The 72,089-nt window shown below is 43.1% G+C and overlaps 1 protein-coding gene across 2 annotated transcripts; it reads left to right on the top strand.

Moving 5' to 3' along the window:
* Window positions 1–8,638: 8,638 nt before the first annotated feature.
* LOC306715637 (E3 ubiquitin-protein ligase Midline-1-like) lies at window positions 8,639–53,650 on the top strand. 2 transcript variants are annotated; one of them, XM_079186073.1, is made up of 10 exons: window positions 8,639–8,841; window positions 30,349–31,142; window positions 39,931–40,026; window positions 43,893–44,000; window positions 45,590–45,738; window positions 46,265–46,392; window positions 47,510–47,653; window positions 50,715–50,876; window positions 51,088–51,295; window positions 51,383–53,650. In XM_079186073.1, exons 2-10 carry the CDS (start codon window positions 30,417–30,419, stop codon window positions 51,729–51,731), a joined length of 2,070 nt encoding a protein of 689 aa, XP_079042199.1. In that variant the 5' UTR covers window positions 8,639–8,841; window positions 30,349–30,416; the 3' UTR covers window positions 51,732–53,650. The 2 variants fall into 2 exon arrangements, with proteins under 2 accessions (XP_079042199.1, XP_079042200.1); XM_079186074.1 differs by lacking the exon at window positions 8,639–8,841 and adding an exon at window positions 19,197–19,286.
* Window positions 53,651–72,089: the final 18,439 nt, after the last annotated feature.

The following is a 72,089-nucleotide window of genomic DNA, read 5'->3' on the forward strand; positions in this document are numbered from 1 at the left end:
GCCCAATATCCAGGACATAACGCAGCCTCTTTGAATAAGCACACAACCTGTAGTTAATTACATGATAAATGTCAAATAGAACTGTCTTCTATTTATTTTGAAGAGCCAGGGCAGAGGCATTGTATATACTAGAACCTGAACAAGCTGCTCTTTGTTGACACTAGTGAAGCCTCAATATTAAAATCTGTATTTAATCTGATCAGTCCTTACAAACTCACGTTGTCCAGCCACACATTGCCCGTGCTGAAAAGCAGCAAGCGCTGTCTACTACCTGATATGATTTTAACGAGGTACCGGGAAATGATATGAAAATGATTTTAAAATGATTAGTCTTATAGCTAGCCTCTTCCAAATAGGTTCAACACCTGTATTATTGTCTGACTGCTTCTGCATTTTGCCCCATTTGACTTCTTTTTAACAAAGTCATCCTTTTGTTTTGGTAGTGGAGTTTAATGGGAATTTATGAGTCAAAATATGTGGCTTTGAACTCAATGATCTCCTGTGGAAACCTCCAGGCTTTCGTGTTATTACAACATATTGTGTCACTGGATTCATACGTTTTCAACGTAATACAATAAACTTAGACGTATTGCACTAATAAGAGCAAATAGGTCGCCCATGCATTGCTCATGGACTACAGGCAACACATCCATTTAAATATGTGGGAGTTGGTCTCATTTTCCGTTTGCTATGATAATGTACTTATTATGATGTTGAGTCCCTGAGGACATGCTTCTGTGCTTGGCGTCATCTCTCAGCTAGCATGCCCCGGGACTGCTGCGGGTTTCTCAGAGTTATTTATGGAGACCCGTTGTGGGAAAGAGTGAGGAAACGGAGAGGTCGTTTGTCCAAGTTGTTGATCGCGGTCCGTCTGCCTTTGTTAAAACACATTATGCAAAACATCACTTTCTTTGTTCCCACAATTCTTCAGAAAAATGTATTAACAAACATTTAATTTCCTTTGTTGCTCACAGCAGCCCTGCAGCCATGACGCTCCGGGCCAGAACACGGCAGAATGTTTGTTGTTAGCGCTTCAGCTGATACAGTATGTGAAATATATATGCAATGGCATCATGCTCTCCTTCCATATTTAAATGCATTTGACAATAACAAATTAGTATGTATTTTCCTCATGCCCTGAAGACAGTAAAAGGAACATATGTCTGCATTGCAGCCTTGATTTCTTTTATTTTGTCTGTAAGGAAGTGAACAATAAACATCATAACTTCTTCTCCTGAAGATCCAGATTCATAAAAGTTAAGAGTTATAACAGCATGTTCTCCCTTTGCTGTCTCTTTCCCCTTTGAGCCAAAATGTAGCTCTCCAGCTGTTAAGGGTGATGTTTAAATAGTAGTTGAAATAGCAGCAGTAACTCGGACATGACGTTGACAGAAAGGTTGTCTGTTTCGCATCCAGATACCAGCAACATGGGTTTTTCCTAATGTACAGATGGACTAAATGGGTCAACAGACGGTGGATGTGTGTCAGTGATTCCCTCCTGGTACAGAGCTGACCTCCTGCCTGTGGAGATTGGAGAAAATAAAGCTGCTGATGCTCACTTAAAAGCAGCCTTGACCTGTTTGTTTCACTTTCAAACTGTATACAGTACAGCTGGAATCTGTGTGCACAGCCGTCGGGTCCAGAAATAAAACGCACGTTGGAACATATTGATCCCATTCATTATTCACTTTGATGTCCAGCACTTTTGGAGGTTGTAAGCCAAACTCCTGCTGTACTGGATGAGGGCAGGTGTGCTCCTCGACGCAACGAGGCAGCTGGAACACTTGAGTGGCCAGAGGTCACTCGACACAATGTCATTTAACTGCAGCTTCCATTAAGTTTCTTCTTGGCGACTGGTGGCGGTTTCAGAGCTTCCAACTTTAGTAATTTTGCTCTTAAACCTCACACCATGTCCACACTGAGTTGGGGAAATCTAGGGGAAAGACTGTCCAGAGCGTAAAGCCCAATGCAACATCTGGAACAACAGAAATGCCCGATTAGATGATTAAAAGTTAAGTCAACGTTAAGTCACCCTAATGCCTCACCCACACTGCTTGGTGGAGAGCTGCTGAATCCTTAATTTATTTTGTCAGGTAGTCAAATCTGAATAAAATGAATCTCACAATACTGCGTTCAAACTAAATACCCTCCATGTGTAGCTTTCTAATTGTAGAATGAAGACTCCACCACATGACCTCAGTGTCCTCATTTGAAGTTGCAGCCTCGAGGTTGCATTAATGAGCCACAATCACATTTTTACTTTTCAGCTATTCTGCTACTTTCCAACAGAAAAAAGGGAGAAAAAAAAATGAAAACAGCAGCATTGTGAGTTTCTGCAATGTGCACGTCTACACCCGCTTTCATTCAGTGTGCATCCAACCGAACAAGTCTACTTCTATTTTACACCGTGGACGTCTCATTTTCTCTTGAACATTATCTGAGAATTTCACACTGAAAATAATAATTGTTTCGGTGTAGAAATGTATGCAGACGTGTAATCAAACCAGGGAAGTATTGATAATCTGGTTAGGTCACCTAGACATATTCTAAACAAACATCTTGTTTATTTGTATATGTACATAAGCCATTGGTGTTTTTCTCACCATCTCCATCAGAACTGGGTGTGTGACAAAAGCTTAAACCACTACAGCCTGACACAGCTGGTACACCGCCGCACTCACCTCAAGGTAATGTAAGACACAACAGGTCTTTTGTGACGTGTTCCGCCGCAGCAAAGGAAGCATGAAAGCATTATAAAGTGCCAGAGGTTGGCATGGAACATATTAGGACTGATCCTTGAGCTCTGGGGAGAAATAAAGACAGCTGCAACCCACGCAAACACAAAAGCTTTGAACGTCTCGTGAGACCTACACTGTACATCGTCTAATCCAACAAGAAGGCCGTTTCGGTGGGTTATCCTGTCAGCAAAAATACAAAAATGGATGCACATGCATAACCCAACCGAGATGATACACATCGGAAACCAAACACCTTCTCCTGGGTGGCTTTTAAGATTATCCTACCACTTCCCTAACAAGTGAGCCCATCTCAAGATTATCTCCCCACATGTCCATACAGGCATGAGGGAGAGAAGATAGACATGAATCTCAGCTCTAGATCCTCTGTAATCTTCACGGAGTATGAATCTTAAAAGCGTAGCACATTCAATATTCACTTTAATCTGTTTTTTTTCCCCCTCCCACTTGCACTGCAGCAGATTATTAGCCATGCCAGCCCTCATCAGCAGGTCTTATGCTCCCTGGTGGAGCTTGCCTGAGCTGCTGATCATGTTAGGGACTGTTGGAACAGCTTAGGTCATCCAAATCCTAACCACTGTCAGCAGGGGAGGGGGAGGGGCATTCCTTATCCAGACACTTGTGTGCTGGCTGTATAATGACCGTAAAATGATGCACACCGAAAAGAAAAGGATCCTCATTCATGCATTTGAGTTTCATTCCATGTCACGGGCCTGTTTCCTGTGTACTGACCCGTCTCGTCGTCAGAGACATCAGAGCGAGCCAAAAATAAAAATGTCTGCCACAGACGGGAGAGAAATGTTTTGAAGTCTTGACATTTTTGAGGTTTAAATGTTTTGAAGCTCGAGCTTTGCATTCATCTGTTCTCGCCATCTCTTGCTGGAGCTACTAAAATAATCCGAACGCTGGGTGAAGCTGAGGTGGGGTAAATGCCACGTTTGAGTGCGATCGTCTGAGACACCTGTCAGTCAAGCAAACATGCCCACACAGTGCTATTTAACCCTTGCTATGCTATTAACTTAAGAAAACCACCACTAAGACATTTCACAAGAAGTTACGTATGTTTGTAATATGTTATCATATGTTCACCTAATAATAGTAACAGTGGCTGTTATAGGAATTTATATGTAAAGGCTGAATCAGTTCCGTATATTGCCACGGGGTCCCACATGAATGATCAAGGAGGTCGTTGACATCTCTACAATCTCTACCCATGCAGTATACAACCACCTGTTACCATGACGGAGGGTTCACACTTGGGTCACACGAGGAAACTAAACCAGCTCCATTACCACATCCGTCGTATGTAATTTATGCGTTCATGTGGTGATCCCCGGAGGCCCTCAGAGGCAAGTGAGAATAGAAAATTCTGCTCATTCTTTTTTCTTAGGTCTGGTCTAAATTGTCGTCTCTCCTGTGTTTATGATTTAATAAGAACGGGTGAAAATAGGTTTTGTCAGGATCATATTTCTAGATTACTTATCTGTGAAACATGTTTCAAATGTTTACCTTTATGCATTCATAAAAAGCAGGTGGGAAGAAAAGTGTTTGTTGTTGTAATACTTGTTTTGACCACAAGAGGATGAAGCTCATGTTCTCAATCGAGCTTTGAGGACGTTTTCCTCCAGGTGAGTTTTCCTTTACAGAACATGCTAACACACAATCAATCTCAAACTACTGGATGGATTGCCATGGAATTATGTGTGTACATAATGAGATCATCGGCAAACAAAGAAATTAGCTTAGTCTCAAACACATTCAATATCATTAAAATAAGACGAACGTAATAGACACAAGAAACTATTTTTAATTAAGTTAGATCGTGAATTGTTCAAAAATGCTTTTGTCTTCTTCTAGATAAGGAGTCTCTTTAAATCGTCTGCTTTGAAATGTTGATGTTCCATGTAGGTTTACATGTTAATTCCAAGACAATTCCTTCTTTCCACGACCGACGGCACCGATGATTTGCAGTCATTTCATTTTCTGGAAGGAGACTTGTATTGTTGAAATACACAGTTTCAGCCCAAAATGCTCAAAGTTAAACGGTGGACTTTGAAAATGAAAACGTCTGCTGATCCCGCTGCTCCGTGCTTCTGTTCCCTTGGGTGACATCCACTAAAACTTAAAAGCAACTGAAAGCTGGAAAAATTGCAAACATTACCAAAAAATGGAGGCGTTTTGCATCAGCTCTTTTAGCGAGAGAAAAAATGGATACATGGAGTGTAACATTTTGTGTAATCAGCAAATGGCTGCACAGCAAGAGCCCTTCATTTAATTGAATTTAGGCAATGTGAATGTGTCTGCAGTTTGGGGCTTTCATTCTCCATTTTGGGACTGACTTAAGATGTGAAGTTGTAGCCAACTGTTTTTGGAAACTGGACGCATGCCTCTGAAGGAGATCTATCTACAGTTTCCACAGGAGTTTTTTTTTTTTTATTATTATTATTTATAGGATGGGATCCCATGAAGGTGTGATAGACCAGCCAAGATGCTGGATATCGTCTCCTGCCTCACCATTCATCTGCTCTGGATCAAACTCACAGAAGGGTCCAAGAAAGCTCAATGTTCCAAGTAATATAAGCATGAGCTTCCCAACCGCTGGACGAAGAAGCACTTGCAGCGCCGGTTTCCTCAGCCCGCTTCACTTCGCTTGACTGAGCCTGAACACATGACAAGTAAAACCCAAAGGCAGGGTTGGGGGGAGGCTGAACAGGAGGAGGAGGGGAGATGCAAGAAAAGATCCAAAGTGTTGTGATTTGCGAGTACGCTGGGTGTGTGGATGCCTGAATCCGCGTCCTTTCTAACCTTTCTTTTCTCTTTGTCTGACTCTCCCCCTCACTTTCACCACCTCTCTCTCTCTCTTCAAGGTTATTCACTATTGTTTTCTCAGACTGGAATCACTGCACGCTTCTCTTCTTTTCTGTCGGAGGACCATGTGAGGCTCTTGAATGTAAGTGCCTCCTTTGTTGCTTAATTCACTTTCATTGGGACCATTCCTTTAGAGGCAATAGGTTTCGGGTCTTTCTTTTTCTTCTTCGTAGCGCATGCACAATGGGATGTCATACATCGGAGGGGTGGAGTGGATCGGGACGGGGAGGGGGTGTTTCGGGGGCTTGATTGCTCCATGTGGTCTAAGCGTGGGAGTTGGATGCACGTGTCTGCTGCTGTCATTGTCTCAGCACAGCTTTGTCTTTAGTTTTAAACCCGATATGCTGCATGTGTTGTTGATACGCTGCAAGATTCTCAATTTAAATTGTTTCAAATGTAAATAGAATGCAAGTGTTTGTTTTGTAAATATCATTACATAACTGTAAAATACTGACTTTAATGCCTTATTACCTTTACTTAACGGTGCACAATTTTAAATGACTAAAATCAACTATTTGTCCACATAACTTTCCTGCACATTAACTGGATGCAACACATGTATGTGTGGTAGTGATTGGGTCATATCTAGTTACCTATTTCATAGTGTGTTTGAGTATTTTACGACTGCTTAAAACATGGTTCAGCTAACTGAAATCGATCTGTGCTGTGTGTTGAATTGACAGAATGCCGTGTTTATGTTTTACCAGTAGCTTGTTAGCTGTACCCTGCATGTTTCTTTATACCAACATATTATCCAATGTTCTCCGTGTGCACGAGCCAATAGACAAATTGCTTGCTTGGACTCATGACCATATCATGGAAGCCAATGTTCCACATTTGTACCGGATAAATCATAAAGCTGAATATTGCACTTGTTGGCCTCATTTGTTGGCTTAGTTAGTCTCTGTGGCGAGCTCAGAGTACTTTGAAATGTTAAGGATGCAGCTTACGTTAAAAGTAGACAATTAGTTGTTTTCTTTGTGCAGTTACTCCAAACTGAAGACTCATCAACGTTCCTCCCTTTGCTTTGTACTGCAGGGTTTTAATGCAAATATGTTCTCAGTCTCTGCAAAGATTTGAAAAAGAACAGCACAACTTCTTATGATAAGTAGTTGAAATTCCTTCAGGTCTGCGTGAATTTCTGCGAGGGTTCAGCGTTAAACACCCTTCCATGCTTCAGTGCAAAGCAATGTGTCTGAAGTGAATCGCAACTGACATGGCCAATGAATAATACAAACAGTATATACACTCTGTTATCAATTATAGACAACTTATCTAGGCTGCATGCTGAGCCTAAAGGCTTATGGTGAACATGCGTGTTTACCAATCTATATTTGTGATTGCATGCTCACTGTGGACTTATTTTCGGGCCGTAGCGATGTTCCCTTTGGTTTGTTAAAAGGCCGGCACACAAACGGCTCTAAATATTGAATAATGATGTGAAATGCATAAGGTGCTGGTGCAGTCAGTGGGATTTCTGTATGGCTGACTGAGCAGCATGAATCTACAACTTACTTAAGTGTAAGATAAATGAAACATATCTTCGATAGCTAAAGACCACGTTTTATCAAAATGTCTTTTTCCCCAGAATGATGATTATGATTAATTATTCACTTCTATTACTGCAGTGATCATGGACGTATTCGCAGTTCACAACAGCCCCGGTCCCTCCGTTCCCCATTATGGATTCCACACACTCCGTTCCCTTATCAGTGCTGACATGTGGAGAGGGAGGTGCTGCTGAATGCAGCAGGATGTGACAGTTGCGTACCTGGAGCCACTGGCGCTGAGCTGAAATGAAGTGAAACGGGGTATAGATCCAGAGAGCCTGGATGAGAGTTTCTGGCTCGTCACAGTGAGGAGTGAAGGTGTTGGAGAAAGCCAAAGATGGCGAGATAGTGAATTCAAAAACAAGTCTGTGTCATTTAAGGCAATCGTCCAAACTGTGCCCAGTGCTGTGGCTGTTTGACAGCTGCTGCTAATGTTTGCTACCCGGTTCTTTGCCTCTTTATTCCTCACACTGCTCGTTACATTTTTTCCCCCCAGATTTAACAAAACTATAGATTTCAATCGCTTTCTTATTTTGGAAAAGGGACAGTTGATTGGAATATTGGAATATTTCATTACATGTTTAAAATCCCTTTTGAAGTCTTAACTATCTGCAGTTTGCTCAGATTTCCAGTTCTGACACCCTCTTTGCCATATTTGGAACCCAGCAGCATCTCGAGCTAGGAGGCCTTGGCAGCAGCGACTGCCAAATGTGTCCAATCTATTTCATGCCCAGCCAAACCCCACATTCCAGCTTTACAATCCCATCTCTCTGCTGAGGACTCGAGAGCTTGGCATTCACGTTTCAACTCCTCGGCGGCAGAACTCTGGCTCCTCGCCATCTCCTTGTCTTATACCAAAGCTCAAGAAAATGAGTTTGAATAGAGAGAAAGGACGGGGAGGGGGTTTTGGAGAGACGTAGGGGGGAGTTTTAAATGCACGAAGAGGCATTTTATTTGCAGTGACCCCCTTTCATCCGCCCTCGGGGTATTGGACTGTATGAATGGGCTGGTTGGTCCTTCGGGTGACCAAACATGGCACTTGAATGTTTATCTGCACAATGACAAAACTTGAGGGAGCCAAAGACACTTGGTGATGAGATGGACCGTGAACTAGTCAAGTGCCCTGCTTTGTTCGGTCTCTGCTAAATACACAGCTTTGGCTCCACTGCAGCTCCGGCTGTGTGGGCGATTCTACTTCTCTCAATACGCTGTATGCTTGTGCCATTGTTAAATGTGCTGGGAACCTTGTACACACAGCACTACCGCCTTTAGAACTCACACAGGATGACAATCCTAAACAGAATAGAACACAATACAATATTTCAGGAGTTTCTCTCTTGATGAGCACTGAAGAGTTTGTTAAATAAGTTGTACTAGACTGATTAACACTATGAGACAGGATCTTACAGTCTGGAAAGGTATCACGGTCGCCTGGTAAAATAGATATACAGTGAACCGGAAAGTTGGCCATGCAATAAGATGCTGCCCTGTGTGACTGAATAAGGTAAAGACAATGACCGAATAAATGATCACAAGTGTCTGTAGTATTGTCATTGAAGGAGAGACATTGATTTGACTGTTTGATCATTTTTTCATAGCTGTTGGAGTCAACAAAACCTGATCTGTGATTATCAACGCGAGCATCCAACAGAAAAGACCAACAGAAGGTAATTTGAACAAAGATCACTCTCAACGAGATAATAGCCGACACCATTTGTCTCTTCTAGTTCACAAAGTCAGTGCCTGTGCAGCTCAGTATTCCATTGATTAACGCTGTGGCTCGGTGCGCATACCGCTGAATGCGATAATTGGCACTTTGATTAGCTGAAGCTCAGAGTCTGGCCTATAAGCAGAAGTGGATCGATGTGTCCTGGTGGAGAATTCATAAACCGAGAGAACAGTGTCAGGAGAGTTGTTTCCAAAGCTGAGAGTCGCGTTCAACATTGCAAATGCTCAAATGAGCACGTGTATCCCTGTATGATATTAGATCATGCTCGCCCAATGTGATTCCTGGAAAAGATGCTCCCTAATTATACGGTGAGCAGGTTTTTCCAGGTGCAGCGTTATGATTTGTAACCAAAACCTCAAAGCATACCAGTGTGCTTTCATTCTTCACAACTGTATACATTGTGGGGTGACAACAAAAATTCAAGATGTGCTCAAACTTGTTCCACTTAACTGAAGGAAGAAAAACAAATCGAATGCGACAAGACAACAAAAGTGAAGACAAGCCAGCAAAGGAATGGAGGCAAAGCAAAGACGTTTCATGCCACCTTTCACAGCAGCACTGTCACCAATAAATCCCCAACACACCCAAACAATGTGGCGCATCCAGTGTTTCCAGTCAGACAACACAATCTCACTCAGCGTGTACAAATGTATCGTTACCAAGACAACCAATACAGTAATGACAGCAAAAAGATTTTACCGTCCAAACACAAATCCAATGTGGAGGCTTGTAAATTACAAAAGCCAGCCAATTGGATGTGCGTGCTGTCTGAACAAAGCAAAGTGGTCTGATCACTCAGTGGTCCAAACATCTGTTAACTGGAGGTTTCATCACTTTTGGTCCACAGTAGTCTTGAAGGAAAACCACAGAAGGAATGTGTCAAGTCAGCAGGATCACAGTCACCACACCGTTTTGGAAAATTGTACCCAAATGCAGTGCCAAAGGGGATGCTGAGCTCAGTATCTTGGAGGATAATTCCACTATTTAGGTTCCATTTGAACTGTGACAGCATCACAAATGATGTTGGGATGCAACTTGCTACAATATACAAATATGTATTTCCTTACGGATGTATTGATTCTGACTTCTAAGAGTAGATTGAGGCACGAGTTTATTATTTACTTGAGCTCTGATGTATTTATAGTGACCAATATTCCCATCTTTTGGTAGGACCGTTATTTCTGACGACAGAGCATCTGCAAAACTTGTGCCAGAAAGAGTGTTGAATATAAATAACTGCATATTCCCTATTCCATTTTCAATATTCATTACTTGCATCTTACATTATATTTTATTAAAAACACAATAAAAATGCAGGTAGTGTAAATATCACATTGTTTTCTTACGCGGTGAAATGTACAAATTGGAAGGGAACCAACCGACCTTGGTCCACTCTTAGGGCACCCTGGGGTGCCACGGTATCCACTTTGGGAACAAAACATATTCCTGTGTCTAATCACCATTCAGTGTTGGCCTCCTTATGATCTACAACTCGTCGTGTGTTTAAAAGAAGGCGATGCCCCTTCTGAGGAAGGGTCAAACAATCGCTCTCTTTTCAGCCCCATTGTTAGGAACGGAATCCTTTGTGCAGACAGATAACGCGTGCGGAGATGAATGGAGCTGTGTGCTCCAAGGGAGAGCAACGCAATATCACTAATGGCCTTATAGATTGCCTTGTTTGTTTGTGAGAGCAGTAACCAAACACACACACAATCCCACAATGTCTCTTCCCAAGCTTTGGAAGAGTGCTGCGGGTGGTTTATTGATTGAACCTCTGAGGTCAATGTGTGCTCGAGTGTGTGTGTGTGTGTGTGTGACTGAGTGAGACTGGCCCTGTGTGTCCGGCTGGCAGTGTTTATCTATGCTGATGTTAGAAGAATAGAGACGAGGTGTTGGCTCGGCCTGAGGGGACAGCTCGAGCTTGATGGAGAAACAAGATGTGTAGAGAGGGCAAGCAAACATGTTGGAAGCAAATGCCATTCGCTTTAAGAAGCTTTGTCCCCTGGGAACCACCACTGAGGGCCAGAGACCTGTCTGTCTCAATACTGCATTGAAAGTGAGATAGATAGTCCTATGTGCCTCTTGAACCTCCTCCGTTTTTTTGTTCAATATATTTGCTCTCTGGTGACATCATCCTAAGCTTTGTGTGGGACAGAAATGTAACACTTAAAACTTATTTTATAAAAAGGTGAGAGAAACACCTTTATTTACACCTGGATCTCAAAAGCCCTGAACCTGCTCAAGTAGATGATTTAGTTGATTAATAATTCACACCATTAACGATCCAGCTGAGACCATCATTTATTCCATTTATAATTTATAGCTGTCTTATGCTGTATGTCACACTGTATGCAGCCCCCCTCCCCACCTTCATACAAAATGCATGTCCTCTGATTAACGTTTTACGCTTTCGATTCCTCTCACTGACTTTGTACTTCCTGTCACAGTCATCTGCATCCCCGACGAACATCTCCGATTTGTTTTATGGGCACGGAGGATGTTTACTTACTGCTATACTCATGTTTGTGTATGTGCGCTCACCCTGTCACAGGTGCTGACAGGCTCATATATCTGAATATTTTCTCACTGCCAGGTGGGCCGCAGTACATCATTGCATCCATTAAATACACACACACAGACACACACACACACACACACACACACACACACACACACACACACACACACACACACGCACTACACTGCAGGGATGAGAGCAGGGGAGGTCGAAGAGCCTGACTTTCACTTATAACTTATTCATGCTTCACGCCGTCATTCAGCACACCTGGGGGAAAAAGTCAATTTCTTTCACCACAGGGCTGCTCATCTAAAACAGCAATATGCGACTTTAAGATAACTTCCTCTCAAAGTATTTCCTATTACCTCCTTCAGGGCTCCAAATTACAGGGCGGCACTACCCAAACAGTGGAACCGTATTATCACTGCCTTTTTGTGTCCGCGGTAGGAATCTGTGTCCCAGCTGGAGCAGTTTCAGGCTCGGCCGATTGAATCATTGGCCCTGGATTGGAGGGAGAAATCCTGAAAGGTCACAAGTGCTGCTGATATGTCATGTAGCTTCCGGTCTGCCTTTTAGGGTTATTACATGGCCTTGTAAATTATGACATTAAAAAGGTGGAGTTGCTAGATTTCCACGGCCTTTCCTCTTTATACATCCATGGCCTCTCTCCTGTCCTGACTGGAATAATGTGTGGGGCTGTAGTGAATAGTTCAAAGCTTTATTCATAACGTTGACATTTAAATTCTAATGCAACAGAATGCTGCACGTCCTTTTTCCTTTTGCACGTTCTATTCGTTCTGATTAAACACCGTATTTCTGCACAGTTGTAGTGTTTCCCATGTACAGAGCCAGGGATGTGTAGGAACAATTGATTTATTTCTCAGTGCACACGCACAACGCACAGCTAGCGGACCGTGAGGAGATGTTCGTTGAATTCAACAAATGTGTATCGGATTAGAATCAGACTTTAATTGTATTTGCAGTTGAGGGCAAAGTCCTTGGGATGTTTAACATTAGGAATGTAGTCGTACAGAAAGGCAATGCTCGTTCATTAGCCAATGACGTTTGCTGTCCTTTAATTAAGAGCTGAACTTGTGCCGACCTCCATTTAATATGGATTGAGGAGTTATACAACTTCCAGGGACAAACGGTGAAGGGATTGAGTGCAAAATACCAGCAGAGCATTGTGGCGAGATACATTCATGCACTAATTGGAAGGTTTCACATTGGACATAATTAGGATTTTAGCTGGACTATGACTGTACTTTGCAGGAGAACATGATAACATCTTCCTTTCTCCTATGAAATCCACATATATATTTAAATTAATTTGGCTTTTACCCTGGACTCATCACCCCCTTATTTCACTCAATACAACAAGGCAGCTATCCTGCACTTTACTCCGAGTGAGAATTTGAATAGATGATGTAGCGACGCCTGAAATAGCACAATAGCTCGAAGACAAACTCAGCAGTGTGTGCCAGTGACCGCCTGAGAGCCGGCTGATGCCACCCACGCCGTGCATGATATTCAGTGACCTATCATATGCACTGGATGTACGACTGTCGTGTCTCGAGTCTTGAGCAGGTCAAATCATTGCCACTTTACACATCTTTTAAATTGGCTTTATTAAGAATATGTATTTTTTTTTGTCAGTAACATCCTGAATAATTCATTAAGATGGTCTCATTATGACGCTTCAGTGCGTGTCGCAATCTGGTCACGAAGTTTCAATTTGTCGGCCTTGATACGGAGCCATGATAAAGTGCAGACTGGTCGGTAGAACACACTGATTAGTAGGGCTGGGTATTGTTTGAAATATACTGTCGTATTGGCCCCCATGCCAAAATGATTCTTCTATAATACGATTTGTTAATTGAGCCGAGACTGTTCAGAGAGGAGATTTGTTTGTAAAACCACTTGTCAGCATGTGATCACCATCCAAAACACCTCAGCCAAATCCATTCGCTGATTCGCCTTCACTCCAAGAAAAATAATTATGATAATTTCATCTCTAGCTCTCCCGGCACTTGTAGCCTAATGCAGGCATTCATTTGCTGGTTGATTTTTCATGATTTGCAGTCTATTTTCTTTGGGACTGCATAATGTTGTCATGGTGCGCCAGCTGGCGTCGGTTTGGGTTGAGGGGCGAGCAGCAAGGACGTGACAGTTTGATGACACATTGGGCCCGCTGACAGCTAATGATGATGCTGCCTGACACTCATATATACACGCCTGTTATTTGTGTGTGTGCGTGTGTGTGTGTGTTAGTCCATCTGTGTGTATCTGTTTGTGTTATCAGTGTGTCCTTGTGTGGGTCCATTTTTGTGTGCGCTTTAGGGCATTTAAGTGTTCGACTGGGCCGATTTGCATTGGCCTTGGTGATGCTGCAGTGGATTTCTTCGGGGTGACAGAGTGACCTTGAGCCATCGCTTCTGGTGAATGTGTCAGATTCAGGAAATGGATATAGATGTTTGCGTGTGTGTGTGCATGCATAATGTACAAAAATCGCCACTGGACGCTCTCAACTATATCTGGAATCTGACAAGGAGTGCCCCTTTATTCTCTCTTTATCATCCCGGGTGATGTTTTAATCACGTCCACTTTGTTGTCAGGGTGGGAAGGAGCCAGCAGGTTAAAGATGTTCACAACTAACTGCTGATTCAGAGTTCGCCGTTTCTCACTCCGACCTCGGTTGCCTCATGTTGCTTGTTACTCGCAAACGGCATTGAATCAAAAATATCTCCGTTGATTGGCTGACCTGTTTGATTCCCTGACTCACAATGACATTTGAAGTAACGTGTGTCCTGTCCTTCCAGAATCTCACGTCTGTTCTCACTTGAGGCACCGGAGGGAATGTTTGTCAGCTCTGTCGATTCACCTAATAAACATGTGAATGTCGGTCATGATGAGTGGTCTCTCAGTGGGCATATTTAAAAAGGGCCAGTTCACATAACCGCAAGAAAAAAATAGTCACCAAACAATATCTATCCCAGAGGAAATAGTGCAGCTACATTTAATGTTTATCACCTAGACTTCTTTATCTCCTGCCTTCCCCGTCCTTCCATATCTCTTAATCTGTCTGTCTCGCTCCCCCCCCTCCTCTCCAAAGAATCCATTCTCGGAGGGCTGTCTTTGTATTAGTTTATCTCTGATTAAATCAGTATATTCTCTGAGATCACTTGACAGGGACAGAAAGCTCACGGACAACAAAATCTCCTCAACAAAACCCCAAATTCGTACTAATCTCAAACTGCGCTGCCGTGTCTGTGCTCGGCTGGTACCAGCTGTGCATCTTCCCCCTCGCTGATTGAAGCCAGCGCCTTACTGCCCGCATGTGAACCCACTTAGAAGGCCAGAGGTCAGTTTGAGGGGAAATGTGTTGAGCCTTAGCTACGACAACCAAAATTCTTTCAAAAGGTCACTAATACGTCTTTTATGGAGCGGGGGCGAAACTAAAAACGACCACACTCAGAAGCAAATGTATTTTCAGAATATCTCCACAGCTTCCCATGAGTCATGCAATTTGAATGCATATCTAATGTACAGTCCAAGATAGTGATCAGTGACTGGGGAGGTTTTATGACATGGTATATCTAAGTCATAAAGATGCCTCTCGATCATAATATACTGATGGAGCTCACGGATGTGTGCAACATATGTGGCTGCACAGATCAAAAGGATGCTGACGATGCGTCCTTTTGCATTTATTTGACCTGGCTACGAGCCATTTAAAAGATCAGAGTGTTGTTGGTCACGTGTCCATCTGCACATATGTGTGATGCAAATCCCACAAATCCCAGACTACCCACAGCGTCTGTGCCCTCTGCAAAGGTCTCGGTCGTAACCCTGTCGTGCTTTATCCCTTTAATGGTCTCACCCCGAGAGAGGAGACGGACCCCGCCGCATTCCGCTCATTCCTGGTTGTTAAAAATAAGACCTCTCTAAAGTCAGTGGAGGCCAGCTTTCCAAAATTCAGAGACTTGTCATTGGATGGTTGGGAATTAAAAGGCAAGAGAGGAGCTTTCTTCTCAATATTTCACAAAAAATGGGAGGGGCTGACGTGAAGCAAAAACATTAAAAAATGTTTAAAGATGGGCTTTTCACAGCGGAGCTTTTATGTCTCAGACTCTTTTCATCTTCTTTTTGCTTGATTAGATACACAAGAACCTCACAGGATAGTTTCTTAAGAGCAAAATAAAGCCACAGCCTTGAAGACGACCAAGAATGAACAGAAATGTATGTGTACACTAACAGCATTCCAAGAAACTTTTCTGAATGTACAAAACAACATCTTCCTGTTACTGGGCTATATGGCATACAATTCTGTATATTCCATGAAATTGCTTTTTCTCTTATTTTGTCCATCGTCTCTATAGCCTCCCTGCACTGAATGTGAATCATCATCAATCGTCTTTTTTGGCATTTGTGCCCAACATTTTTTCAAATTAAATTGGCCATTGTGCCTGGCAAATTAGGATTCTGAACTCAACACCCTCCATCTCTACTTGCACAATGTCATTTAGAGCACAATCAAAATATCACCAGGGGCAAGATGGGAACATATAGTTCAAGGTGAAAAACTCGACTTTGCGGTGTTGAGGTAGAGGATGCGTGACAAAAGTTCAGTTGCTGCGTCTGCTGCTTTCAGACTGGTATGAGTGAAGAGGCATTGTGTCTGTGTGCTTTAATTCCGAAGAGTGCTGTTGGATAACCTCCAGAGGGGAAATAACTGAAACCGTCTAATGGAGGCGCTGTGCAGTCTCTCTGTTGTGCCATCAATGAAACGCCTGTTCCCTCCACATCTCCCCAGGTACAACTTTGATTACAAAACTCACATTACTTTTTAAAAAGGTGGGCGTAATGCTCCATGCACTGCAACTTAGATGGTGTATTGTCCGTTTGCGTGCTTTCTACTAGACGTATTGCAAAATCAGTGCCACTACACTTTATGCAAGCAGGAAAGAGACTGACCTATGGAAGGTTTTTGGGTAAACTCTCTCACTGCTTATCGCTTTGTCTGAAAATTGCAAGTGCCACTTCACTTGAAAGTATGACCTTCAGACTTACATACTGTAGCACTGAGACATACTAATTAATTCTGAGTAGTATGAATTGAAAAAAATATATTTTTGTATTGAGGTCAAAGCACTGTGTGTTGAGGGAACACTTCATATCTCATGGGACTAGCAGAGTGTTCAGAAAGTTAGCGATCTTGCTCTTGCCGGGAACTGACCCTAGATGGAAACTCTTTGCTTGTTCTTTTCCAGAAGAACATTCTTTGGCGGCAGCCTCACCTCGACTGATCCCACTCCAACCGCCAGAAACACAGCCACAATTCCCAGCCACAATTCCCAGCAGAGTGAGCACATCCAAACTCTGTACATGGACATATTGTCGGCACACACATCCATCCAGCACCACCAAAACGTTGCAACGAAACGTGCCATAGACACCCAACATTGGTGACGCACGTTACATACTTTTGTTTATGGTACCACATAACGCACCTCCATGATCATTGGAATAACCTTCAGGGAAGATTTTTGAATTCACTAAACAACCTCCATCTGAGATCTTAGAAAATAGTGAAAGCCCATTTAAACCGACCTTACAGGGATTCAGTAACACTTCGTCTTGTTGAGAAATCTAACAGTGCTTGGCATTTCAGTGGTGCATTCACACTTTCTGGAACGTATCCGACCAAAACAAACAGTTTCATTTGAAGCATACAAGTCCGTTTTACTCCAAAAGGCCATTTCTGGCTAGAGGATCCTGCAGTCCAGGATACAAGTTGGAATTAAATCCAAAGCCGTTTGCAAAGCAAGAACCACATATTACACTTTTAACAATAGGACTCACTCCCCTAGGGCAAAATGTTAGGGATTATTTGGGCTCTAGCAACCAATGAGCAGCCAGATTACAAAGCTTTCACATCACTTGGACTGTAAATTTCTCAATAATGGTTAGGGCTGATTCTGGTTTTTTGGCTTAATGCTTAATTCTGTTATGCGCAGTTGGCGAGACTAAGAGCACTATTCACAGTGAGTCAGACATGACTGGGAGGTATGGTTTACAACCAGACAGCTGATGCCTGCTGAAGATTTCTGATCAGAGACTGCAGTTTTTGGCGGAGCAGAGTGCTTTGTGTGGGAGGGTAAATGACCGACTACAGATTAATTTAAGCTGCTTTCCTTGCGGGACGCATAAAAAACGGGGGTTGTTTTTAGGAGTGGCGGCCAAAACAGCTGAAGTTTCAAGGGAGGGGGAGAGACAGCAGACACATTAAAAATGATGGAGGTTGAATCGCTACCGAGGACGTGTCGTGGATGCAATAGTGGAAAAATACAGGAAATTCACAAAATACAGACCTCAAATGCAGAGAGGCGTTCACTTGAGAGGCTTATTATAGAGATGTTTTTAATTGCTCTCCATCTAAATTGCTGTTGATGTAAACCCAACTCTTCCTCCAGTTTTACCCGTTTTGATACACGCAGGGTAATTCATATTTCCACAGCACTAAATCTATTACACTTTGAACAGAAATGCTGCTTTCAATTAATTGCATTAATTAGTTCTACATAGCTGTGTTTTTCTTTTTGTCCGATTTGTGTGTTGCTGCATTCACGTCATATATTTGAGCTTTAAACATGGGAGTTCTAATTACAACTTGGATGTTGGCGTTTAACAAGTCAGAAAAGCCTCACTGTCTTTGTAGGCATTTAATGTGCAATACATCTGCAATTAAAACAAAAAGTAGAAATGATTGAAATTAGAGTGAAAAATTTGTATTGATCGAGTTATCGTATTTTAAATTAACCCCGTAAGCCATTATCAGTGCAGGTAATCTCAACCTGTCAGTGTTGTCTTTTTACCCATCTTTTTTTTGTTAAGCTGTCGTCACATAAACCCTCTGTTCACCAGCCTTCTGCTCAACTAAATTGTCCCATTCTGGGCCCTGAAAATGGATGTCATGGTTCAAGGATGGGTAATGAACACTGAGCGGAGACGCTACAAACTGAAAACAGCTTGGAAGTGCGATGCTCTGCAACAGCAGGGGAAAAGTTCAACAAAAGGAGATTGCACCAAAGGAGGAAACAGGACATGCTTGAGTATGTCAGACAGACAGTCTTCATTTATAGTGAATGGCAGATGGAGCAAATATTTGCAGGATGTAGGTGTAATGTGATGTGACTGGAGGGACATTATTTTCATTGTGGCCACAACACACAACTCGGCTATTAATTGAAGAGCGGTAAAACGGGTTGAAGATCACAGCAACGTCTTCTTACTCAAAGAGAAATGCAACGTGGCTTTGGACTTTCGGCATAAGTACACACACATGTCCACGCGAGTTTGCATGCAAGCGAGAACATAAGCGTGGCCGAGTAGCCATGCAAACAGACAGAATATCTGCATGACACATCTGATGGCAAACTCGCACATGCACACAGCCGACCCAGACTCCACCCCCAGTGGAACAGTGATTGGCCTACTTAGAGGCAGGGCAGCCCACTGGCAGATTTGAATACGGGGGAAACAGAGAGGGAGGAGAGGAGGAGGGGAGATAGAGAGGGGGGGGCGGAGCAGTAGTTTGTCCCTGCTCTCTCTCTCTCTCTCTCTGCCGGGTCAGGATGGAAAGGCTTACACAGGCAGGGGGGGAAACATGTCATGAGAGGTGATGACACAGCCACGGAGACATATCCACATCCTCACTGACTCCCAAGTTCGCTGCTCGCCGCTGCCGTTACCGGGTCCAACAGAGGAGAGAGAGAGCCAGAGATAGCCTCCGTTCCCTGCCCACCTCCTCTCTTCCTCTTTTTTTCACTTTGTGTGGGGATGATGGGATTTTAATCATGTGGAAGGTAAGAGGAGGTGGAAGGAGGAGGAGTGAGGGGCTTGTTTTGTTTTCTTATGCACACTCTTTAAAAAAGGGGGGGCCTGTCCCTGTGGGAGTTTGTGTTCCTCTTAGTTTACTTAAGTGTGAGTCCCTGGGGGATTCCCGCATGCTTTCACCCTCCGTCTCGGCTCAGATTGTGTTTTCAGTGGAAATGAGGAGTTGAAGCGTTGAGTGCCAGCATTACTGGAATGATAATGACAGAGCAGTGGCTTCGGGACTCAGCCAATGAGTTGTGTGGAGCCATCTGTATCACTGCCGAGGAGAAACGTCTGTAGAAACACTTGCTGAATTTACCTTTAGACCAAGAAGTTTATTTGTACCATGTGGTCTTGGAGTTCTAAACAACTTGAGCTTTACAAAAACTTAAAATGTGTCTTTTTTTGCCAACCAAAAACGTGCCGACATCAACTTTAAATGCGGAATTGGATGTTGAATCTGAAGGTTTCACAAGTATTGACTGTGACACTTGTGAACATTGACCCAAATAACACATTTCATTCTGTGTGTGTGTGTGTGTGTGTGTGTGTGTGTGTGTGTGTGTGTGTGTGTGGGGGGGGGGGGGGGGGGGGGGGGGGGGGGGGGGGGGGGAATGTTACGCTGCATGTGAGAGTCTGTTTTGTGTGACCCAAATTCAAAGGGCCACTGTGTTGTGGTGGTTGCTTGAAGCACAAGATACATAAGGACAGGAGACAGGAGACAGCGCCTTGAGGGATGCTTAATATATGTGTTCTAGAGTGCTGTGTGTGGCTTTAAAAAGGTCCCGAATGGTCTTTCAAGCACTTTAAGGGAGGAAGTCTGACAGAGTTAATTTAATGGCTAACATATTTAGCTGGATGGCAATTTTTTCCCCTACATGTTCCTGTGTGTATGTGAATGTAACACACCTTTCTAATTATTCTTCATGTATAACTCCGTCATGGTGCGCTTTAATGAGCCTCCTGGAGGTGCTCGACCCCGCAGCATCTCCTGTGTGCTGAGGCGTGTTTAGTACAGTACGTACAGTATCTGTGTGTGCACGTCTCGTGGGCGCTGAAGCGCATGTGAGACAGCTGGCTGCCACGGGCTCAGGGCTACTACTGATCCTTCTTACCTGCTGCGGGTCACAGGGATCAAAGGAAATCCAGGGTCAGGGTTTGACCTAAGAGACAATGTACTGTACTGTCAGTGCAGTTTATGATGATGGTTAAAAGGAATGCTGCGTGCGACTTTGACCGAAACAAAACAAAAGCATTAAATAGAAGCATGTGCGACTTTTGAGGCAGCTTCCTCTGATGTTAGTCTGAATAGTGCACCCTTTTTGTTCTAAAAGTTATGGAAAATACATTTTAAATAGTCCTATTTGACCTACAGTGACTGTAGATCATATACGTACGGTACAGTGCTTTGTTCAAGGAAAAGTTTCTTTAACTTTCAGTGCATAGAAGTTTGCCACATTTGTTTAGCCAAATAGAAACCAGGAAGCACAAAAAGGTTTTGTCTGTTGTTTGGTTTGTAGTTGTCACGATGCTGACCGATATAGCATTGTTGCTTTTCCTGTTTCCCCCACTCGACACGTTTCAGTGGCATTGTCAGCCAGGATGGGCTTGAGAAAAGCATCTCAGCTCTCAGACGGGTTTTCTTCCAGACCTGAAGATTGACTGTGGGAACCATGTAGACGAGGCTGTATCGTCATTTCTTTTCCTGAGTGGGGCCCATCGGTCGCGTTGTTTAGACTTGGCAGGAGGGAAAGGTGCACTCTTGTTGTTGCTTTAAGACACAAGGAGAGAAGTTAATTGCTGGTTGTTGATGGCATGAGCCACCTACGTTGGCCCCTAAACAACCCGTTATCTCACCAGCGTGGCGCTTCCATGACACGATGTGGAGGTATAACTCATGAGATAATGAGTTGATTTAGTCTTCAAAGCGTCAGCAGCCTCCGACTTCAGAGGCTTGAGGGGCAGACTGCTAATTGCTATCTAAACATCCTTCAAAAGAAGACAGACTGGAACACTTTTTTCACTCATCCTCCCCCCTATTTCCACTCCAGTTCACTTCGTTTTATTCACCCCAGTGCATTCTTTAATCACCAACCGAATAAGATGAAGTGCAGTGTTGCCATGGAAACTTGTGACAATGAGCGCGACCGGTTCAGTGAGACTTGGCAGCTTGTGTAGTCCCGTGGAGAGGATAAGTGGTTCCTCAAACTTTGTCAGGAGCCTCTGCACTGGGCTGCTTTACACATTCCGAGGGTCGTATTGCCCAAAAGTTAACGTTTGAACTATAAATATATGATCATTTCATCCATTTTGCACAGCATGCTCATTTTAGAGAGGAAGGCAGTAAAGCAGCAGAACTAAATGCATGCTCTAACACTGATTGCTGGTTGGATTTGCAATACAAGTAATTTATGATTTTGTATCTTGTTTGATTGCGTAAACGCTACGAGATTATACATCATATTTCAAACTATTCCACAGTAACCTTGCAATCCCAGAACTGTCTTGCACTTGTTCTGCGAAAAGCGATCAAAGCGAAGCTCACTTCCTCTTAAATCTTTGAGAAATCCACAACCTTTTCCAGTTTAATCCTTTCGGAGCAAAAATAATCTCAGATTCTTTGAGAGCGCCGCCTGATAAACAACCTTTCACAGGTGTCAGACGCGGCTCGGTTTTAGTTATTTTCCTCTCCTGATTGTGAGTTTGAAGATATGCCGCTGCCGCTTGGTATGCATGGATGGTTTTGGTTAATGTGCTGCAGGCCGGCAGATGTTAAAGAGTCAGATCACATCACTTTGGAATATCTGCCACTCGAGGGGCCTCTCGATTTCTATATCATCTTGGTTTTGCTTTTTGACATTCCTTCCCTTCGGTTTCAATGTAAACACAGATCATGTCATCGCACTTTGCTCTGAAAAGTCATGGTTCATGCTCAAAAAATGCACGGCTCAAAAGCCCGCGTAATTGTAAGCATATTCCACAGCTGTCCACACGTGGATGGTGTGACACACAAGGTGCTCTGTGGAGCAGGGTCCTTTTAGGCATGCGCAGGTTAAACAGGAGTCACATGTGCAAAGAAACTGTTTTTTTGTTGGGGGGGAAATTGAACTCTAAGCTAATTCCTTGATCCCACTATAAACAAATCCATTGTGGCTTTCCATTTCTCCCATAGTGATCGGTTCATACATGCAGAAACTAGCCTACCTCATCTGCCAGCTCTCTGGGGCCGCTTTAACGCTGAAAACATTTCATCATCCAATCAAAGTTGCGATGATAATTTCACACTTTGGGGAATAACCACTATTTAATCACTTTCATCTCTGCCAGGGGATCCTAAGCACATATTTTTAAGGCAACATTAATGCATTGTAGAATAATTGTGATCATGGAGGGAGGCATTAAGGAAATCTGCAGCGTTTTAAAAAGGAAATATAGCACACGTGTGCTCATCAGTTAATACTCCATCATCCCGGGCAGCGCACACGGCCAACGTAATATTAAAAGAACACTCACACGAGAGTGGCTTCTTGTTCTAAAGAAGTAACCTTGGAGTGCATCATGTTGGGCTTTCAGTATCCGACACAATAGCTGGCACTTCCCACCAACGTGCTGCTTTATTCAAGCTACAAAAAGCACTCCAATATCCTCATCACTGTGAGCGTGTGTGTGTGCGTGTGTGTGTGTTTGTATCGTGGGTGCGAAGATCATTCACCCTGATCAAATATGTTCCTTGACAGCAGCACCGGGCTTGTTTTTGTCCCCTGTAATCTCTGTCCCCCAAACATCACATCTCATTTCATATGCGGCACTGTACCCAATCTGGGTCACACGAGCAAGAATACAGATGGACCTCGCCACACACACACACACACACACACACACACACACGATCACAAATGACACCCGTAATCATAATCACTAATAGCCTCGGCATCCCGGACTATGCGACCAGCCAATCCGGTTAGGTGTGACTGACCGCTTCGGAACATGAAAGGCCGTGATTGGTCACAGCCAGTGTGGTAGGAAGCGGATTAGGGATCAACATGGCAGGGTGTCTGGAACCAGACAAAGATGTAATATGTGTGTGTGTGTGTGCGTGTGCGTGTGGCAACAGTTTGTGTTGGTAACGTGCTAACAATCCAGATAATGTGCTTTACAGGAGAGAGGAGAGGAAGTTGAGAAGGAGGGATGTGAAGAGATGAGAGATTCTGAAATATAATTCTCCTTCGAGTTTGACATCTGAAAAGCTCCAAGCTTCTTTTTTTAAATCACTAGTGGAGTTTGGACTTCTTTAGTGTTAGCTCTGGGCGTGTTCACGTCACCAAAGTATACGATCTCTTCCTCTGTCCTAATTGGAATTTTCAGCACCGACACCTGCACGCCTAAGTCTACTGTGGACGACATAAAATGAATTCCTTCCAGCACCAGCGCTGCAAGATTTATCGCATACTTCGGTGCCTAAGACAAATATTTTGACTCTGCTCCACATGGCCGTGGGAGCAAATCAGCAGTCTTTCTGCATGGCTGCATCCACGCCGCGTATATGGACGAGGAAATGTTTTTTTATCTAAAAAAAAATATGTTTTAATTTGCGGCGGAAATTTGCTTCGACCTTGGCACGGAGCGCATGACCGTGAGGTCGGGGGTTAATCTCTCGTTGCGCGCTATCCGCTGCTGTTATGAAAGCAGATTATGTTTTTTTTCCCCTCAATCTCAAATCCCATAAGCGGTTGTGGGGGGGGGGGGGGGGGGGGGGCTTTAAATTCTTCGACAGATTGAAGGTAAACAAGGTGTCGAAATGTTTAGATGATGTTAAATATGTAGAAGGGGAATTTAAATAAAAAAAACTATTTATAATTCACAAAATCTGTCAATAATTTATGCAGTTTTCCCACAAAAATGTGAATAATTGAGCGCTGCTTCTTTCCGTGCGTGGCCCTACTGTGAAAGTAAGTGATATTTGTGGGCAGTTACTCAAGATGACGGCATATTTGCAATTAGCCGGAGTGGCAAAATGTCCAAGCGACATTCTTTTAAGTCATGGTCACCTTCTATTTTAGGCCGATTGTGAACATATTTCATTTGGTCTGACAATGTGGCATCATAGAGGCTGATATCATCATGGTTACACTCAGCTTCTTTCACTTGGTTCCAACATTTCGCTGCGTGTGTTAGCTATTTCCTGCCTCCTGCGAGTGAAGGGAGAATTGGAACAAACATACAGTGACACACACACAGTGTATGATGAGTGTGTGAGGCAGGTCAATGGCGATGACCTACTTCTCGGTTCTGCTCCGTGGACTGCCACAGCCGCTCACGTCAACACACCAAACGGACCCCCTCTGCCCACCCAAATGTTGGTGTTTTTTGTGTGTGGGGGGGGTTAAATAGCTTTTGGCTGCTTACTAGAATTATTTTCTTTTAGCAATTTCGTGTCATTTACTGGGAGTGATCTGAAAATCACTCCCCACTGCAATGGTTGAGTCTAACTTTTTCAGCTCAATTTGTCAAGCGATAGTGTAGCTGAAATATTCATTTAGCTGAAAAGCTCAAAGTGAAATAGAATCCTGCTTCAGGGAGAGTGTAAAGCGGACATAATATGAAGGAATCTTTTATTGTTAAAACGCTGGGAGAAGAAGAAACCGTGGGGAGACGTGCGATTATTAACAGTTATTACCGGCACATCATGAGCGGCTCCATGTATCACGGAGAGCCGCAGGAACCACTCGCACTCCGTTCCCATTTCAAAAACACAGCCTCTGTTTTGGTCTGAATCGTGCTCTTGTCAAATGAGTTTTTAGAAAATGGATAGAAGAGCTCCTATGAAAATTTTAACAGTTTAAACTGAGTGGAAGGGGAACTCCGCAGCCTCCTTTGACCCACACGTCAATGAAAGATTTAGAGGTAGAGCGCAGGCTAATGGCGGAGTCCGCCCAAATATAAACAGGAAGAGAGATGAAAAGCTGAAAGGAGGGTTCATTTCTCAAGCGCTTCATTAGCTGTTCTCGTGTTTATTTGCTCTCCAAGGAGCCAGTGGACATCTGTCAAAATATCAAAAGTGAGAAAAAAAATGTTACGTTGCAAAAGGTTATTCGCTGACATTTATGGATCAGAGCAGAGGGCTTTGTTTTAAAATATGACACCATGCATCCAAGAGTAGCATCAGGGCAATGACATTTGTAGCTCTCGAAATAGAAATGAAGCATTTTGGACTTCAGGTTACACGGCCGTGTAACGGGAGAGAGGCAGAGACATGAAAACTGCCAGGAATAGAAGAAGATGATACAGGAATCCGACTCTTTCTGAGAGGAGGAGAAGCTCTCCACAGATCCTCTCACACACAGCTAAGCATTTCATATCTGTCAGATGTTATTGTGCTATCTGTAAGGGGAAGGAAGGAAACAGGGATAACAGCTCATGGTCAGAGGTTCACAGAGCAGTAGCAGAGTTTTACTGACAAGTTAAAGTCCTGTTCAAAGTGGATGACCGGCTTAACAATCAATGCTTCTTGTGGTTTAAGGAATGACACTGTACTGGTATAGTTTCCAATTGGACTAAACTCCTAGTGTATTTTACTTTTGTTTAGATTTCCTTGCAGGCTTACAGGTTACAGTTTGTGCTGGTACATTTTGAAAGTCAACTTGACCAAATCAGGCTATAGTTTGTTTCCAGCGGACTCTTTTTGAAGCGGGACTTAATACATGATATGGTGCTAAAAGACTGAAGCTAAAGCTGCACTGTTACGTTGTGGAAAGAAAAAAGTGCTGACGAATAGAAAGACGGAAGGAACTAAATATATGTACCTTCTCTTACATAATTATAGCCACTTTAATGAAGACATATGCCATACTGAAGTATATAGTATGTATAGGACATGAGGTCTGTTTTTCGGTTGGGTAAGAAACATGTATTGCTGGGGAAAAGAGGAGGAACAAGACAGTGGAGGACTCTTCCACTGCGCACTCAGCTTTGTATAGCCCGCCCCCCACTGAAGAGTATCGGTACTGACGTTTTTAGTGGCGTCGGCACGTGAGGACAAGCCTTTCACACACACACACACACACACACACACACACACACACACACACAGCGACAGCTCTGACAGCCAGTAGCATAAGTGATGGAGGAAAAATAGACAACTTCGCATGGATCTTCCTCCAGCCTGCATGCCGTTCTCACATTCCTGTTCCACCGTTTTCCTCCCAGACTTTAGATTTCAATGCTCCTCTTCCCTCCTGTGCCTCTGGAACGCTCACCCTCCCTTTTGTGCTGTCACCCCAACACACGGTTCAACAGTGTCACCTATGGTGTGCTGAGAGGCATCTCACCCCGTCTCACACGCCAGTTTGGATTTGTGCGCCTATGTATGTCAAATTTGGGTTTGTGTGTGTTTGTCTTTGTCAGAATGAGGTGGGTTTATTCTCTTTATCCTTTAGTGCCTCCAGGTTTCCCCTGCTGTCAACAGTAGCCCGTCAGAGCTCCATCAATGTCGAACTTTACCGGCTTTGTCAGGAACTTTTTTTTTTCCTGCATTCTCTCTGCTTTTGTAAAATGCTGTCTGCTGTTCATGTTACCTGGCTGACATCTGTGCACAAGGATGGACTGCAGAATTCTCAAATCTGCTTCATTAATACAGCACTGATCACCCTTTACAATGCTCAATGTACAGTACACACACCATGCATTACTGCATGACATTTATCTGCAGCAGAATATATGCATTTCCTGTAGAAATGGGTTTTAAAAAGAAGATTTTCTAATGAGTTAGCTATGTAGGATTATGGCCATATTAAACATGTTGTAATTCAATCCAGGTGTTCCAACATTAACTTTAGCTTATTGCTCAATTTCAACAGTCCTCAGATTCACTGACAGGGTGCCACTTAATGAACCACTGCTTGTGCATTTTCTTTTATTAGCAGGCCTCCAACATGTTTTTGAGCATGATGCTGCATGAAACTTAAAGCTGCAATAATAGATTTTTGGCCACTTGGGGGCATAAAAACAACATTGATACCACCCATGGTACACAACCAGCAGACGCAAAGCACAAATGTAAGTCCAAAACTCTCTGTCCTTTTGCTTGAACCATCCTGGTGGGTGGTCCAGCATTTATGGAAATGAGTCTCCTGGTCGACCTGATCGGCCAGCAGCACACTGACTCAAGCTTGGTAGGTAGCTAGGCAGCTAGCAGTATGCTACAGACTAAAACTAGTGACCTAGTGTGGTAAGAACCAATGAAGCGGGCTAACACCAGCAACAGACACTAATGGTATAAACTACGCCAAACCATGACTGTTCTTAGACCACAGCCTGACACTGACATATTGAATTTAGTGGCCTTCAAACACGATTTCATTATTGAAAAATGTGTTTAGAGATTTCAAACGGCCCTTATCTCAACACGGAAATGATTAAATTGTGCTTAACTTTGACTGTTATGCAAGTGTTTTCTTACTTACTTTAAGTGTAAACTTCTGTTTGAAATCGTAGACATTAGGAACATCCCAAGGTGTCACAGGGAAGATTTCAGCGTCTCTATCCGAACAGGCAAATTGACCAAAAAGGCCAAGAACATCATGAAATACTGAATTCCCTTTACAACTCAGCACAGCTCTCCAAGTTTTACTGGACCACCAACAAGCTTCAGTCGTCACTGACAAAATATCTGGAAATAAACACATGAGAGAGGCTCTTTGGTGCTTTAGAGAAACTGCTGTGTGTTTGTAGGAATTTGAGTGTGTATCGATGTGTATGGACAAGAGTGCGTCTCCAAGGATTTGTTGTGTTTACAGTCCCTCCAAACACACCATTTCATTTCATTTCAAGCGTGTGATTGCTGAATCACTTCCATCTCTCCCACTCAATTTATGTCCTCTTCTCCCTCTATATCCCTCCAGATTTGCTTCATTTCAAAATGTGGCCTTTCCTTTCTTATTTGGAAATAAGAGCTCAAAGTTGCTTCGGCTCGCATCAGCTTTTTTTCCTTTATAATCATAAATGTAATTCATTCTGTGATCCTGCAGCTCATCTGCACTGCAAATTACTGATATCTGGCCTGAGATATCGCAGGCGACTTGCTTTATCTGCAGCACAGAGGATGAAAGGAAACCATGCATAAAGATAACGAGGGAGAGAATAGGAGGGATATTCTGAGGATGGTCTACTTAGACACACACGAGCCTTAAGCTCAGTAAACGGTGACATCTGCTGAAAATACCTGACTGTATGGTAAGAGTGGATGCCTTTCCTGCCTTAGACATGCATGCAATTCATTCAGTGTCAGAATGCATTCAGAGGGTTTTCTATAAGAATTAGTACTAGTTTGAGAATTGTTCAAAGCACATATTTGCATGAATTGTGCATGTCCACTTGAGAAAAACACTGTATTTCCTTTAATACATTCACACAAGAAAGATCAAACTGTGTTGTATTATCTTCAATATATTCCATTCCATTTCTAGTCTTATCTACATCGCAGTGATCTATTGTCCTCTGCGTACAGAGATCCCATTTCCCTGAAGGGTTTGTATAGGTTTCATCTGATCTTGAAAAGTCTCTCTCTCTCTCTTTGTGCTGAAAGATTGTTTTCAGCAGTTGTGAAATCTCCATTTGCTCCAACAAACTAACGGCCGTTATTAACAACCCTCTGGCTAAGTTTGTCAATGAGGAGGGAACAAAGAAAAACAGAACTTGCAAGCAGAGTGGAACTTTTAACTCAAAGAGAGGCTCAAAGTGAACTTTTGGACGGGCTGATAAGACTGATTGGAAGTGAAGTAATCAAGATCCCAGCCACACTTATTAATCGACTTACTGCTGTACTCATCGCCATAAACGCAATATTTCTAGACAGTTTTTAATTAAATAGACATTTAACTAAACAGCAGACAGCTTCCCTTTAGATCTTCTAACCCCACCATGGCTTTGAAAACTACTTTATAGGGTACTACTGAGTACTGGGTGTTGATTTAAGTAGAACTAAGTCCCATGTGAAAGTGTGGGTTTTCCTCTGAGGCGTAATCAAATTTTCTAATTAAAAAACAACTGCACGCACGAAGTAAACAGCAACCACCAACTTTACAGTACATAGGTGAGTCTCAGCACACAGGGTCAGATGGAAATCATGACTCAGCTGTTCTGCAGGGGGATTAAATGGCCATGGGCACAAATTAACTATTTACTACAGCCGTGCCTGCAGCTGCCACTGCTGCACCCGATATTCAAAACTACACCCCACTGCCACACCAGTGCCAACTGAATATCAGTTCAAATGTTTGGAAAAAGACTATGATCCCCTGGTTCTTTTTGTAATTACTGATATCCCACCAAAGACTGACGTCACCCATTGGTTGGTGGATGCCCTTTTTGAAGCATGGAGTTTGGAATTTTGACCGTCGCTACCTTGTTGTTTTGCAGCCAGAAGTGACCATATTCAGAGGAGAGGGTGGAGCAAGAGAGGGACACGCATTGCTACACATCTATCGTGATTGGTGCTCAAAGTGCCAAAAAATGTGTCTTTCCAGAAACCATGACCCTGTTACTCAAGATAACCAACAGAGCAATAAAGTCTCTGGCTTATCTCTCTGCTAGTGTGCATTTGTGCTTGGATATTGTGTATTCCATAGAAAGGGGTTGAGGCCATGGTTTAGAAGATGACTCTTCTTCAATGGATTTGTTACCATTGGTAAATGATTCATTCTATTAAGATTGGTACAATGGATTATGTGAGTCCAAGCTGGTTTTTATGGTTCTATACGTAATTACATGCATCAGAGCTAAAACTGTACTGAACTTTTTAAAGTATTTGTTTGTCTAGCCTTTGGAGAGATCAATTGTCCCACATTTTCACCTCTCACACAGACTTAGAAAATCCAGCAGTTACCACAATGCCATTCTTTAAGTCCACTCAGTGGTCTGGTCCATTGAGATATAAGTCCCCCCAAGAAAGCAATGTGAAGTAAGCCGTTTCACACCATTTAATCACAAATCCCTGTGCTTTTCTTTCCCTTTTCTCTGCCATCCACCATCTATCTCTCTGTCTCCGGCCTGCAGACAGCTGAGCGGCTCTTCTGGATTTCGCTGACGCTGCGCCTGGTCCCGCCTGGCCTCCTCTGAGCAGAATGGACACTCTGGAGTCAGAGCTGACCTGCCCAATCTGCCTGGAGCTCTTTGAAGACCCGCTATTGCTCCCCTGCGCTCACAGCCTGTGCTTCGGCTGCGCCCATCGCATTCTCATCTCTCACTGTGCCACCAACGAATCTGTTCAGAGCATCGGCGCCTTCCAGTGCCCCACCTGTCGATATGTCATTTCCCTGAGTCCGGAGCGTGGACTAGAAGGACTTAAGAGAAACGTGACCTTGCAGAACATTATTGATAGAGTTCAGCGGGCCTCATCTTCAGCTGGGGTCCCTCTGCCGCTGCCATTGCCTGCGCCCCATAGCGGGCCCAACTCTCCCAGCGAGGAAGGGAGCGACCGGTTGGCGCTGGTCCCAGTCAGCGCCGCCATGTCCAGCCCGGTCATGCCTCCTGATCCGGTCCAGTGCCAGTTCTGCGAGCAGGACCCGCCGCAGGATGCCGTCAAAACGTGTGTGACGTGCGAGGTGTCGTACTGCGAGGAGTGCCTCAGGGCGACGCACCCGAACAAGAAGCCGTTCACCGGCCACCGGCTCATCGAGCCCATGCCGGACTCCCACCTCAGAGGGCTCCAGTGCCTGGAGCACGAGGAGGAGAAGGTGAACATGTACTGTGTCACAGATGATCAGCTGATCTGCTCGCTGTGCAAACTGGTGGGGAGGCATAGAGACCACCAGGTGGCAGCACTGAGCGACCGCTATGAGAAACTCAAGGTAAGCACAGAAGTAAAATTACAAAACTTTCATGGTGTGATTTTGCCTTTAAAAGCGACATTTTCCAAAAACTGAATTTTAATTAACCGGCGGCCTTTATTTTAAGGTCGTAGATTCACTCCATTCCATTAACACAAATTTTAAGCTTTCATTTTATGCCGCTCTGCAGAAATCTGCTATTATCCTTACCCAGGTATCTAACTCGATTATCAAGTGAGATTTTATCATCTCATGCTGACTTATTATCTCCGCTGAATAATTAAGCAATTAGCATAATCGCTACTCCATGCCAGCGTGCCGGGAGGATATTCAGAGGCGTGCACACACAGTGAATATGGGAAGTGTCATTAGTGACAAGGCATGGTGCCTTCAATGAGGTTGCAGGTTAACGAGCACCAATTGCACGCCGGGTGTAGGTGTGCCTAATTGGGCATGGCTATTAAGAGTGTGCTCGTAATGGCCTCAGAGGCAGGATGTGTGTGAGCGTAGAGTAGTGCGTTTGTCAGATCACAGCTCATGCAGAAGGAAATGTTACTTGGAATGTCTACAGGATGCTTTTCGTCTCATAATCTAACTGTCTGCCATTCAATATTTAAGCACTTTTCCGTTTAGTATTGAACCTCCATAAAGTGTTTGGGCTTTTTTAACAGTTTTCTCAGGCTGAGAAGTACCAGCCCTCACCAGCAAACTGATGCATAACATTGGTAGAGTTACACAAAACTTGTTAATGATTTTAGTCCACTCGTGATTTGGCTAAATCATTTAGTAACTATTTTAATAATCTACTAAATGTTTCAGACACGTTTCAAGCAGAAAGGCCATTAAAAGACATCTGAACAATGTTAAAAGCAATAAAAATCAACCAGGGAGCCATTTACAATAAGCTAGCACAGGATAATATGCATGCTCATACCTCTTGGTGCCACTTATGTAACCACTTCAATACAGAAGATGCACTTTACTTTTGTAAAAAGTCTGAACTTTTCCTCAGGTTCAGTCAGAGCGTTGACTTACTCCTCCACCATAAACATTTTTCAACCAGTCTGTTCCACGCAACAACAAGTAACAGAGAATACGCCAAACTTTTCCAAAGCGTCATTTGCCCAGGGAGCATTCAGCAGGAGCCTCCTGCACGCGCTCTCAGAAAGTGTTTATTCAGCCTCTCAAAGCGTCTTTAAATGAAACGCGGTGGTGTGACTCCTTTGAGAAACAGCTTTTTCCTTTTAGGTTTGAAACACATGTTCAAGTGTGAAGTAGTTTGTAATACGTCCTCAGAGGAGCCATTCCTTCAGTGATATAATTGAAGAAACTGAATCACAACAGCCGATTCCAAGTTGTGGTACCCACAGAAGAAAAAGGTAGGGATTACTGAAACATTACAGCGCAACCGTAGAACGGCAGCTGTGTAATAAAAGTTAGTCGTTTCACAGCGTGAAAAGTGTCTTTGAGTTGTAAAATGCCCTTTTTTAACATCCTTCTTTAGAGTATAAAAGCACCAAACAATAACTAAAATCAATGATTGAAACAATCCATTTTCAGCATCTGCACTTTCCTTCTTTGTCATGAAAAAGACAAAGAAAACCTCCTGCACATCGATCTGTTATTAGGGGCCCTCTACTGGTTGGCACCCTTTCTGCCTCCGATGAAGGGCTTCATGTGCCGTCATCACAGGTGACGTGTAGCCGTTCTCGTCCTGCGGGTTTCTGCATATTCAAGCAGAGAGGAATAATTAACAGGAAAAGCTACGGGGTCAGTGCATCATCTAATTATCAGGCTCCCTCCGATCATCCGGAGAGAGAACGTAGCACAGCACAGGTCAGCGCGCTCAGCAGTTATCATACAGGCTAATTATCTGCTTTAATATAAAAAGCACATCGATAGCAGATAGCGCCTCGCTCTGACATGCTCACAGGTTGCAAAATATGCAAAAGGAGAAAAATAATCCCTCTTAGATGCATTTGACGTAGCCTCCTGGGAACCCCTGCTGTGTAGTAAACTGGCAGCTACATGTGATTCACCATCACTGTGGAAATACTCTCGGCGTCTCACGATTGTGTGAGTGGGTCCAATGTGTGATTCACTCTATATGTGTGAATTTAAATATATTGCCTGAGGACACACTCATTTGCAGTGTGAGCTGCTGAATGTAGAACAAGCTTTGAAATAAAGCAAGTGTTAAAAGCTTTAAGAGAATGTCCAGTTTATTATCCTCCAATATCCAAGTCAAAGATTATAAAGTAGAAATTAGAGATGCACTTATAGAGACAGCCAACTAGACAGCTAAATAATAAATTACATCAAGTTAAACTAACTAGTGCGATAGCCACAGCTAACATTTGTTAAAACTAAAGCTAAATTTAATCTACTCATTGATTTTTCTTCCAAGCAGTCATTGTTATTTCACCTAATTAACAGTATGGGGTAGCATGTAAACCCAGTTAAACTCTTGCTACAGATAATTAGCTTAGCACAATAGCAGCGTCAGCTATTGACGCAAGTGGAATTCATGAGCTACTTTCAAATCACACATTTAAACACATGTAGATTGATTAATCATATTGATTTTAATATGACTTTTTTGAAACAAATTAGTTAAAATTGGCGAGAAAGCTCAACTATTTCCTCAAAGCGCCACTGCTCTCCTCCTCTCTACTGTATCACGTTTCCTTCAGTCAGCTTTGGTTTCTTTTAACCTTGAACATGATCTTTCCCCTTTCTTCCTTTAGTAGGAATTATTGTACAAGTGACCTTATCTACTTCATAAGCATAATCCTCAAAATAAGTCGATCATAAATAAAGCATTTGTACCTTGTGAGGACAAAGAGAGCAGATGGGGGAGCAAAACGTGTATGACCGCTTCATTAACTTCTGAGCACGCCGTCTATGTGTGTCACACACTAACACACGAACACCCAGGCACGCATGTCTAGCCTGGAGACCCCCAATCTGCCCCCTACCCTCACAACAATCTGCAGATAGTCACGGGCAGCAGCTCCTTTCTCACACAGAAAACAAACGTTCCTTTTCTGGCAGAAGTTAGAGGGGATTTGACCACCCGTCGACCCTCAAAGGCCTCACGCCAGCCTTGGATTGAGACCCGGTCGGCCCTGAGCTGAAGCATCTCGGCTCTTTCTTCGAATAAGTGACTTGTTTTGCTGCATCTTCAATCAACAGTGAGCCTCGGGCTGAATTCTGTTTCAGAGTAGAAAGCTAAGTTCTGTACATGAGAGTTAACTTAACCTTAACTCATTGCATTAGCGCTCGGTGTACTTCTTGTGCGTGGCAGCTTTCTGGCACACGGAGTAAAAACACGCGGTAAACACACTCACTACACAAGCAAACAAATAGACAGTAATCTCATCTTCGATTATGATTATGTAACAAGTAATGCTAATGCGATCTTTTCAAACCTTGAGACAGAGAAAATGTGTCAGTTTAATTGAATATATAATGTTACTTCTAATGGTTTACTAGCTACGCTGCATTGAGTTGAAGCTTTTTTAAGAGGCAACGTTTTGAGGCGAATGCTTGACACGCGACAGACAGGGTAGGGGATAAATTGAGGCCTCGATCTAAGCTAATTACCACGGGAGAAAACCCAACCGCCATGCAATATTTATGCTGAACAACACATTTGATTTTTAATTCATGAGGACAGACAACTTTGGGGCGAACTTCTTGAAAGAGGAGGCACAGAACAGGCACGGAAGCCTCCGTTCGTCAGGTAACCTAAATGGTTGAAAACCTTGAGATGTAAAAGGCATTCCCTCTTTCACTCAGATCTGGTGCCATTCTTGTCTGACAAAAGTCAAAAGTGTTTTGGTCATATTTTCCAGACCATTTCATGCATATCTCTTTTTGCACTGATCTGCTGGAATTTGAGATAGCCCCACTCTGCTCCGGGCAAAACAAAAGAAAAAAGAACAGACGAGTGGAATGGTTTCCTTTTTTCAGTGGCAGTGGTGTTGAGCCTGATAAGAGCCGTGGAGGTTATTGAGGGAACACCCATCCTTTTGGGGAGATAAAATTACCCCGTCACAGGAAATTGACGAGAAGGCGACTTGAAATAGCTTTCAAAGTCCTTGGCGCTGGGTCTGAGGAGAAAGAACCTTGTGGATAAAAGATGGGCCCTTCTGTGCGTTTCAGCTTTGCTTTCAAATCATAGCTTTGTTGTGTTTTATATAGTAATCCATTTGGTTTAATCAGCTGCCTTGGGTTTTTAACACTATATAACACAAACAGACACAACATTTGATTCACAGCCTTGTAAACACGAGATTTACCTTTTATGTCTTCATCCATCTTTTTATATCAGGAATCCCCTTATCCCCTGACTTACTTCCTCAATATAGTCCATGCTATTATGCTTTTTTCACCTTCAATTACAACCTTGAAAAACTTCCCTAGTAATTTAAAGAGCAGCTACACAATCTTCTCCAGCGGTGTAACTTCTTACCTTGCTGCAGTGATGTAGACGTGTACTTTAGGGCGGGGCTGTACACTTTGAAATCACACTCACGAGTGCAAAACAAGGGGCCGTTAAAAGTCAGATTTTACTTTTCAAAATAACATTTAAATAATCTAATGACAAAACCCCGAAGGTCCTTTAAACTTGCTGTCTCATTTGTGTCCACTTGGGGGCAGCAGAAACAAGCTGTGAACACAGCATTGACATATTACCTGGTAAAGGTGCTATTCAAGTGGCTCATTGTTATTATAAACGCATAGATCAAAGCCCGCTTTAAGGATCGGATCCTGCCAAGTCAGCATTTCTGCCCCATTTCAAAGGCTCTTGCTTACTGCAACATACAGCCTTCTCCTGCATGGATTTGAACAACCAGTGCAGAGTACATGAATCCTTTGCAACACATTGTCCCTTGACTAAAGTTTGTTGGGTGTTGTTCAGGGAACATCCATGCCTCTGCCAACTCATAAAGTTATATTTACCAAATGTGTTTTATATTACTTAAACAGGACTTCTGCAGGATTTACAGGGAACAAAAAAAAAACTCGATGTTTTCTCTTGTTAGAAATCGCAAGTTGCATTGTCTCAAATAAAGCCCAGTTCTCTCTTCAACTGAAGCCATTATTTGAGAATTTACAGGGCAGCACTCACTGTCCTCATTCTGCACGGAATGTTCCTTTTACTCAGAGCCGTCTCACTCACACTCACACTCACACACACACACACACACACACACACACACACACACAAATTTACTGCAGCACAATGCTGTCTTGCCTTTTTTTTTTTTCTCCCTGTCGTGCTTTGCTTTCGAGTCAGGTGTGGTCTGCCGGAGTCATCTGTTTCTCCAGGACTGATACAAACATATTGTTTCCAATTTATAGAGGAGCTCACTGGCAGAAAAGTGGGTGTTGAGCAAACACACTGGTGCCCTCTGTGAACTACAGAACACTCCTATACAATGATGACTTAGCAATAACAGAGCGTGGATGTGTGTAAAGAAGGTTGGACATCGCCGTAAAGAACGGCAGTAAAGAAAGAAATGATGAATCCTATGGTCGGCTTTTTCTCTCTGCCTCGCTTTTTAACTGTCCACCTTTGTTCTCTCTGCCTCACTGTTTCTGTCTTCATCTGTGTGACTACGGTTTCTCTGATCTCTCTCACACACACACACACACACAGACACACGCACAGACACACACACACGAGCAACACGGAAAAGAATGAAGTGAAATTCTGGCAGTTTGGTGAGGATTCCTGTGAACACAATCCTGCGCAGTGTCACAGTAAATCTCGAAAAGATGCAGCTCCTCTGAAGTTTTCAGTTCACTTGTCTACCTGTCTCCATCTCCGGTTGTGTGTGTGTGTGTGTTCCCCTTGCACACCTTCTCAGCTTATCAGCACTGCTTCAGGGTGATTTAGCTCACTCCCAGCATGCATCTGCTCATGCACACATGAACACTAATGACAATGGCAGACGACGCCACACAACTTTGTATTTTTAAGCCAACAGGGAGACGCCCGGTGATGAAACGTATGCAAAGTTTTGCCTCGGTTTCAAAGGCTGGATTCTAGTTTGCTGATGTAAGAGGCTGATCTGAGCGTGCTGCAGCAGAGCAGCTTCCCAGTGATTAAGAGCAGATGCTGTGGAGGGAAGCAGCTTTCCTTTGAAAAACACAGAACAGGCTCTGCCTCAGTCAGCTGACCACGCTTAAATAAATAACTCGTATTTTTTAAAACGTATACTTACATTTAAAGCAATTTCACTAAACGTCTCATCTCCAAACGTTGAATCACAAGAGTTTTGTCAGCTGCCAAGTGACCATGAACATCACTGCGTGGACGAGACTGACCACTTTAGGATTTCTTTGTGAAGGAGACATTGCAGGCTATATTTGTGTATGTTAATTTAAAGGACACCACAACCAAGAGGATGTCACAGTGTACTGACATTCTCTGGAGTACACTTGTACATCACTGCAGAAAAGTGAGAGGACCACTTGAGGTCACCAAAGACTCATCTGTTTTGAGTATCGGATCCTTCAGGATTCTATGCAAAATATCTTATGAAACATTTACACAAACATGTATTTCTCATAGGTGAAGTACCCTGCCATGCCTTACCTTTAATGACAAGGTGGCAGGTCTCTAATCCACACAGTGATGTTCACGGCCTTTCTTGTTTTGCAACTCTTAATGCACAGATATTAGTCCTGTGTTTTGAATGGACCCAGGCGGCAACCTCCGGGTCTGACAAGTGAAGCCAATGTGCATCGTTTAAAATGGCCAGCAGGGGGCGACTTCTCTGATTTAAAAAGTAGATTGTATAGAAGTCAATCTCTTGTTACATATACACAATACAGCATGATTTGGTAAATTATTTTCCCATTTAAATGCATCCATACAGCTCAATTATTCCGAATACAGTAGCTTATATCTACTAACTCATCAAATCACCACGGTCTAGTTGGTTCAGAGCAGAGATTAATTTTACAATGACACCGTTTTTGGGGTACAAATCCGTCTCGGACTGGCAGCAGAGGAGGAGGATAGGCAGGCAGAGATATACTGCGGATAAACAAGCAGGACGATTGTGAGGTGATCAGCCGGCCAGTTCAGCTCCAAGAGATTAATACTAGTTGGCGACGTGGACGATGTAGATGTGGGTTAACCCCTTCACGTCCAATTCAGACCACAAACACAGAATGTGTATTGACTTTGTATGTGTACATCTAAACAAACAGTAACCACACACATGCATGGAGACTGACAGCAGGTTTCATTTTTGTAAAAGCCTTGTCCCCTTGTGTACACGTCACAGTGCATTTCCTGCTCTGAAGATTGTGTGCATATGGAGATGTAAAGTCTGCTGAACATGTGCTTATGATAGCTGGTATGTAGACATAATTACAAATATGTTTCCCTCTTTGCATTGAAGTATGCTTGAGTTCCGCTGCACACAGCGACTCGCGTGCGACGCTGCTGACTGATTGTTGTGATTCTTGTCCTCATCATGTAAGAGGTTTATTTTTATCTCTATGGATGATAATGGCGACGACAGCGCCATACTCTCTGAGGAGACCTTTATGCTGCTTTCGCTTTTGTGTGTCATCTGCGTATTAAGGCCACCCATTAAGCCCCCATAGTGCCACTCCAGCACACGCACACTCACACAAAGACACAAATCCCACCGCCTCTGTTTACTGTTTATTCAATATTCCCTCTGGGGTAACTCCTTCTTAATCCTCGACATAACATCAGAAACTGGCTGTGTTTACACTGCTGCTTAAAAGTGGTTAAAGTGAATGGGAATGTTGCGCATCGAGCTAGTTCTTCATTTTAAAGTCAATAAATGTGTAGTTTTAACCGAAGCAAAGGATTTAAAAATGTTGAATTCAAGAAACCTGTGCTTTCAGCAAAGCTATCTTTGGCCTTGTTGATCAAACGCCTTTTTTTGGAGACACGCAAATCTCAGCGTTCGCCAAGTCAGAGCTGAAAATCTTCAGGAAAACAGATTTGAACAGGACAGTTTCGAGGCGGCATCAGAGCGGCTTAAGCACGCTCGGTTTGGCAATAATATGACGCTCTTGAAGTAAAGGAGACAGCTTGTGCCCGGGCGGATGAAAATCAGCATAAGAGGAAAAGAAAGAAAGAAAATAAAGGGGGAGGGAAGAGGAAAGCGAGGGAGGAGCGTTAAGGGACAGAGCTGACGCGCTGTCACCTGTTTGCCGGTTCGTTAGCCGAGAGCGCTGCTGCGTGCTCTCATAGGGAAGGCTTTTGATGCCCAATTTGCCGCTCGGCCGGGTTTGCGCTTGGCTTGGTGCTCAGTGGAGTGGCTGCCCCAGTCACATCCTCTCCTAGAGTAGGCTCCTCTCTCGGCGGCTCGGACGGGACAGGATGAGGAGGCAGCACAGGGATGAGGGGTATCACCCGCGCTCAGAGGTACGATGGACACTGAACGCACCTCTTCAATAGAAGAAGGAAAGCGTGCAACTTGTGGGGATGCCCTTGAGGAAGAACAGCTGAGGGGGAAACATCGCTTCTATTTGCTGCTCTTGTGCTGAGGAATCAAACATTTTTGTTTCCAAGAATGTAGTTGCTCGGGAACTTTTTCTTTTTGTTTTGTGATGTAGTGCCCGAGGTCGTTTTACAACTTTGTTTGGCTGGTGTAAGCAGAGAAACCTGAGGAGGAAAAAGCAGTTGCATTTGTATCCTCCTTTGATTTACGGCTCTGCCCTCCTCGGCTTCTTTGCATTTATGTCCCATCCGTTTCTTTTTCGTGTCTCACTCTCCGTGTTGTTTTTTTGAATGTGTTTGCTACAGCAAGCCCTGGACTCCAACCTGACCAATCTGATCAAGAGGAACAACGAGCTGGAGTCTCTGATGGGGAAACTGATCCAGACTTGTCAACATGTAGAGGTGAGTCCCAGTGGTCACCGCTGACCTATATAATGTCTCAGTTCAGTCAATATAACATTCATCATATTATTTCTGTTGATATGTTTGGCTATGACTACAGCCTATTATTGCAGTTATTGTACACTAAATATAGTTTTTTTATTTATGCAAGAAAAAACATGAATTTTCTATTCTGCAGAGATACTTGTATAACAACTTAGACCAGTATCCTTTAGCTTAGCATGTAGCTACGGTTAGCAGCTAAACTAAAACCCTATAGTAGCTGTTTGAAATTATTATACAATGTGTGAGAGATGAAAGGATTGTCGATTAGTCGATCGGCAGAAAAGGAACTGGTGACATTTCTAATATATTAGTTTTTTTAGTCATGAATCAAGTGTAAAATGCTAAAATTGGAATTGGAAAATGGAATATCTTTGGGTTTTGGAGTGTTGGCTGGACATACAAAATCATCTTTGTTCTGTTTTTTTGTACACTCACCTTTATTTGTGTCCAACATCTGGTTTTGTCTAATATGTTTACTATTAGGATAATAAAGTGTGTGCATGATTGTGTGTATTTACTGAGGGCAATGCTAAGCCTGCCTGTTCATATGACGCTGGCCCACTAAGAAGCTTTAAATAAAGCAATGCCACAGGGTTAAAAGGCAGACGTCTTTGCTTGGAAATAATGGAGGACAGCCTGTCTGCCTGGCAAGGCCCTTCACAAACTGCTAAGAAAGAGGATTGTGATTTATTAAGGAGATTATTTTTTTATTTGCTATAGTGCTGTGTGCATATTTTTTGAGGATGTTTTTGTGTCACCATCACAAAGAATTTTGATGCTGGAATTTTGAATTAAAAAAAACCCACTTTGATCCTTCCGACCATCAAGAAAGGACAGAAAAATGAATAAATGAATAAATGATGGGTATATGAAGGGGAAAAAAATACTTGACCTTTTTTCCCTTTACGGTCACAACTACTCATACAGGAGGGTTTTGTAACTCACTCTGAATCCCTAAAACAGCTTGTGGAGTGAGCAGTGATAGCACGTTGTTTTTAGGTGAGAACAGCCGTATCGCACAAGTAGAAGAAATGCATGTTAAGCTGGTGATGGTGAGACAAAAATAAATGCATGAAGTAATATAAACTCAATATATGGAGCAGTTTGACATGCAGCTGCAGTAGTGGAGTATAAGAGGGCTTATCAAAAATAAACAGCAGGGTCACACAGTAAAAGCGTTGCACAGGCAGCTTTCTGATTATTTCAAATCAGATGAATCTAAGCAACAGCTTCTCAGGAGTCAGCTGCTGAGATTCTCTGACATCTCCGAGACTAGATGGTGACTTATAACTGCACAGTGTTCATGCAGAATTAGAGGCATAGATGGTCTCCTGAAAAAAATCCAGTTCTTCTGAGCTGTGGTTTAACCTTAGCCACAGTTCAAAGCTCCTGCACCGCATTACTTCAAATACCAGCATTCTTTTTCAGCTAGCAACACATCAACTAATAGAATCAAGATGCTGTAATTGTTGGAATATAATGCCTTTTGCATGTTGAAAACAGAGTTACAATGTTTAAATGAAGTTAACGATATAACAAGCAGTCAAAGAGGGACCATTTGAAGCAGTTCATTTGTTTGTTTATAGAAATGCAATAAAGAAAAAGATCCAGTGAGGGAAAAACACTAATGCTTACTCTGTAGCAAAAGCCACAGAAGAAGAAATTTCTCTGATGTCTCTGGCTTGTGAAGTTTAAAGTCACCTCCTTCCACAGAAAGTTGCCTTTCCATAAGTTTGGATATCCTCGAGGTCTGAGTCGTCTTTGTATGTGTGCGTGTGTGTTTCTGTGGCTAATGAATCACTTAATGTTCCTGCCAGGGTGCAATCTGTCATACTGCTCATACGCTCCAGAGGGCTCTGCCCAAAGTCATTAGATGCTCCACATCTTTACATGGAGCATCATGTACTCTGGTCACAAACTGTGTGTGTGTGTGAGAACGTTTTCTTACTGGAATGCTGAAATTCGGAGGCAGAGCGACCACAATGCGCGTGTGATGACTTGTGGGCGGTCGTTCCACTCAGATGAGCAATATCGGAGGACGTCGTCTTCGTTCACATTGACCTCTTGAGATTAACGGTCGTGAAATGTCAGCCAGTTCTACTTTATTGTTGTTTCGCAGCTCGTGGAAACGACTCAGAACCCGATGGTGCTTTAAAAACTCAGCAAAATAAGCGGAATCTGCTGGAGACCAAAAAGAGCTGACTTCCAAAAAAAGAAAAGTTGAACTTCAATGTGCGTCTTTGTGCTCTAATTTCAGTGAATATTCTACCCCCAAATCCCCATTATATTTAGACCTGTTAAGTATACTAATTGGTGCACAAAGTGACACAAAGAGATAACACGTATACAAGCTTTTCACAGAGTAAGCAGTTTTACATCTTAAGTTCCCCCAGAGCAGTCACGGTGATGTCGAAGGGACCAATTAGTAGTGTTGAAAAGGCAGACGCACCGGCGTTGCTCGAAGGCGTTCAGCTTAGCACGTCTCGCACACTGTAGGTTTGTAATCCAGGTGTTAATATAAAATGATTTCTGTCTGCAACACAGGGTCCAGAAAAGCCCATGGAGGCTGTTTAGGAGGCCACGTTGAGGATATTGAGGAAGTACTTTCCAGCCTTGTTTGGCTCTACGGAGGAAAGGCTAATCACTGTCCATGATGTCATTATTAAAACACCTGTGTTTTACAGAGAGTGTATGTGTTTGTTTGAATAAATGTGCGCTAACTGGTTGGCTTGGCAACACTCACAGCAGACTTCCCTTTCATTGCTCCCTGTGCTGTCGCTTCGCAGCGGCAACACAACACTTTACAAGGTGCTGAAAGGAGCGCGAGGAAATGGCCACAAAGAGAGAGCACACGTAATGTTCGGACCCGCAGTCTCATAGTTGGAGTTGAACAACTTTTATAGGCTGTAAAGGGTCCAAGTGAATCAAACACCTCAGCTGGCTGCCCCCTTTGCTTCCAAAAGACGTTGCCTCTCGAGTCAACTGCACTTTCCCAAACACCTTCCAACTAAATCCAATTATTTTTCTTCAGTTTAACATCGATGTTTGGTTCTGAGCCCAGCAGATGTTTGAACCCACTGCCACACAAATCAATATGCACCTTTATCTATATGTGGGTTAACTAGTTTTATACCTTCTACAGTGCGATACAAAACCCTAAAATTTGAGCAAACAGCAACCCGGATTTCTGTTTTAATACGGGGATTATGTAAAATGAAATATGTCTGATTCCCAGCATTTTTCAAACAGTAATACTTCCTTACTTCAAAATGGCTACCATGGAAAATAGGGGTAGTCATTGGCCGTTTCCCAAATCATTCCCTTGTTCCTCATTCACTATTCCCTCTACAATGGACACTCAGTAGTTTACTCTCACTCGGTGAATTGAAATTTCCAACATACATCATCAATCCTTGTCTTTTTGTATCAACAGCAGAGTCTCACAACTGGCGTTTTCATTTCTATAAAAAGCAACACATTGAATTCTACAGTGAGACATTTTTCCAGGGCACTACATTTCACACAGTCCTGATTCAAGACACAGTCTGGTTCTTCAGCATACTGCTGAGTGTCATGTCTGCTCTCTAACAGCCACAGAACTCGCTGCTTATTTCACTTGTCACTCAGCACTCAAAGCGAGCGGGAGGCAAAATGGCTGAATATGCCTCATCTTCCCAAAGTGTTTGCTTCAGCCGGGAGGACCGACTGATGGATGAAAATGACATCCTGTCCCTCTGCCGACATGATTCTGACTCTCTATACATACCCACAATCTATCAATCTCTTTGTTTATGGATGACTCTCTGTGAATTGGTTCTCAGGTGAACGCGTCCCGCCAAGAGGGCAAGCTCCTGGAGGAGTGCGATGTCCTGATTGACATTATTCAGCAGAGGAGGCAGATCATCGGCAACAAGATCAAGGAGGGGAAGGTGAGGCAGCAGACACCAGTTATTTTCTTTTGACATTTTCTGTTCCGATCTTTCACTTCATAGCCTCTCACTGGCAATCAGTGAATAAACTAAAATGCGTAGCCCATTTCAAAGCTACCACATACCCACTATTTCAGTTTGTTGTTCCCCCACAAACAGAATAATGTACTCTTTAATGCAGCTTGATGCTAACTTCGCCATGTTATTGTAGCTACTAATTTACATAATTCCTAATGATTGGAAAATATTTTTTCGTCCATCAACATTTCAGCAGGTACAATGATCATCAAGGGGCAAATACTGTCTGCAAATCAGTCATATGCATGACAAAAACAATATACAATGTAATAACATTTAAAAACATTGAAAACACTCCAAGCTATATTTGTGTCCAATGCAATACGTTGTTACAGCCACTTGACCATATATTGTGAGCAGATGCCAAATTGTTCAGCTGCATCAAATGCAAACCTTTCAACACATTCCGAACAGACGGGGAAAAAACACTCACACTGGCCAAAAGTAGATCCCAGAGCATATGGGAGGGTGCTTGTACTTGTACTCTAAACCCGGATGATTTTTTAAAAAGCCGTCTGTAATGAGACTAGGATCCCACCAGGGATTTCTTTTTGACACCGTGTAATGTGCGCTTTTAGCTTTGAGGATTGTGTCAGAGAGGACACAGCAAAGACAAAGAGATGTTTATTTTCCAGGCTTTTCTGAGACAAAGTTTCGGTTAGTTCTCCTTATTTTTTAACACGATGAGGACTTTGTAACTTCAAATGGAATTGGACTGAGATTAGATTTTTTTTTTTTTGATCTGTACACGCCAAACTGCTGATGAAATGTCCTTTGACCTCAATCCAGCCACTGACCTCAATCTGTCTCCTAACATCTCTGCTCATACTGTAGAGAGAGGGGATGAAACCGGGGGGTAAATGAGGAGAGATCAAATCCAAGATTTGCCTGCAGTAAAATCACTGAAACGCCTAAAGAATGTGGTATTGGCAGCAACATGGAAAAGCTTAACTCACTCGGTTTTCTTTTTCTTTTTCAAAATAATTAACTTTCGTAGGATGTTTAGTTGCAGAAGGACACTTGTATGTTTCTCTACAACATAGAGAGTTAACCTTGAAGTGTCTGGTTCATTTATCTTCACAGTGACAAGACATCCATGGCGTCTAGACAGAACCTCATAGAACATGAAACGAGGAAGGAGGCAAAAACAAATCAGCTTCCAGTCCCTGAACTCTAAGCAGGATGGACACGTTCTTACCCTTTGCTGTAATTCACAGTGCTGGATGTTCATACTAATTAAGAAAACATGAAGAAATACAAGACTATGTGCAGCACTTGGCCCTGGCTTTGACCTTTTCGCGTATGACTAACTTTGAAACGTTAAAATCCATCTCCGTACCAAAAAAAACAAAACAAAAACAAAACATTTCCTGTCAAGTCTCACTATGTTCTAATCCCTAATAATCTGCAAAGTTATAACCTGGCTGAAGGTATTTTCATGCATTCTAGGTTTAGTAATTGATCCAGCCTAACAGCACTGTTCTCATACTTCCCTTTGCCATCCTTCCCAGGCACAAAGGATTCGGAAGCTCGCCCAACAGATCACCAACTGCAAGCAGTGCATCGAGAGGTCCTCCGCCCTCATCACGCAGGCCGATCAGACGCTAAAGGAAACCGATCACGCCCGCTTCCTGCAGACCGCCAAGGGCATCAACGAGAGGTCAGACAGCCCACACACTGGCCTCTCATGTTGGAATTATTCAGTTCAGCCAGTCAGTCAATGACTGGCGTTAGGAAGTGGGCAAAGATTGCACACAGATATTGAGAAACACTTTGAGAACTTTGTGAACTTGATTTCCCCAACAGCAGACGAGTAGAGAGGGAACCCCTTCATTTAGCCAAATTGCATTCCACTCCCTACTCAAGCTTTCTAATTTGGCAATTTAGAGCAAAACCCGGAGTCCAATATGTGCATGCTCAGGAGTGTTTCAATCGGAATCTCATTTGCAGTCTCACTATTTAGGGGTCTGATTTAATTCAGATTGAGTATTTATAATTTAGCAACTCTTGAGCAGTTAGTTCATTTTATTTAACGTATCTTAATCCATCAGCCTAGTATGCCACAATTCCTTGTTTCAGCATCTTGGAGTACTTTATAAACTATGATAAAGCTCCTCAGTTATAATATCAACACAACACACAATAAAGTATGAACGCCGGTTCTATTTTGATTGGTATTGATCTAGGGTTTCCATGGCAACTGCATCAACCCAAGTGCTGATTCCCGAGATACACCTAACGGACACCTTTGACACTGTTGCCCTGGACTTCACCAGAGAGAAGAAGCTGCTGGAGAATCTGGATTACCTGACAGGTAAACCTTCTTGTTTTCCCTCCAGAGGGACATCTATTGATTCAAGCCCATTGTTTTTAATTTAAAAGCACTAATATGAAGCCAAAATCAGTGAGCATTTCAATTAACCCGAAACGCTTGATGTTTACTTTCTGTGAGGTTAAAATCACAAACCAGGTGTCGCTGGCTTTTTAATTCACTTCCTCACTGAACATAAAACCAAACGTTGCCTTGAATTACAACTCTATTCCTGCTTCGAGTTCTACTTTTGTTATTCTTTTGAAGTCTGCTGTTTTCAAGCACTGCGTTTGAAGGAGCGGTCCCCAGTACATTAACTCCAAAATTAATTTTCCAACATTAATTTCTGATGTCCTATTTGGAAGGGCCCATCATAATGTCACCGCGTGAGTTACGAGCACGCCGGGGACAAAAACAAGGCATCATGTGTAGTGGAATTGAAGGTCTGTGAAAATGGCTGGCTCATATTTATTCTCTGCGATGCATGAGGGATTCGCTGGAGGGCCTTTCCACTAAGTGAATCAGTCTGAATCACTCCACTATGTTCAGCCACTCAAGGCAGAATGCTTGGGAGAGGGAGAGAGTGACAGACACAGAAAGAGATGAGAAGTGGCTGTACAATCAATTTAAGCTGCGTCTTTGTATCTTTGTTTCTTACCTCAGTCCATTCTCTTCCTACTAAATGCTTTGTGAATACAAATAAAAAGGAGAACTATATCATAAAGAGCACATGGATACATGAGTGTAAAAGCCAATCTAGCGTATCTGGTTATATAACGACTCACATTAGTTACTGCTAAAAGGATTGTGCTATTTACCCTCCCCGCTGTGTTAATGTGAGCTACTTTTCATGTGAATATTTTATTATTTCTCTTCCGCATTGCTTTTAATGCTCAACCTACCACTCTAGTGGAAAGAACATCTTCAGTCCTGTGTGTAATGAACCCTTTACACTCATAAAATGGAGCTAAATTAACTAGTACGGGGTTAATTGGGGCTACTGTTTGCTAAAACAAATGACAAGTGTGTTATCACTTTTGGAATAGCGTAATTATATTCAGTTGGTATTATCAGCATTAGATCGTGTTGGATGACTTTCCCATTTGTATGCCCTCTGCAGCTCCGAGCGCTCCGTGCATAAGGGAAGAGTTGTGCACAGCTTCATACGACACCATCTCGGTCCACTGGACGTCTGATGACGAGTTCACAGTGGTGTCCTATGAGCTCCAGTACGCCATCTTCACTGGGCAGTCTAACATTGCCAGTAAGTATGAGAGGCTGAAAAGGAATGCTTGAAATCAGACGGGGAATTATTGTAGTTTCAGGTTTTTGGAAGCAGTATCTTATTTTTAATCTTGTGTTTTTAGCAGCCTGGTGGGAGTCTAGTCCACATCTCTTTTCGTTTTTCTTTGTCGGAAAACAACCGTGCCAATGCGTGTTTTGTGGGCAAAATTGGAAACAGTGGAAACAGTCTTCCTGTGTCACAACCAGAAAAATACTGACAGAAAAAATAAGTATGAAAATGGCCTCTAGCGTGCATGAGATTGACAAGAAATAACTCTGAAATCAGCATATTTCTTCCATCAACGCAGAACATATTAACTGCCCCCAGAAAGCACTACTGCAGCTTTCCTAGTAACTGGAACTGATGCAGACTGGATGGATATGTCAAGTCGCTACTGACAGAATAACAGCCCCACCCAGAATGGAAAATGGGGAACATGAAGTGACAGTAAAATGGCAATTCTGTGTCTACTTTTTGCACGCAAGAGGCAGAAATTTGTCTTTGGTTTGCATGTGCAAAATCTGCTATTAAAATGGTACATTAAAACATATTACATCCAGACAGGACACGTTGAAATACACAATAGAAGCTACATTAAAAGAAGCACAAAGTACTCGATGGTGAGGATGAATCAAGGCTAAACGAATGGATATAAAATGCTGTGTGCTGAGGTAGCAAGCTGGCTCCAGAAAGAAGCTGTCCTTACAAATTAAGATGCTTTATGGCAACAGGGACAAACTAAATGTTAAAGATGTTTTGAAGAAGCATCTTGAGAACTTGCTAACGGAAAAAAAAGACCTGCTCAAGTACAATCATGCTGCTCTACTGGTGGCCACTGGCTCCCCTAAGGCAGCTGGGAGCTATAGTGCTTTTCTAAAAGCAGAGACAGCGGTGGAAGGGAACCTCCTGAAGTGAAGCCTCTGGCCTTTATGCTGCTATCACCCTCAGATGTTGTCGCACATCAAGTGACTGTAGCTTGTGACAGATGAAAGGCAAACAAGATTTGACAATAGTGCAGCAGATAATTCACTTTGGGTGTAGAGCCCTCAGTAAAAGAGGAGACTTCAGTGGATGTACGGAGTTCTTATGTCTGTACGGAGTTCTTATGTCTGTACGGAGTTCTTATGTCTGTACGGAGTTCTTATGTCTGTACGGAGTTCTTATGTCTGTACGGAGTTCTTATGTCTGTACGGAGTTCTTATGTCTGTACGGAGTTCTTATGTCTGTACGGAGTTCTTATGTCTGTACGGAGTTCTTATGTCTGTACGGAGTTCTTATGTCTGTACATGCGAGATGTTAAAGTGGCAATGACGGAGTCCGTATGCTGAAAGATTCCTTCTTCTCTATCTTTCTTCCCATCTACCCGAGGTTACACCTTTCAAATTACTTCACTGTTCAAAGCATGTTTGGAACCGACGGCCATCATGCTAATGTGACATTCATTTCCCTCTCTCTTTCACATCCCTGTCTCCTCCCGTTCACCGAGACGCTGTGATTTTTCTCACCTCCTGTTTTCACATCCGATAATGTCAGAGGTTGATGCTGTTGGCATCCAAGTCGCACGGCAGAAGATTCCCCCCGGACAATTTGGATAAATCAAGAAGTGAAAGTCTACCAACGTTGATTTAATAAAACACGTTTAACCTGTGCACACATGTTCAGTGGAATTAGATTGCCTGTGGGAAATGAGTGCTAAGATGATAGGAAAGGGAGAGAGACGTAGTCTGCTTCTATGTGTTGGATTTACTGTATAAAGTGTATACAGGAATAGTAGCAATTCCTCAATGTGATCCTCTTATAATGTCCTAATTTGTCTTAATTACATGTATAGATAATATAAAAATAAATGCACATTTAGAAGATGTTAATTAATCCCCACGTTTCACACTTAAAACATAGGGTCCAATATGGCACACTGGCTGACTTAGCATAGTGTGAAAATTGCAGAGACGTCATCAATTCCAATTTGTCAATAAAACGCACTGGCACTCTTCCTATTTGTCCCAACGGCGGTGCCGAGTAGAAGGCCCAATATGTTCTTACAGATCCCACATGCTTACATACAGGCTGCACGTGACAACACTGTCACTGGAAAGTGGACACGTTCCTATTTCTTCACAGAGGTAAATGAGAAGCCAGTGTGCTCGGTGTGCTTACAGCACCTTTCAATTCAAAGTGTGGAGCCATACACACGAGAGAATGCATGTGTGTAGGAAGGGATGTCTACATTTTTCACTGGGCTCATGAAAGAGATTGTGGTACATTCATTCCATTCCTCTTTGAGGCTGGTATTTTATTCCCAAAAGTCATTGCCATAAACAATGCAGATACTGCTCAGGCTTCAATAGATAGAAAGAAAACTGCAGTCTCTACCAACAAAAGGCATATTCTAAGCTTTCTAGTTGATTCTTGAAGACTTCAGGCCAGATCTTTATGAGACACTAACATTCAAAGGAGACCTGAAGCCGATCGGTATGGAATATTATTTTCACTTCTGGGTGGCCAACATAGAGGAGCTACAGTGGTACCTTCCTGTGTTAATTCCTCAGGCAAACTAAGCCATGACATGGAAGGGAACACACATACACGCCTCAGGAGGTGGTGCTGCAGTACAGTCGTGCCATTGAATTAACACGCACACCAAGCGGATAGTGTAGTGCAGCTATGAAGCCATCGAGGTGTGAATGGTTTCCTCTAGTGCCTTTTCACACTCTCTCACCTGTTCCCACTGCCGCAGGCTAACACACAACCATTCATTTAGTACACTATCCTGTCACACGGCTGTACTGGACTTCACTCTCCAGGAAACCTTGAAACAAACCCTTGTTCTCCTATTTGGGTGTTTTTTTGCTGAAAATGTCTGCAGTTACACAGATTTCTTCTCAGACAGTTATCCTTTGAATATAATTCATTATAAATACATTTTTTAGGAACCTTTAACCAGCAAAAACTTGAATATTTCTCATTGAATGAACTAACTGCACACTATATCAACCCTCCCGCTTTCTCCTTATCTTGCGCCCCTTACTCTCTTTCCCAGGTCTGTGTAACTCATTGGAGAGCTGGATGATTGTTCCCAACATCAAGCAGAACCACTACACAGTGCACGGTCTGCAGAGCGGCACAAAGTATATCTTTGTTGTCAAGGCCATTAACCAAGCGGGAAGCAGGAGCAGTGAACCGGGGACTCTGAAGACCAACAGTAAGCACAAAACTACTGAAAACGAACGCTCGGTACCCGATCGACCTTTGCTGAAAAATATATCTTTAAAAACACTCACACAAAAGTAGCTCGTTGGTTTTATTATTCAGCAATTATGAAAGTCAATTAATAGAAAAATAAACGAGCAGTTCTGTAAAGATTGTGCACGCCATAGATCTCAATACATTTGAAAATCCTTCTCCTCTACCAGGCCAGCCGTTCAAGCTGGACCCCAAATCTGCCCACAAGAAGCTGAAGGTGTCCCACGATAACCTGACGGTGGAGCGGGACGAGACCACGTCCAAGAAAGGCCACAGCCAGGAGCGTTTCACCAGCCAGAGCAGCTACGGCGTGGTGGGGAACGTCTACATCGACAGCGGTCGTCACTACTGGGAGGCGTTAATTGGAGGGAGCACATGGTAAGTTTTACTGAGCCACAAATGTCTAGTCGGGAGTCTGTTTGAGGTAAAGCTTCGAGGTTGACCGAAGTCTCCGCTCCTCCTCAGGTACGCTGTGGGTATAGCCTACAAATCAGCCCCCAAGCACGAGTGGATCGGCAAGAACTCGGCCTCCTGGGTGCTCTGCCGCTGCAACAACTCCTGGGTGGTTCGCCACAACAGCAAAGAGCTGGCCATCGAGCCCTCGCCCCACCTGCGACGCGTCGGGATCTTGCTCGACTACGACGCCGGTTACGTGACCTTCTATGACGCCGTGGGCTCCCAGCACCTGCACACATTCCACGTCTCCTTCGTCCAGCCCGTGTGTCCCGTGTTCAACGTGTGGAACAAGTGTCTGACGATTCTCACTGGTCTACCCATCCCTGACCATCTAGAGGAGCTGGAGCCCGACAACTGACAACTACAGACAGACGGGAATAAATCAGCATGAACTGGTCTTAATTATGTTAAAGCTGCACTGGGCAAGTTGTGTGAAGTTAGTTGGATACAAAACAACAGAGAGTCCCATCCTTTTTAATTCATACAAATCTGCTGTTTTTACCTAAATTTAATTCTCGTCACTTTTGCATAAGGAGTGAAGTCTCCTAAACAGCAGCTTACAGCTCGGCCCTCACAAAAGCTGGACTCAAATGTGTCTGATATCAATACTTGCTACCATTTGTGCAAAATTACCTAGTGCAGCTTTTATATGCAAAACAGAAGAAGAGGTCTGGTGTGTTTTGTCTTTGAGCTGTGATTTTCCGTTGTTTACTTTGATTTTTATAGCAGATATGGCGCTGGTTCATGTCATCTTTGACTCCTAGTGAAACCCTTTTATCGAGATGGATGACAGTAAACTGGAGTCAATCCAGAAGAAACCAGGACAAATGGACAGATCTGAGCCACACATTCATACTCTAGGGCACTTTTGGCCACAATGGGTGCAGTTGTACCATGGCAACAGGGAAACAAGCCACAAATCAATTTCAAATGTTCTTCTTTACACCACCTTATCAGATATAGCACTTTGAAAATCCCTGAAAGTACAGACATACACTTACTGCACACACACACACACACACACACACACACACACACACACACACACACACACACACACACACACACACACACACACACACACACACACACACACACACACACACACACACACAATCAATCATGGTTGCTGGAAAGAGCAGAATTAAAGATGTATATTTTGTAAATTCATCGCATACCTCCCATTATCTTTCCCTCGTTCATTGAAAAGGAACCAAAGTAGCCATTGCTGTTTCTTCAGATGTCTTTACATAAATTTTACATAGTAAATAAATGCTGAATTATTTTTTGAAACGTAATAAGAGAGGATATAGAATTATGCTAATATTAAATGCAGGATTCCCCTAAATGTTTTTGTACATTGCTCACTTTATTCATGCTTTTGTAGCATACAATTTATTTTGGTGCAATTAACATGCATTGATATTGGGAATGTGCTGTGTTCCGTTTGACTTTTGTGTTGAATTCACCTTTTTTTGGCAGCCATTAGGGTTTCATGCGATACATTATATGCGAGTTGTGTTACAGTTGTAGCTGCAAGTTATTATTGGAGCAAAGGGATGAAATGCACATTAGAGTGTGATTTTCTCACTTTCCTCTACAACATACAACAAGCGTATGGCTGTTTAGTGGGAGATATTTATGCTGGTGTGCCAATACTTAATTAATTTGCTTTTAAGTCTCTTCCCATTATCAAAATACTCGTATTTACATGTCATGTTTACACTGAGGTCTTGTGAAAATCAAATCTACATGCAGCACCACTTTCCTGCAGACATGTTGCACATTGATGATGTCAGCAGGGTGCACATCACTCTTCACTCATTGGCTTGCTATTTAAAAAAGGGAAAAACGGCATAAATGAGATTCAGCCATTGATACTCAAAGGTCAAGACCCTTGCAACAAAACCTCCCAAAGGGGTATCGTCAATACTGCATCCTATAATTCAATATTGTTCTATATGTAATATTGTTTAACAGTGGCAAAAAAGGCGCTCCTCAGTGTAAATATAAAGATTTGGTTGTATAATGTTGCTTTGTGTCAATACCTGGTACACTTCAAAAGTATGACGACAAATCTATTCTTTAATTCTGTGTTTCCTTGGCAGTTAATTGAACTGTACGTTTTCATAGTATCCGATAAATATGTAGTGCTTAATTTAATGTTTCCATTTGAACTTTATGACCATGGTGTTATTTGTTCCGTCTCTGTGGACATTTTTATGGAAAACAGGATATGTGCGCTTGCATCACTGTCGTCTGAGATAAGTCTATGAGAAGGTCAAAAATAAACGTTTGTTCCTTTTCACATTAAAGGGTTTCATTCTTTATCCAGTGAGGCGAAACAGCAGTGAGAGAATATCAAGAGTTGACCTCATAAAAGCAGGATGGGGTGAAATGCTAGGAGCCACTTCTGGTGTTCTTTCTGGTGGGGGCGTACAAACAAAGATCACATTTTGAGGTTATTCAAGCAATTGCAAATTCAGTTAAGACTCTGGCATTTTGGTCTAGTTAGTTGTGTCCCTCAGGGAGACTGCACTCAATTCAGTCCAGACGCTATGTCAGACAACCGACATTTAAAGCCTCTATAATCCATAATCTGACATGAACAATGGACCACACGACATGTGAAAGGGGTCGCTCGGTAATTATCAGGGATCGACCCCGAGGTTGGAAACCAATGCTGAGTCACAAAACCACTTCCTATGGTGTTCAACAATGGATCTCCAGTGGCTAGGTTTGTTAGGTGGGGTCTAAACGTTGTGACGAGCCAGACAGCCATTAACCGCTAACTAAACTCTGCACAAGGCATCAAAGCACCCGCCGGCATCATCCAAGATGCTTATGTCCCTCTAAGTTCAGACCACAACTTGTTCAGGTCATTTGACTGGATGCGTTTCCTGAGGAAGGGGAGGTGGTCGAGTCTGTCATGTAAACTTCCCGCGGACATCGGGGGCTCTTCCTGATTCTTCCAGGAGCGATTGTTCTTAGACGCCAGGCCTCAGTGGGGGTTTGTCGCTGAACACCTAGCATTAGCTGAAGCTTTGTGTGTGCTTGCTGGCACGGTTCAGTGGTTTGAGTGGCCAAAAAAAAAAAAATAGTTAAGCCAGCGCTCCGCCAAGCAAACAATGAAAGGACACAAAGGCAATTTACGGGTCACCATCTGCAAATAACGGAAGCGTTTGTCTGTAATATAGGAGATATGGTGGGGATAGTATGGGCAGATGACTCTTTGTTGTCGCTGATACCAGTCATTAGTGCTGCTTTCTTCAACTGCTGCTGCACGAGACAGACAATACGCATTTACTATTGGGCATTTATGAATAACTTTACTTCACTCGTATGTCTTCGTAAATAATGCATAAAACACAACATGGGCTTCCGACTGATTATAATTAGTAGAATGTGTAGAACCAGCTGCACAGTGTTACATCCAAAGTACAATTACACATATGCATATGAAATGTCTTAAACCCTGAGTCACAATATTAGGCCATCTGTTCTCTGAACGAAAGTCAGTCGAGCATGAATTGTGTAATTTCTTGACATGAGGGCGTCCATAGAGAGTAATTATCTTCTGAACACTTGCCTCCGAGTCAACTTTCCGTATTCAGGAAACAATGAATTCCTTGTTGGCCTGCTATAAAGGAAGGAATGCCTTCAGGTTGTCAAACAACTGCATGTACTTAAATAACAATGAAAATCACCGGCCCTAAATTATAACCTTTTCCACCAACGTATCCAATTTTAGCCCAAGTTCAGCAGTTAAACGCACTCACTGACCCTCCCGTGTTCACGTGCAAGACTTTGTGTGACATTTCAAACAATCAATACAGTAATTTAAAGCGTCTTGGGATTTTGTTGCTCAGCTGAAATGTACCGCAAAAGGTTGAGGACCAACTATTACATTAACCTTTGTCAGGGGAAGGATTTGCTGAGCTTGTGTGTTGTCGTCTTTTCTCCACAACCTTGGTTCACGTAGTGATGTACCGCCACTATATTCACACTCGAGAACTGAGAAGGTCTAGCAGCTTAGAGAGCTCAGTTTGCCAAGGGCACCTTGAATATATTTCAGCAAGATGCAGAAACTGTTAGTCGTTACATTTTTACCCATGGGTCTTGGAATTTGAGCCTCTCTGACCTTCCTTCACAAGACCTCTTCACTCCCCTTTAGGCGAGCATTGTCCTACTTTTGTACACTGCCGTTTATGCTGCCACCACTACAACCGCACTTGTATGGGCAGTCTGGAGGCTCTGCCGTCCCCAGAGGATTTTTACAGCCAAGCCAGAGAGAGAGACTCCAAAAGACACAGCCTCTGTGCTCTTGGGGGAGCTGTGCATGTATTCTATAGGCCCTTGCGGTCTTGATGTACATATGTGTGTGTGGTAAACAAACTTGCGCATCTGCTGACAATGTGGCATTTCAGGCCAACGGGCAATGGCAGTATGAGCAGAGGAGCAATAATAGTAACTCCCTCAGGAGTGGATCTGGAAAGTGGGACAGACTTTTGGTCCACACCACAGAGCGCCGATGTCCAAAACCAACAATACATTTCCTTCTCTATAGACGGATATTTGCAGCCAGCACATGCGATTGACAAACAAATGGCAGACAGAATGAGCAAAGGACACCATGGCGGGTGCGACGAGCCTCATTAAGCCACATGAATTAAATATGACACTTGTTATGGAATCAACAGCGGAATAAAGCGTCAGCAAAGCAGATGTGCAGCATAATATAGAGTCCACAGCAGCTCACGAACACATGTAACCGAAGCAGAACCTGCACACTCTCACCTGTACAGTGAGTTACAACAATAACAGAGTTGGTTATTGCACTTACCTGCGGGGTTGGAAATAATATTTGAATAAGATTCTCAAGTTTACATACAGTTTTTTTCCAACATCATCTTTAGGTTACAAAATACATTTGATCAGATGTCCAGGGGCCAACATCAACATCCGAACCAACAACAGATTCCTTCTCTGTAGACAGACATTTGCAGCCTGTGCATACAGCTGATTATCTACAATAACTTTCCTCTTGAAGCAACAAAAAAAAGACACAAAACCAGACAATTAAAGAGATATGACCAAAAATGAATGAGAATATGGACACCACGGCGGGTGCAACCAGCGTTAGCCTATAACACACCTGTCATATTAGCATAAAACATCACCAGAGCAGACATCACAGGTGTGCATAATAGACTCATAGCACAACATGAAGCACAGAGAAACTGCAGTTTGTGTACACAATGCTTAGCAAACACACATTCTACATTGCTATGTTGCAACACAGCGGTTGCCAACCTTCTCACTGTACAATAAACAGATCAACAACAAGTCAATTAGGCCACTCACCAGTCTGAAGGGGCCTCCACAGTCTGCTCAGCATCCCCCGGCGCGTCCGTTCTCAGTCCGAAACACGAGTCGGTCCCCTCGGCCTCCTCTGGTCGCTTCAGCGCTCCTCGAAGTCTTCAAACGCTTGGAGCCCAGCGAGGCCCTGCAGACGGAGAGCGGAGGTCTCAAACAGCAGAAAGTCCTCACGCACACCTCACTGAAGGTAAAAGTTTCTCAGTCACGGAGCATCCGTCGCGAGCGTAAACACTGCGACGTTGTCACGCGACGTCAAGCTGATTCTCACCTGGTGGTAGCCCGGATCGGTGATTGGGTCTAATTAGGGTACGAGCAACTTCACCTGTCGCCTCTCTGGAGCTGTGGGGAGCTCCCGACTAATTAGTTCAGTTCTCACGTAGTTTATCTGGAGTTTTGTTGTTACTTTGAAACTAATGCGACCTGGAAATGTAGCGATGTGCATGTTTTTTATAATCGGTAATATAACATTGTTCATTATTATACAACTTATTTTAAGCCTAGCAAGTCCCTTCCTCACCAACTCTATGTATAGTTGTGGCTGCTCATGCAAAACTTCTGTTTAGCATAGAAATCAGTCCTCTAAATGTCCAGCAGATGTCACTGTTAGGGTTCAGGAAAAACAAACATTCAAGCACCTCATAGAAATGTCATTAAATAATGGACAGTAATGGACAACATAAGGACTATTGAACTTCTCTCTAGACCTGGTGTGTGTGCTTGTTTCAAAGAAAGAGGCATTTCAAGCAGACAAATCAACTGATTGGTATCCATTATAATCTACCCTATTCATATATTACAATATTGCTGAGGCCTCTGGTCTGGAAAGCACCACAAATAATCATGTCCATTTATCACATCATATCTCATCTCCTGATAAACACTGATTTCAACTTTATTACACTGAAAATGGGAACATTCCGTGAAATGAAATGCCGGCAGTTGCTATACACAAGTGTCAGTAACTCATTTGGACTTCCATCAAGCATTCTCCGACTCCTTTAAGTCACTATCTATTAAATCCTCAATTTGGTTTGGAGACCGTTAGTCACAAGCCATTGCAGCAATAGAGACCATAGTTGTGTCCATTTTAGTATGGGCCGAGAAAATGTGGCAGAATACGTTGCGAGGCTCGACTGCAGCCATAATGTTTCATGAGTGTTTTGAAAAGATCAATATGCAATCAGGTTGTGGGTGGGTTTCTTTCTTTCTAAGAACGCAGCATGTACGTCTGGTACAACCTGCAAGCATGTGTAGCATACACATTTGTGCATTATATGAAATCCGAGCATTCTGCCCGACTGAGGTGTCCATGAGCAAGACACTGAATCCACACCCGCCCTCTGCAGAGATACCGTGCTCTGCCTCTTATCCTAAGGAGAATATTTATCCCAATCATAGTATTATCAAACATCACATACTTAATGGCCACTATTTGAGAAATCTCGCACCCACTCTGACGACATAATTGCTAGTGTGAAGGGTAAAATCACCATTATTATGGGAAAGTTATTAGCTAATGTGGCTAAAGGGTTTCAGGTCAATGATTAGCAAAGAGATGGAGTAAAGCGGCTGCAGCGGATGGACGGCATTACGGTCAAACTCATGCGGCATTGCCCAACTGCTCCGCCTCACGGTCAAGCCGCTTGATGATGACATCCACAGCTGCGGAGCTCGCTGCCAGCCAGCATCCAGGATCTTGGCATCCGTGGAGGCCAGGTTGCTGGCACCGGCGCTACGGGGCTCGTTCTTGATCCGAAGTGTCCCCTTTTCACTTGGCTCATAAGTACATCTGGGAGGCTGCTGCCGAGGCTGTTTGGTCGCTAGTTGGGGCCTCTCCTGTGAGGAGGTGGAGTATCCACACGGGGCCCAAGGGCTGTCTGGACAGTACTGCTGAACTCAGGAAAAGTCCTCCAGAGCTTGCCACCCGGCTTTATTCTCAGGATGTTGAAAAAAGAGCTAAAAAGAGAGTGGCCCGCTTCTTTAACCTGCAATTAGCCCTCACACAGTCTGTGCTAATCGCAGGCTAGCTGCTGGGGGATTTAGAGGAAGCAGGTATTCCAATGTTGCCTGTTCATCCTGGCTCTCGGCACAACTAAGCCTCGCTACTGATCAATGCAATTCAACAAATTCATCCTGCTCTTTCAGGTATGAAGCACATGACTTCATAGCAACGCTATAGCTTCTTGCAAAAAAACAACCGTGGCTTATCCTTACTCCCACACGAGCTAAGCTCACCATCCCCCTGAAAGGAGAGCAGACAGATATGGGGTCGTTAATGAGAATGAGGTCTGGCGCGGCTTCTTATCAGGACTCCCCTTACCTCTCGCTACCTCCCAAATAACGCTAAACCATACCCTCTCCTCGCCGAAACCTATTTAGAAACTTGAGATAGCATTTTTTTTTTTGGGGGGGGGTGAGACTCCTCATTTCTCCTTTATTGCATTTGATGTTAATCAGACACTTGTTATGTATGCTCCAGCTTTGCATTCTAATCGCTTGCACCAGACGAGGCACCAGAGGATTTTGTGATGAACAATTTAGTTTATTGATCAGAAAAGGCCTGGAGCACAATTAAAACCCAAAGGCATGAACAATCACTCTACTAATGATGGGTTTTTTTGGAAAGTTCAGCTAGGAAGTATTGTCATCTGTACCTGTATCTCTTTTTGACTTCCATCTCCCTCTTTCTTTTCTCCCAGTCTGTATTTCCCAGCACTTCTCCCTCTCTTGCGTTTTTCTCCTTAAAACTCACTCGCACGCTGCATTTTCTCCACCGGCCTTCTCAATCACTCGCTCCATCCCTCTTTGATAGTCGAGCAATTTTATCCAGACAGCCAGTCAGGAATCCAATTAGTTTGCACCTCTCAATCATAAAATCTTCAGTCAGGTTGAAACAAACTTGGACGGACATGCTTTTACTGCCTCGCTGCCTAATTAAGAGACGATAATTCACTGCACTCCAAATGGGCGAGGGCTTTTGTGCACTCAAGTAATTGGAAAAAATATATATATAAGGGAGACAAGAGAGGGGAGCAACCAAGCGACGAGAAACGATAAAGGCATGAATTAAAAAGGTAGCAGACACGGGCAGGGTGTTAGCTAGGTGTTTCTCCCTTGGCTAAGTCCAAACTAAGAGCAGGCTGTTTTTCTAAAGGGGTGCTAGTGGGTCATCGAAGGACTCAGATGTGTTTCATCTCCGTTTTTAAAATTCAGGGGAGCGTCGCTTCTATCAGCAACACATTGCTTTTCATTTACATGAGGAAAGTACAAGAGAGCCTCTCTGACCCGACAAGGTGGAAGAACAAACATGTCAGTACGCCTTTGTGTGTATGCGTTTGTGTGTTCTTGTACTTTTGTACTTGGGAGAAACAAATTTAGTTTTAGACCTTTCTAGTGACAGCATATCTGAGACGTGAGCAGATTTTATTTGTGGTCCTCAGTGTAGGATTTATATTTCGGATTACAGTGAACTATTATTAACAAATATTATATTTTTTGTAGTAGGTTCATCTTAAGACAGTATTGTATTGTTAATCATCCAATTAGTGCAAATTTGTCCTCAAATGCTAATTAGAGGTTTGACCCAAAGCAAAAATGATTAACTCCATTTACACATGGTGTTATCCTGTAATCTGTATCTGGATATCTTATCCTGACAAGAAGCAATGCTTCCTAATGCAAGGTGTTTTAGGTGCTACTTTCTATGTCAAACACAGAATACCATCTGACAACAGAAGTGGAAGCCAAATCATTATTATGTGAGTCACGAGTAAGTCTCAAGTCTTTGCACTCAAGTTCCAAGTCAAGACCCAAATCCTGACGGGCAAGTCCCAAGTCAAGTCAATACAGGCAAGTCCCAAGTCAAGTTACAAATCAAGACAGGCAAGTCAAGTGCCAGGTCAGGACTAACAAGTCCCAAGTCAAGTCCCAAGTCTTAAACTTTGAGTTTTGAGTCCTAAACAAGTCATTATGCACTCTTCTTTGATTTTGTTGAGTCTAAAGTCAACAAATTAGTGACTTGAGTCTGATTCCACGTGACTTGATTCCATACCTCTGGCCACCAGTAATGATCGGGTATAAACCCGACATGTAAAATCACTGGAGTGCCCCTTTAAGTTTACAAAGAATGAATGAATGCAGTCAGCAGACAGACATGAATAGGACTGAAACACAACTCCTACACTGCGCGAGTGTATGTGTGAAGGACAGAAGGTGAGGACGAGGGGGAGAGACCAAATGTGAGAAGAGAGAAAACATGAATTTGGTGAGTTTGTGTGAGCAAGGAGAGCGAAGAGAGTATGTGTGAGATTAGGTGTAGTTGCGCGTGAAGTAAAGAGGGAGGGAGGAAAGGTGAGAGGAAGATGCGCATTTGTATATGGATGTGCAAGTGTGTGTGTGTTTGTGTGTGTGGTGGCGTTTGTTCTTGCCTGAGTGCATTTGCACAGAGGAGAACGGATATGACAGGCCTGTCTGTTGTCTCCCCAGAATAATTGCTTATGGATTACCTGAGGCGAGTCCCACTGGAGATACTTAGAAATGACACTCCCGGGTGACTCCTTGAATCATGTTCATATCCGGTCTGGGCGAGAGTTTGATTTCGCTTTGCCTGATGTGCGCATATCCTTGTGTGCGTCCCTGTAATCATGTGTGTGTTTGTGTGTGCAGATCCAAGGTGATACGCTGTCTCCTTCATCTTGCTGACTTGCACAGAAGTAACTCCAAAGACGTCACAGCTGTTTATTGCATGCGCTGATAGCGAGTACACAGACACACAACGAACACGCACTCCCTCCAAATCCATCATCTATGACTCAGCTGAATTCAGTGTGGTTGACAGACTTATTACAGGAACATTTTGCTGCTAATCGTGTTTGCATCCAGCAAATCCAGGAGGTTTGAGAGACATTTTTCTTGCTTAGAGAGGCTTTCCAGCAGTCAACACGTACAAGTATTCATTCAGTTCTCAATTCCGAAAACCCTCCAGGTCTGGGACATCATTAGGGGGGGGGGGGATTCGGAAGGCCAAAACCTCCTGGAAGATGGCTGTGATTATTTGCAGTTTGATAGCTGTTGTGTTGTTGCCGAGGGGCCCAGAATTTCCTTCTCCTTGCTCAAGACACACAAGCTTGAGTGTGAGTGTGTACCTGGCTGTTAGAGTAAACTCTTGTCACGTCTGCCTGCAGAAAGCAAGTGGTTCCGCTCGTCTGACAAATATACACAAAAGGGCTATTTCATGTGCCATTAAAATTCACGAAAGCCAAACAATGGCCATTGTTTGTGTTGGGACAGTTGGCTAAATACTGGACAGCCCCAAAATTAACTGTGCTTACAGTTTCTACATACTCTCAGCAGGAGCAGGTGTGTTATTTATGCCAGGAATAAATAACACAGCAGATCAGACATAACTCTTTGTTTCGGCTACTTTATTTCTCCTTCAGGCTACTTTTCCCTCCGCCCGTTGATGTTGGCTTTGCACAGTGAATTCTTTATGATGCGATCCCACGAAGCCGGGAGAAATCTGTCACCCGCACTCCTGAGCAAGGGTGAAAAGTCCACTCAAAGTATGGATATTAGCATATCGCGCCAAAAGCTCAAATCCAGCTCACACTTTACTGCGCAAGCTGTTGCTTCTCGTCGCTAACAGCTGTCATTTATGGGCCGCGCAGGGAAAATATGGCTACAATATAAAAATAAAGGTTGTTCCAGGTCATTTTCTGATTTATAGAGAATTAGGAATTCCAAACAGTGACAGTTGCCACTATCAACAATTGCTCCCCCCGGGAGGTTTTCCAATATCCCCATGCATGAAGTAGAAATTGTAGAGGTCATTCTTCTGATTTAAATACTTTTCTTTTGCAATAATGACAAAGAAAAATATAGAATAAAAGTGGAGAATGGAGGTCTTTTTGTAAAATATGTCCTCCTGCAAGTACCGCCCTTATAATTGACTGGACTTAAACGCCCCTCAACTGCAAGGTGAGATAGGGAAGTGAATGACAATGTGTAATCCTTGGTGAGGTTGTTCCCGAGTTCACACACCATCCCCTCATTTATTCGAATGTGCTGAAAACTCAGGCCTTTCTCATTGTAACCATTAAAACATCTGAAAGAGAGGGGAAACTCTGCATCAAACGGAGGGTGATAAACGTTCTGCAACAAATGGTTTTACTGTCACATAAAAAGACGAGGGAGCTCGGCAGAAACCCCCTCATCGGTGCTGCACGACGGAGAGAAAAATGTGCTCAAACACATTTTCTGAAACAGATGCATCACTCAAAAAAGACACTAGTGAACTTAAAGCCATCAGGGGAAGGTGACATGTCGGAAAACTCATGAATTCTGATCCGTCAATCATTTCTATTACAGGAGTTTACATGATCCAGTTTGCAGCAAAATAATTAAGGTCAAGTGTAGAAGATTGAAGGTTAAGTGTTATGATCACGTGAAATAAATCAACTGTCTTGCTGTCACAAATAACTAAATAACGATCATATTATCGTTCGGATTGGATGCCTTTAGACCCAAGGTGGCTGTTTGTGAGTATGGCGTTTGATGGAGTTCCTCTGCAGAAGGGATCCCAGTGAGACTGAAAGGTATGGGTAACATTCAATTACATACCTCTCTACACACTGTACGTGTTGAACCGTGGTGGGCCTGAAGTAGATGAGGGCTGACAGGGATACGCTTAAAACCCAGTGGTCCTTGTATTTTTTACGAGCACAGAATCACAGTGGGGTTGTGTGGTTGACGCACCGGTCCATGCCAAGAGTATGGACTTAGCTGACACTATACATGTGAATGAGTCCGAAAACTTCCAGATCGTCTGCTGGAGTTTTGAGAATTCAAAAGGAGATTTGGGTTCCCTGATGCCAAGATCTTCTTGTAATGTGGATAAATTAGACTTAATCCGTTATGTTTCTTATTGATTTCTTAAATTCCTGATTTTGCCGAGGAACCCTGGAACTCCCTGATTGACCCGTAGTGCACAGCAGCACAGCTAATCCTGGATTACCCCTACACAGATACATGTTCTGTGTTACTTACTTGCAGGAACGTTGCCTTTATCTCCCGCTTACTAATGCGTTTGGCATTGTTGAAACATTTCTAAGCAATATCATTAACCATTGTGTTTTCATGTTGGATTTATTTCTGATTATTTGGGGTCCTAGAGACCTTACTGACGTACACGTCATAATAAGAATTTTCTTTTCTTTTGATTGATTTAAATACAAGAGAAGTGGAAGTATTGAGGAAACCCTTTCCTGACACAAACTGAGCTTTCACATTTCATGACATTGGCAAAATTAAGGAATTACATTGTTTTCATATGCCATCAGTTCAAAATCATATTTATCATAAAAGCTCAGTGATAAAACAATGTTAAATATGTATATTATTTTGTATTATTAAATAGGGCTTGCGGTCTGCAGGACATCCATCACCACATTAGGGTTAACGTAAGGTCCAAAAAGAAATGACTGAATGAAAAATGAAGAATTCAACTGACAATTGTGAGAAGAAATAGGCACAAATGTGTTATGCTCGGTGTGAGGATGAGACAATATGGGTCAATAAGAGGAGCAATGTGGGTGCAGTTCATACAGTCGGCCAGCAGAGAGTGATGCACACACTATAATGGAGCTTTTCCAGACTGCGGCTTTGGGTGAAAGCTGGAAGCTACTCTCCAACCCTCTGCAACAGAGCTGAAGCTGTGTGTGTGTGTGTGTTCACTATGCACACACGTACATGTGTGTGTCAGCCATAGTACTGAGCTTCAACCCTCTCCAGCACACTGAGAGCTGGAAGCCGCCGCCTGACATTCACAAACAATGGCCACGCAAGACAATGCAAACACGATGCCTGGGATCATGTCCCTGTCCCCGCGTGCAACAGCTTGCAAAGCTTCTGCTTCCTCCACCCACCTCTTTTCTTACTCCGACATAAGACGTCGCTCAAGGTGTAGATTTGTGTCACCGCGCAGATCCCTTTTCCAACCGTCCCTTAACCAAATCATCCCCCATTTAAGGCACACCTTCTTATCAGACACGTTAACTTTGGAGCTTGTAAGAGCAGTCGTTTCTTAATTATTTTTTGGGGAAAAGCCCCACAGTTACTCTGGGGCGATTTCTAGCTGACTGTGTTTCGCAGCGCAGCATAAACATCCTCAGGGTGTTGTTTGAGTCAAACACCCATTTGGCTTAGTAATCGTATGGGTCAACTGCACACCAGAGGAAGGGCGTGAATACCTTGAATAGTAATGCTCCCCTGAGCCTCGAGCCAACAGATTGCATTCGTGTCTGCATGCATGTGGCGCGCATGTGTTTAATCGCATTTGTAGCGGCAAACAATCTGTCCGGTAAAACTATTGAAATACTGCCGTGCAGGATTAAAATTGGATTTGCTGTGTCGCCAATCGTGTTGAAGCAGAATTTTGTCCGTTTTTTAACCGGGGCCTGATCACCGTCGGTACGATCAAACTTTAAGGTGAACCCAATGGCTTTAAGGCAGTACTGCCCCCCCAACACACGCACAATGAGTTAATGGAATCTCCCTCAGTTTAAACAAACCGGTGAGAAAAACGTCCTCTCAACAAAATAACACCTACTGCACTCGCATGTCTTTAAATAGCTGTGGTTTTAACAGCACTCCCACTATTATGGTCCTGCTTTTACGTTGCTCACACTCTACACTGTTTGCTTTAATGACTCCTGGTTTCGAGCCACGTTCACAGCATTGCAACTTTTTCTCCAGCCTCAAAGTGATTTTTTAATTCCTCTCCTTGGAAAGCTTTGTGTCCAGGAGCGCACAATCAATTTCAACACATCTACAGCAGCAATTTCTCACTCTTCAAGCTCTCGGTTGAACGTGGCAGTACAAAATCCCACCTAGCAGGGTCTTGGCCAATAACGTGAAAAGAAACAACACATCTAAGCATAGCTGCAGTTCCAACCAGAGAGCGCATTAAGTGACCCAATTAAGGAACAGCACATGTATCCAGCACAAGTCCCATGCTCAAGTTCAGCTCATCTCTTATTGTACACGTTTCAGTTATTCAGAGCAGAAACAACAATTAAAGGACAGAACTCGGATAGCAGTTTCCTCCAGGTGTGTACATCTGAGCCTGTGTGTGTCTGCCCATCCTTGGAGACGAATGCTGCGGAAGTAATGCAGGCTGAAGGCACATTTCAATCCGGTGAGTCAGTGTGTTCCGAGGCAGAATCGATGCCCTTATATGCTATGCTCTGTATAGTAATGGAATTATTGCCCCGATGGATTGTAGCTCGGGGCGTATAGCTTGCAGCACCGTGGAAGTGCATTTTCGAGGTAGAGATTTGGGGATTTTCCGAGCATTTGAGGCTGAAGAGTGGAGGGAATAGTCATCTGTGTAATGATGGTAATATTATTTCTGGGGGGAGCGAGGCTAAATTGTAGCGAGGCCGACTGGGAGTGAAACTCAAACCAGAGGATCAGTGTATATTTTCAAGAGTAAGGAGTCAATTAAAAGTCATTTCAGGCAATTCCAGAACTTGTTGAAATCAAAAGCGCACAAATGGATTATTATCATGATTTGTACCATAATGGACTGCAAGTTTCTAATAAACGGTACTGTTGCCTGCAGGTGCAAGCAAAGACGTTTATTAAGGATGTGCGTCTCTGTTGCCCCGGCTCCTCCCTCTTTCACTGTCTGGAGATCAGTCTCCTGCAGATTGCCAGAGCTCTGGGTAAGGCACTTCAAAGTGCGATGACAGCGAATCAGAGAGAGAGAGAGTGAAAGAGGGGGAATCAGCTCGTATACTCCAATCGACCGGGCGGAGGGGAAGGCGCAGCTCGTGAGCCATATTCCACACGACAGAACCAAAAAATAGAGGGGATCTCAGCCCCTCATGGATACCTCGCAGCTTGTAAAACCTGCCAGAGTTAGCAACCTTTAGCAAGGATAAACAGACAGTATGACAATTTAGGGAAATAAAAGAAACGTTTCACTGTAAACTTCCCTGGTTTCATGCCTTTGAAGAGAAACAGCTAGCCGCTGGTCTTGGTTATCCTCCAAACATAGACTGCTGTGTGTTTGGAAGCCTTAGGATTTACGTTTTGGAATCTACTTCTTATTTGGATGGATCATCTGCCCTGATATGTTGTTTCTCTAAAACTTGACTTAAAACAATGTTTTTTCCCCCAAAAGAATATTGAAACAGGAAATGAGACAAAAGCAGAAAATAAGTAATAGTATGGGCTTCACATTTCTTTAAAGCCGATTATTTTTTAAGGCTGAGCATCCTTTCAAAGTAATTATTTTGTATTAACATGATAAAAGCTTTGTAACTATGAATAATGATGGGGAATCATCGCTTTGTACACTGAATGGCAGCAGCATTAAAAAAATACAGATAAAGCATAAGAAATGCAACTAATTTGACACCAATGATGTGTTTGTATAAATTGCCCATCAGCTGCCATCATTACGCTTTGTGTTGTAATATGATTGGCTTTCTTGTCGCAAGAAAACAAGCACCAATCCACACCTTTTGATGCCACCGTGGACCTTAAAACGAATACAAGCCATGCAGATTCAAATTGGGGCCCCAATTTTTCTTCAACTCAAAATGGAGCAGGTGGATAATCCCTTTCATTCTCTCTGAGGATCAAATCGACGTGGAAGCCATTAGCCTGGTATTCTGCCGAAACTCCATCAAAAGTCCTGTCAGAGGCACCCGAATATTATGCTTTCAATTAATGTGGTTAGATGTGTTGAACACTGTAATAACACAGAATCTGTGAGTGGGTGGGTGATGGCTCGGATGTACTATCAACTTTTACCATCTTACGATGACAAAACTGTACAGCACTAAACCGATGGACACTCTAACAGGGAGAAGATGAAAGTCGCTGCCACATTCCTTTCAATATAATGAAAAATGTCTTCACGGTATTGATGCTTATAGCAGTAATCAATTTAAAATCTCAAAGGAGAATTTAGAGTCTGTATGCTTTGGAAAGTGAAAAAATAAATGACTGTATTGGAAATAGTCACCGTGACATCACCCATTGGTTTGAAGCCTCAAGTTCGGCATTTTGGCCATTGCCATCTTGATTTTTAGCCGTTGCCATCTTGGCTTTAAGTTCTTGCCATTTTAGTTTTTCAACTTCGCCATCTTGTCTTTTGGCCATTGTTATCTTGGTTTTTTGGAACTAGAATGACACGAGAGGGTGGAGCGAAGAACAACTGAATGCCAAATAAGACATTTTTGGGCAATCAAAATGTTACAATATAGATTTGTGAATTGAAAACACACTGTGAAAGGGTTAAAGTTCAACGACAACATACACGTACAGATGTTTTGCTGCCAGTGTTTGCTGATTATTGTTTGATTTTTACTTCAATCATTGTGGAAGGTTACATTTTCTGTCTGAGATGAAATAGATAAAAAAAAAAATAGAAATACAGAGCAGCCTCTGTTTTTGCAGTCTCCCATTTTGCCCACTTCACCGCGTTGGGAGATCGGTAAAGGGGGAGTAAATCTGAACAGGATCCGTTCCAATTGAGACTTCGCCATGTTGTTTTCAATCAAACTCCCCTGATGCAGTTGCCAGCCCCTCACATTAACCCTCCCTCCCCATTCTCCTGACCCTTTTAATCCCCCCCCCCATCATCCCGCTCTCAACCCCGTGCTTCCCTCCAAGGGATCAATTGTACAACAAATTCAATGAATTCTTTGGCAGGGCATGTATTTCCTCAGAGAGCACCGGTTGCTCTTGAGCTTTGAGAGAAAAGGCGATGGGAAAAGGAAAGATGGGGGAGAAACAGGTGAGTGAGAGCGGTGAGAGAGGTGGCGATGGGGAGGTGTGGGGGGGGGGGGGGGGGGGGGGGGGGGAGCACCTTTGAGGTCACTGCATATTTAGCGGCAGACTTTTGACGAGGCTTGGCAAAGAGAGGTGCTGCGTCGTGGCGTCGAAATGAAAGGCGCTAAGACGGAAATGAAAGCGGGCAAAGGATAAGATCAGGAAATACAATAAGGAGCTGTCTTGTAAACACGCCTCGATGCCAAAAACAGATAATAAAAAGAACCGGCTGATGAAGCAGTACTTTTATTCCGCCTGACAGAGGGGTGTGTGCAGGTCATTATCTTTCAGGGTGGCTTTAAGAAGTGTTTCAAGCATTATGCTGATGCCAACATTATTTGTTTGAGGAACTAAATAATTCTTTGTAGTTTTTGCAACATTTCCTCCCATCCTCTTCCTCCCCCGCCTCTTTTCACAAGCTTTTACTGTAAAACTGCCGGAAAAAAACAACCTCACAATACAATCAGAGTACTTGGTATTCAGTGCTGTGCTAACAGATCCCTGAGCCACACTGAAAAAAACCCCCCAAAAACTGCAGCTCATAACATTCACATTGCGTATCCACAGAATATGTAAGTAAAGATTTAGCATTATTATTGATTTTATTCATACATTCTGTAAAAGGCCATCATCGCAGTTAATTAGCTTTAGTCGGCCTTATACATTATGCATATTTTCCAATATAGAACAAAAGAACGGATGGTATTTCAGGAAAAGGCCTCCAAATGCTTAACAGTGGTGCGAAGGGTAATTATACACGCTCGGGCGTGAACTCTCTACTTTTGAAATTATGATGTGTGCGAACTTTCTTTCCCCACAGGGACTACCACAATGGCAGGGCTCGGTAAGTGGACGGTACACATCATGTATACCAAAGGATGTTCCAGCACACTAATGAGTGGAGGGATCGCTGTAACCCTTTCACAATGAGTCCAGATCAAAAGATCCTTCTAATTGCATCTAGTTGTTATACAAAGGGTTCATATGTAAACATATTATACTCAGGCTGGAGCTAGTAACAAACAATACCAGGAGGTATATCACTTTATCACAACTGCTGTAAAAATAGGACACACGGTCCAAAGTGATCAGGTTAGATTCATGCTGTTATTACACCATAGCTGTTCTTCTAGTGCTGCCCATGAATGGAGCTGTATCCTTGTCCGTCTTCATGCCGTGTAGTCGGGGTGCACAGGTCGTCCATCACGTCAGACAAAATTGTCGGCGGCTGATGTGTAGAAATGTGTTTGCCGTCACGGTTGGCCAGCTCTGAATTTGATGCAAACGTCATATCATTGCAAGTAATGTGTTGAAAAGCAATTTCAACAGCCATGCTGTGGCACGCCACCGGTAAACATTACCGCCGCTCAACTTCAGCGTGTTAACATTGTCATTGTGAGCATGTCTCCATGCCGATATTAAATGGTAAATGGACTGTACTTGCATAGCACTTTTCTAGTCTTCCGACCACTCAAAGCGTTATCACACTACATGTCATCATTCACCCATTCATACGCTGATGGCAGGGGCTACCAGGTGCCATCTGCCACCGACTCTAACTAACATTCACACAACATCCACACACCAGGCACAGCTACGGCAGCTATTTGGGGTTAAGTGTCTTGCCCAAGGACACAGCGACATGGACTAGTGGAGCCGGGGATCGAAACCGCCAATCCTCTGATTGAAGCACGAACCTACTCTACCATTGAGCCACAGCTAATCAGCAGTTAGCTCCCAACCCCTGAATGGATGTCGATTCTAAGCCTTCTTTTGACGTCATATTTGATATGTTTATATCTAAGTTTATAGGCTTTCCCCCCAAATTGTTCCCTATAATTTTCCTATAAGTGCATTTTCTTCACATCAAAAGTTATAAAGCGATAATATCTATAAACTAAACTATAACTTGGAAGCACCTCATTATGCGTCTGGGACACAGGGATATTATTTTGTAAGTACTGAGCAAAATCAGGGAACAAAATTGGACTATTTAAAACCAATTTAAGCAATTTAGTGCACCAATTTGTAATTTAGGGTGGAAAATAGATTCATCCATCCCTCCTGATCGTTATGGAGAATGAGCAACACTCCTCTCTATCTTATGCTGCTTTGTCCACTTGCTTCTCTTCACTGGATTGTCTCGCAGCGTCAAAGATGAGGCTCGCCTTTCAACAGTTGGAGTGTCGCATTGTGACAGATGGCTCCGTCGGTGCGTGTAAATGAGAACTTTATGGTGATGAGAAGATTACACGGTGGTCAGCACAACCTGCCGGAGCCGACCACCCACACGGGCTTGACTGACGCCTCGCTTGAGGAACAATTACAGGTACGGAATGTTTTTTCCACTGCTTAACATCTTCTAAATATAACAGTACTGTGGACGGCACTTCAAGAGGGAAACGGATATTATTGGCATGTGACGTTTGCAAAAAGATTCATATTGTGTGGACAAAAACAGATTACTCAAAATGAGCTCGAATGAGTCATATTTGACAGTTTGGATCAAACAAAGCTAGTAAAAGTAAGAAACAAATTGAAATAGTGGAACCATTACTTATGTGAAAAGACCGCACTGACCCTTAAAAAAACATGAAATACATCAACCTGTTTTAAAAAGAAGCCTGATATGTGTTGATGAATGGCTCATTTTATTGGCCTAGTTTACTTTTGGTCATTGAGATAAATGTATGGTACGATCAAAGATCCAATTTATCATCAAGTATTTTGTAACATGGGGGGAGAGTTGTACAACAGCTCACATTGTATCTCATTCATTTTTAAAAAAGGACAGGGTGCCGCGTGCTGTACGTTATAAAGAAGCTCCCTGGGTGGATCTACACGTGGCGAGGATCGAAGCAGGTGGAAATTGTACTCTGAGAAATACAGATGATTGCAACTCATGTAAACCGATAAAAGCCTGGTTTTATTTGATTCTTTCCGGGAGGGATCGATTTATACTTTCATAAAGCGGATGATCAAAGGAAATCGCCCAGGAGGCACAATATGGACAAAGACATACACCTCAGCGCATGCAGAGATGTTACAGAATCAGTTAAACTGGGTTGTAGGTTCCGTGTGTCTTTGTGATGCATCGAGAAAAAAGGGAAAGAAATCAGACTTCTGTGAAAACTGTTTCTATAGAGTGCTGACACCACGCTGGAGCCACACAGCGGTGACAAATGAAACGGGCGGGCGTGATACACGAACATCGCTGTATAGTACAGGCAACCACATTCGTTGCCGATTTAATGGTGTGTTTAATTAGCTTTTAATCATATTCCGTCTCTTTCACTTCCGTGGAGTAAACCTGGATTTCTCCCCGAGTTCATTAACTTGAAGACGGACGCCCCGTCGTCTCCAGTGACATTCTCCGGACCTCCGGTAAATCTAACCTTTCATTCAGAGCAGTCATGTGAATAACGTGAAGATTCCAGAAAAAAACCCACCCACTGACAAGCCAGATCGGGAAGCACATTCATCAGGTGAAGATATC

This window comes from Pholis gunnellus (genome assembly GCF_910591455.1).
Source record: "Pholis gunnellus genome assembly, chromosome: 24".
NCBI classification, from domain to species: Eukaryota; Metazoa; Chordata; class Actinopteri; order Perciformes; family Pholidae; genus Pholis; species Pholis gunnellus.

Coding starts and splice junctions, on each gene's coding strand:
- LOC306715637 (XM_079186073.1), top strand. CDS start 30,417: ATGGACACTCTGGAGTCAGAGCTGACCTGCCCAATCTGCCTGGAGCTC. Junction 45,739..46,264: donor GCCAAGGGCATCAACGAGAG/GTCAGACAGCCC, acceptor GTATTGATCTAG/GGTTTCCATGGCAACTGCAT. Junction 46,393..47,509: donor GAATCTGGATTACCTGACAG/GTAAACCTTCTT, acceptor TGCCCTCTGCAG/CTCCGAGCGCTCCGTGCATA.